Source organism: Acomys minous (assembly GCF_964271855.1).
Source record: "Acomys minous genome assembly, chromosome: 2".
NCBI lineage: Eukaryota > Metazoa > Chordata > Mammalia > Rodentia > Muridae > Acomys > Acomys minous.
In genome coordinates this window covers 92,162,869-92,234,957 of record NC_140484.1, presented here as the reverse complement: position 1 = coordinate 92,234,957, position 72,089 = coordinate 92,162,869, and positions in this window count along the sequence as shown.

Sequence of the window (72,089 nt, the reverse complement as noted above, 5' to 3'; positions counted from 1 at the left end):
TTTCATGATCCTTCCTCCTTTATGACTGGGAGTGTTTCATGCTTGGGGACTGTTAAACCCAAGTACTGTGAACTGATGTCTTTTGTGAGTTTTGGCAAGTATTATATGAATGTATATTTTTAGGCCACTCTTTCTCTCTCATTCTGTTGATTCTTCACATACACAGATGTAAAAACTTCATTGTTTACCCTGAGGACAGAAACTCTATTTCTAACTTGAATTATTATTTTTTTTTTGTGTTTGTCTTGTGCACATGTGTGTGCCATCAGTTATGGTGTGTGTGCATGTTTGTACTCTCTCTCTCTCTCTCTCTCTCTCTCTCTCTCTCTCTCTCTCTCTCTCTCTCTCTGTGTGTGTGTGTGTGTGTGTGTGTGTGTGTGTTACATGTGGTAGGTTTATGGGTATATGATGTGCTCTTGTACCTTTGCAGCTATGGAGACTGAACCCTGATCTTCATGCCTGCTAGGCAAGCTTTCTACCACTAAGACAAGTTCTCTTCTTACCTCTGTGTTTTCATTGGTCTATGCTTTGTTAACCCAGCTTTTAGCATCACAATTCTTCTTCATACTGTATTTCCTAACATTCTTTTAAATATTTAATTGTTTTGTTTCAAATGTCCTACTACTTAAGGTACTGTTAGCCAGGATTTATATTCCTGTGTTTTTATTCAATATCAAAGATGATAGAGGAACTTCTGAGGTTGTTACTTCAAAGAATATTTCCTTGATAATTCAAGTTTACTCCTTAGAAAAGGCAGAAAAACCTGGTACCATCACCTACAAGACTCCATAATGTTTTTGGTTTTGCCAAATATAAGAGCTTAAAATAAGATACTCAGTTTTCTCATAATGTTTTGATCTATCTGTTTACTTTTCATTAATACTTCCCAGCTTTAGGTTATCTTTTGAAAACAAGGTGGCTGAGGTAAACTCAATATTTTAATGAGGGACTGTCCAATGCAAAACAGGAAGGAAAACTGACTTCCAAGTTGCCATGCATGCACATTTGTGCTTATTTTTAACTACACTTACCTTTGGTTTTTTTTTTAAATTAATTTATTCATATTACATCTCAATTGTTATCCCATCTCTTATGTCCTCCCATTCCTCCCTACCTCCCATTTTCCCCTTGCTCCCTTCCCCTATGACTGTGACTGAGGGCGACTTCCTCCCCCTTTATGTGCTCCTAGGGTATCAAGTCTCACTTACCTTTGTTGACAACAGATGGACTAATTATCTCTCTCCCTCCCCTCCCCTCCTACTCCTCCCTTTGACCCCTCTGCTTCTTATTTTCCCCTTTGCTCTCCTCTGGCCCTCTCCTCCATTTTGGCCATTCTTCTTCTTCTTCCTCTTCCCTTTCTCGCTCCTCCTCCTCCTTCTCCTCCTCTTCTTCTTCTTCTTCTTTTCTCTCTCTCTATCTCTCTCTGTCTCTCTCTGTGTCTGTCTGTCTGTCTGTGTGTGTCTCTCTCTCTCCCTCCCCATCCCTTCTCCTTCCCTCTCTCTCCAGTGTTGGAGACTAAGGAAAAAGGAAATCCAGCTAAGACTTAGATTTCCAATAATTCACAGACTCATTCTTCACTAATCACAGTGCTTTGTAAATATCTGACACTTACTAAACATTTTCAATTAAGATATATAAAGTTTCTCTATCACAAACAATTTAAAAATGCTTCTGTAAAATAATTGACATCAAAGAAATCTGAAGTTTTAAAATTAGTGCGTGTCAACAGGTCAATAGGACAAACTGGGAGAATATTTACTTTTCCAGTGAATCCTGGAGAATTAATTTACTGAGTGGATCTGTGAAAAAATAGGACCTGCATTAAACAGAAGAAGAATGCTTTAGAATGAATTAATTGAGCAGTTAATTTGGCTATTTACAGAGGGATGCTTTTGCTGTATCAACTATTAGCATTGCAGTGAAATTTCTGTTTTGAAGTTATAATATTCCTTTAAAATGGAAATGAATGGAATATCATTATACAAAAAAGTTTAATTACATATTAAACCAAGAGAAGAAGAACAGTTTCCTATTACCATGGATAAATGACATGTAATTTCAAAATGAAATTAAAAGTTAATGATTTGTGAGCTATTTCCTAGACTGGCTTGGTATTACTTAAATGAACTAGTTTTAGGTTTTAAAAACATGTTCATATGTTTTCAGTCATTGTTTATTTCAAACAGTTCTTTTGTTCATGAAGAGCCTACTCTGCCTTTTTATAGATTTATGGAAACTACCCATGATGTCTTCCTTTGTCTCAGAAAAAGGAATCTCTTTCTGCAGTTTCTTCATTCTGCTTTCAATAAGCTTGGACACACCTAGACCTGAATCACGAGTCTCCCATTTCATCCTGGATTAGAGGGCTCTCTGGGTTTTCTACGTTCACTACATTCAGAAAAGCTATGAGATACATGTTAATGATTTCAGATGGTTGCATTCACAAGACAGCATAACAGTCAGGTTTATCTGTATTGCAAAATAAAGACAACTGCTCACTTCTTCATATTCCCCCAAGTGTAGAATTCAAAATGGATAGACAGTCTCAATTCTCAGAATTATACATTTTATATATTTTTTTATATTTTCCATTACAATTACATTATTCCCAACTTTACTTTCCCCACTCTAATTATTCCAAGAACCTTTTCCCACCTGTTCACTCTCATAATCATTGATATTATTTTTTTATTGTTGCTACATATTCCTAAATACATAAACACAATTTTTTCAGTCCATAAAATGCACATAAATGAACTCTGGGCTGAACTAATTTTGGGTCACTAAGATAGGGATGACAATTTCTTCATCTCTCTGCTTCCCCCAGATGCCTGTAGTCTAAGACTGATGCCCAGTGAGCTCAGTCAATATATCCTAGAGAGTAATTGTCCTCTGTCATGCTTCATTTGAATATTTCACACACTTTCTTACTCACTTTATAGGCAGTTTTTTCAGGTAATTAAAGTAATTAGTCTTATTTTATTCACAAATGAAGGGAAAGTTCAGAAAAAAACTATTAAATATGAATATACCATCTACCAATAATGGCATGATTACCATAGCTGTTTTTAACTGTAGTTCCCTTTCTATAACAGAAATGATGTCTTGAAGGAAGCAGGGATTATATTGTCTCACACAGAATGTAGGACAGGGTCTTGCCCTTGACCCTCAGATGTCATGAACATCTGAACTATGTGGTCACATGGCCTCTTATATTTACCATTTCCTGTCTGGGTCTTGGTGGGAAGACATGTGGTTTAGCTCCATCAGCTATCTATCCAGTAGCTAGACAGAGAGACAGGATTACAAGGGAGAAAATATTCCAGCCAGCTGGATCATCTTCTTCATCTTAAAATGTGTCTCCATGAAGTAAGTCTAACACGTTATTGACCTAAACAGTTCTAAGCTCGTGCCTACCATGCACTTATTTGGTTAATTCTCAGTTTTCCCACTTATGAGAAGCAGCCCAGTTGTTGAGAACAGTATGTTTAGGTGCAGCATTGCTCCAGACTTCTAAATCAGACAATCCAAAGCAGAATCTGCTGCCTGTGAAGCTGTAAGATTGATTTTCTTCCTCATTGACCCCTCCATGAAACAGCCTAAAAATGAGTATTGCAAATATACTTTCTGTTTATTTCTTCTAAATGTTGTGCTGAAAGTCATTTCTGTCGGCACAAGGCATAGTGACAGATAAGGTTTGTTATACAAATTTACATAATCAAAGTTCTACATTAATAAAGTGGGTGGGTAGAGGGTGGGGGCTCTCCTTTACTGATGACAATAGTAATATGGGAAATTAAATGTGATAAACAGCCAGTGAGTTATTCAATGTTTTCCAATGGTGTAAGATCAAGAAACTGTAATGACCTTCTCTCATTTGATTTCATGGCAAATTATGTTTTGTTCTCTATTTTTTGAATAAATCATGAGCTTCAACAAAATTTAATTCTGCTCTTATATAGTAACAAATGGATAGTATTCTTCTCCTGTAGCAAAGGCATGCAAATCTAGCTATAATTACACATCACAGAATTGTCTAGGTTACCCAGGAGTAGAAAATGAAGGCTACATCAAGCTGTATCTTACCATGGTGTTCCATGAGGTGTGGGAGTGAAAGGAACTGTATCTTGACAACCAAGTTCAAGTGGACATCCTTCAGATGTGACTCGGTGGGGAAGGAAAGACAACTGCATCAAAAAGAAAACTAGCTGAAATTTCCTGAGATCTTCTGGAGTAAGCTCTTGGCCATCTAAAGTCATTATTCATCTTTTGTGTCTGACATAACAATGTGTGAGAAGCTAAGACTCTTAGGAGAAAACAAGCATAGGTATGTGACTGCCATGTGTCAGAGTTAAAGCAAATAAAAATAAAATGATTTTTAATAGATTTCACATATATGTGAACTCCATACCAAGTGTATAAATGTTGTGTATAAATGTATGTTTTAAAAGTATATCTCATCCACATATAATGGAATTCTGAAATACTACCAACCTCAGAGAGAAATATGGGAATGGGAATGGCATTGGGGTGAAGTACCAGAGAGAGGTTTCCTATGAGATAGACACATTTTGTCTTCAGCTATCTCACTTGATCGTTTATTCCAAACAATTAAGAACCTTGGTATATGGACACTATGTGACCTTTTCTGCATGTAAACTCAAGCAAGTGCAATTACAGCTGTGGTTCTCAGCTTTGTTTGGACGTTCCTGCTAGAGACATTCCAACCACAATGCTAGAGCATCATTGTCAGCTTGACTGGACCTTAGATGCATTAAGAGACATCTCTAGATGAGTCTATGAAAGTATCTGGACACTAAGTGAGCTTTTTTTTTTGCATGTAAACTCAAACAAATGGCATTACTGCTAAAGTTTTCAGTCTCAGCTTTGTTTAGAGGTTCCTGCCAGAGGCAGTCCAACTACAGGGCTTGAGCATCATTTTCAAATTGCCTGGATCTTGGATGCATTAAGAGACATCTATTGAAGAAACATCTTACAGGAAGAATTAACAAAAATGGGAGACTTTCACTCAGAGCATGCAGCTCTTTCCAGCAGAGACTAAGAGATAAAAATCTCTTAGGAGAAAGCATTCATTTTTTGTATATCCTCCTTTTCTGCTTGTTGGTAAGTCCACCTACTTTGTTATCAATTTTGTATTGGACATCAATTCTTGGCATAATAACCCAACATTACTGGGCTTCTAATGTGGACCTAATAATGGTGGCTCACCAAAATCCTCCATCTTCCAGACTGTACTTGAACTTTACCCAGTCTATCAGAATAACCGACTATTGTGTTTTTAGTCTCCCCAGTGTGTGACAGCCATATTTGTCCTGCCCAGGATACACCATCTATAACTATGAAGTAAATCCCGTTTATAATATATAAAAATTCTCTTACCATTTTTTCTGTAGAGAATCTTAAATAATTTACCAACCCAGTAGCTGAAAATAAAGGCAGAGGGGAAAACCATTATTCAGAAATATGTTCAAAGATAAACCTGGAAGGTTGTAAAACACGAGGAACAAGATTCTGAAATAAAAGACTTTATGAAGATTAATTTTCTTCTCCATAAAAGGTACTGGAAATGGGTTGGATACCTGCCATGTCTCTGATATATTCAAGTAACTGTTAAAACTTAAGAGTAAAATGAACTAGACTAATAAGGTACAATTTATTTTAAAAAATTCTTCACACACACACATACATACACTACAATTATTGAAATGTGTAATTGCAATTGTTTATTATTATTATTAATTGTATTCTTTTATTTTATTACACATGTATAAAACAAACTACATACAGCAGGGAGAACCATGTGACAGTCATGAGAATAATGAGTTCTATACATGCTACATTCATAGTGAATTGGCCAACTGCATTAGTCCCGTTTGAAGTATCTTTCCTGTCTTGTTGGGTCTATATTTCTGAATGAGATTCAATAGCTATCCTATCTCAACTCTAATAGCTTAACTTCTTTATCTTAATCTAAGATGATCTTGTTCCCCAATCAGCTAAGCTTGGTTGTAAAACTATACTACCTTGTCTTCAATGCCCCTCAGAGACTTGAGAAGGAATAAAACTTAAATTCCTGAGTGAACCAGGGCTTTCTCAGAAAATTGGGAATAGCTCTACCACAAGACGCAGCTATACCACTCTTGGGCGTATACCCAAAAGATGCCTCACCACGCAACAAAGACATTTGTGCAACTATGTTCATAGCAGCCTTATTCGTAATAGCCAGAACCTGGAAACAACCGAGATGTCCCTCAATTGAAGAGTGGATTAAAAAAAAACTGTGGTACATCTACACAATGGAATACTATTCAGCTATTAAGAACAAGGAAATCTTGAGTTTTGCTTGTAAATGGATGGAATTAGAAATGATCATCCTAAGCGAGATAACCCAGACACAAAAAGACATACATGGTATATACTCACTCATACGAGGATTTTAAATCAACATAGATATCCTAGGAAAGACTCCATCCAGCAGGGTATAGGGACAGTTACAGAGATTTAAAGCTGCACACTGGACAGAGTCCTGAGAGTGTAGGGTGACCCAGTCATGCCACAGAGGGAGAGGTCATATGTAGTATGGGGGATACTAGATAAACTAAGGTCAGATGTTAGGGGAGGAGAGCTCCCTTATCTAAGGACTAGGGGAGGGAGGAAAAGGGTTGAGAGAGGGGAGGGGATGGGGGTAGATGAAGGAGAAGGTGGAATTGGGCGGGGATGAAAGAGGGGGCTACAATTGAGATGTAAAGAACTCAACTACAGAACAAGCAGGTAATTTATATCCCTAATCCCACGACATGGGAATAGTTCTGTGTGGCAGAGATATAAATGTAAAGGCATAGAGAGGCTTCATGTTGACCACAGATTATCTGTGACTTAGTATTAGAAGCCACTCTACTCAGGCATGAAAGAAGATTTGCAAATGCCTTATGTCGACCCACACAATGACCAGAAAACTAGCGTTAATTGTTCTGTGCATCCTGCACACCTCATACAATTATAATGTTAGAACTGTATAACGCTGTGAGAAATTATGTTTTCAGAACAAAATAACCAGCTGGATCAGACCTGACAGGAATCATTTCTTCCAGCACAATGGACACTAACATCCTTCATCCCCCTAGTTCCAGCCCCAAATGAGTTTGTTGCTTTTACCCATCAGGTTTAGACAGCTTCCTGGATAACACTGTAGAAAACTTCTGATCCAATTTGGACCACCATTTCCATCTCCTACTAAGCCTGGAATCTCTCAATATTTAAAAACCGAACCACAAATGCAATCACTAGATTGCTTAACCAGTCTCTCCAATTTTTGGGGACCCATTCCAAGGTATTATTTGCCCCAAAGGAACCTGAAGAAACCTTAAGAGAATGATGTCCCATTCCCTCAAGGGGGGATTGTATAGGTTGATGTTTGCTCTCTTGGTCTACAAAAGCTTATTCTCATCGGGAGGTGGTCATATGTCATTATTTGTCTTATACAGAGAAAAAATTAGGGGAAATGCAGGAATGTCTCTCTTTGCCTTTATCTTGTATATGTATAGGCAAGGAGATGGGAGTTGAAAGGAAGGAAAGAGAAATATAGGAACATAGATGGAGGATAGAGCAAAATCTAGATGATTGAACCTACTCTTTAACTCAAGTAATTGTTATTTATAATGAAGGTTATGTCCAAGTCATTGCTATAGAATTCAGTATACTGATACAAAACATGAGCATTTCAAATTCTTGGCAGATTTTAACACAAGAATATATATCCTAAGATTTACAGATATGACTCTATTGATATATGTGGTACATTAGTTGAATAAAGTATTCAAAAGCCTCAGAGACACACAGAATATGGCATTTAAAGTTGTTCTTACAATCCTAAATTTCTTCAAAACAAGACAAGTTAACTCCTGACAAGACCCAGCCAACCGCAAAGATGATGAGCATCAAAGAGCCTCCTTATGGAGATGGCTTCAAAGGTGACAAACCAACCATTTGGCAAAATGTGCTCGTTCCTGCCACAAACAGAATCTGCCTAAAAATGGGCAACTTAGATGCAGGCAGAGACAATAGCCCCACTCTGCCAAGTCAGAGTAAAGAAGTCCTCAATAGTTCCTGCCCTGCAAACAAGTCTGGCAGAGATTATATGCCAGAAAGCTGAAGATAAGACTCTAAAGCTATAAAGTGTATTGAATGACTGGTCAGGCAGTAAACTGTCTTAAGTCAATTTGTACATTTTGGAAGCTGCTAACCCACACTGCTGGTAGTTGTAATTGTTGACTCCTGATTTTCTTTCATCTCTATCAGTTTTTGTTTTTGTGTTAAAGTTAAATGAACACTTGGGGTATATCTTCTTGGTATGTTTACCCATTTATTATTTTGTCTGTTCTATTTTAGTGAGTTTGCCACAACAATCTCCTGTATCTATCTGAAACTGATATAGCTTGTGATATATCAGTGATATATCATATATATATATATGGTCATACTATAGTCAATTATATATGCATATATAGATATATATGTTCACATTATAGTCAATCTGATTTCAATCATTTTAAAATGGTTTAATTAAATAAGCAAACTACTATTGGATGAGTCATTTTGAGGGAATTTCTATTTAATAGACTTTGTTTTTATTGCTGACTTAAGCTTCTCAAAACCTGTAGTGGAAAGAGTAGAATTTTTTTTGTTCCCTATCATGCTCTCTCTTTTAGCATCACCTCTTGCCATAGTGCTGCACTTACTAAGATCTGTGAAATCATACTGAACGCTGTTGCCATCAAAGCGCATCCTTGGCTCAGCATGTGACTTGGTTTGTATGGATTTCCCATGACTACAACCAGCACAGCTGAACTTTTACATTGTAATTCCCAGCAATAAAAAAATTATTTAATATAACACAGCTGCTGCATTCAATGCAGATTCAACAAGTATCCTGAAAAAATTAACTTTGTGGTAATAGTGCAGGCAGGAAGTGGCAATGCAAAGGAACAGAGCAATGAAAGAACAAATCCACCAAGCCTTATCTGAGGTGCAGCTCCATTTCAGACACAGATGCTTCCAGAGTTTTATTGAGTTTGTCCTACAAGATATTAATTTCTGCAATGAATATGATTGTTGTACACTGATTCTATGTTGCCCTAGCTAACAGCAGTTACTCCTAATATAGTATATGCAAGACTCTTGGTTTGAGTGTCTGTGTTTCTTTTCACGGGGTTGGTGATTAGAAATATCTTACACTTGGTTTGAGACTCTCATTTTCCAACATTCCTTAGGAGATTATTGTCAGGAGTAGAAGGCTTTTAAATGAAGTGGTTTACTTTAAATGTTTGACAAAAACAATTAGGTGTGTGAATTAAGAACAGCAATGGGCTTTCTTATGTTTCTTGACTTCTAAAAATACCTCAGCTGCCTTTGTTCAGTGTGACAGTCTAACTGTCCCAGCACCTTCTCTTCTTGCCTCCCTCTGTGGCACTGACAGGTTCTTCTCAATACAAACTCCTTCCAGAGGACATTTTTTTCCAGAGGACACTTTTATCACGTAGCCTGAACAATCTACCAAAAGCAACAGCAGCATGCTGTGGGAGGCCTTATGTGTGTGTGTGACCCTCTCTTCACTGAAGGAGAGGATGATAGAAATGGGCTTCTACATGCTTTATACATGCTGGTCTCACAGGGTTGCCATTACTAGCAAAGGTAATGAGATAGTCTTTTTAAAAGTGAAAACTGCATAATAGCAGAGGTAGAGAAAGAAATAGCAGAACAAGGCTGGTCAGTCTTTCAGGAGAATTATGAGCTCCCTTTACAAGTGATGGAAGCTCATCACATACCAGATTTTCTATGGTCTAACTGCCAATTTTCAATGTTTAATGATCCCAAAAGGCCTGTAGCATTTCCCTTGTGAATTTTCATGCTGATTTCCAACATGATCCTTAGTTTCTAGAGTTTAGTGCCTTGCATGGAGAATAGGTATAGAAAGATACCATAAAGTACCAGTAACGCTAATAAAGTCTTCTTACACCCAGAGTGATTTATGTTTTTGATAGAAAGTCCTTGGGGGCTGTGGCATTCTCTTGCAGTGACTACTGATTTTGAGGTGACAGTGTTGTTCTCTTCCATCCACTGTTGATCTTGAGGCTCATCTTCCCACCCAATCTTCAGAGAACTGAGAAGGTGAACCTCTACATTTGATCTGCTTTCCATGATTCTAATAAGTGTTCCCACACAAATCTGAAGCCTTGTCCCTCCTTTTATGAAATGAATATAACTTTCCAGCATGAACAATTAACCATCCTTTTCATGTACGTTCTCAAGTATGTCCCATTCCTTCACTTATATTTTATCTTTTTTATTAAGATTTAGTTTACCATATTGTATTAATGGTTCCCTTGCATTCATGCCTGTGGACCACATGTGTGTCTTATTCACATAGGTCAGAAGATGGTATGGGATTCCCCTGGAGCTTGATTTACAGCAAATTGTGAGTCATCACATGGGGTTAGATATCAATCTCTAGTCCTTGAAAGAACAGTGATTATTGTTACCAATGAGTCATCTCTCCAGCCTTAATGATGCACTATGTTTGTATTATTAGCCTTTCTCCATTTGTGTGTGGTCTACACCTTACTTTAGTATTACTTACTCCACTTTTGACTTTAAGAAATAATTACATTTCACTATCTATTCATGGACCACTCTTCATACATCATTTCATCGCTTCCTTTAATGCATATTCAATTCACAGTTGTAAACAGTTTTCTACCCACTTAGTTTGGATTTTACTGTACCATTTGGTTCAGTTCGTTATGTTTTTTTCTGAAGCTATTTCTATTGTGGTCAAAGAATACTATGTCTTGAATACATATCAAGAACTTCGTTACTGAGTTACTGGTTCAATCACTTCTCTTCAAAGTGGTTGGTTTATCATTATTTTATTTATAAATTTATTAACTTTCTCCTAAAATGTTCAAGTTGAATTATGTCCTAGAGAATAGAAGGGAAGAGAAAAACACCTGGTCAAGTCAAATCTTTCTTCAGCAAGATGCCTGCTGAAGCTGAAGGAGTCGTTATTCAGCTTCTGATAGCTTGGCTATGGGCACAGCTAGTGTTCTGAATTTCAGTGATCTAGCCTCTTTGAGGAAATGGAACTCCCTTCTGAGCTAATTGTTATCACATAGTGGGAATTATTTTGACTCTCTATACACAAAGCAAGGAGGATGCTCAGTCGTCTTATAAGCATTCCAAAGACCACCTGACACCTAAAGGCTAAGAAAAAGATCATTTACTACTGACATAAATTCCATGGTACAGTGAAGCATGAAGGATGATCACTTCAGTTCACAGCATACCAATAAATTCCTTCTGCAATTCAATCAGCCAGTCATCTCACTGATCTTGACAGTTTAGCCCCATCTATGTGGAAGCGAATCTGATTTTTAGCCATTTTGATTACTAGGAACACTATTCCCCTCCATCTATTGAATCTACTGAAAGCCTCACCTAATGTTTAGTTTTGGCTTCTGTTTTTTTAGTTCTCACAGCCAACCGGCCTATGAGTCCCCTGAGAGTCTCGTTAAGCAGCAATGTGTCCTGAAGAAGCAGCTCAGGACATGGAATTTATAGATCAATCTTCAGTTAGAGTGTCTTCCCACTACTTTATGTTCAAAACCATAAACATATAAAGGTTTTATGACAGTGGAAGATGCTAGGATATTTATTAAGCATGCGTTTATGTTTTCATTCTCACTTCCTTCATTTATAGATCTTTTTAATATTCCCCTGTGTGGTTCCGTGTGACAATACAGCTATATGAAGCTGGCTTGGTGAGTATTTCAAGCTACTTTTTTACATACACCACACGGTGTTATTCTGAAACCACAACACAGAACATTGCTTCGAAGCTAGAGGCTCCATTGCTCATGGTATTTACTCACTTTAAATTTAGATTAGCTATTACTCGCTTCCTGGTCAATAACAACTTCATCAGTTATCTTGGCGTGCTTGTGCTTGAACATGTGACCTAGCTCATGGAAATGGGAGAAGTGGGCTGTGTAAGCACCTGTGTGAGTGAGCACACATATCTGTGGTGGAAGGAGGTATTTGGACACAAAGTAACCTTAAGGCAAAAATCATTGCAACTTTTTACAAGTCATTTGTTGAAATGACATTTCAGTCACCAAGTAGTGCAGGCTTCCATATGCAGATGCCATTTTTCACCACAAACCTGTCTCCCCAGTGCTGTGCTCCATCCATCCTGATGGTCACAGATATTGCTCTGCACAGTTGGTGCTTTGATAAATTCATTTTTTAAAAATATGTAACTCTGTCTATTCAAACGTCTGAAGAGTAAATGAGACTTAAGTTGCACAAAACTTCATATAATGTCTGTAGGAACTCATCTGTAGCTGCATAAGTGTCTCATGTAGAATTCCTCTCTTCTCCTCAGTCTCTATCTTTTTCATCCTCCAGGTCTTATCTCTACACAGACTCCAGGGGTTGTTTTCTGTGTCCACTCACAGGCCTTCCATCTGCAGTATCCTCCTGACTTCACACATGACATTGTGTGGTCTTTGCCACTTCAGATGCTTTGTGCTTGTCCTGTGGTTTGGTGGTTTTCTACTTTGCTTACTATGAAGGCCATGTTCTTCTTCAGTCACAGGAGTTACTCCTCTACCCAGAATGCATTGGCTATCTCTTTCCTTTTCATTCCTTGGGCTGGGAATTCCACTCTCCAGTTTCCAGGTCATGGATTACAAATAAAGAGGTAAATAGGATTAACGCGTTGTGATTTAATACTTATCATATCATATGCTGTTAAACTCATAAATTTCTCTTGGTTAATTCTTGTTTTAGGGAAAAGAACATTGAGAGAGAAGAACCAACCTGATCACAATTACGCAGAGAGGTTTGGGTGGATTAGAGTGCATCTAACACCCACACTTTTACCTGGTCTTGGGATCAGACTGTGTGCGCAATGAATTACTCTATTCTTTGTGGAGCCTCATCCACCCAGCAGCATTGCAGTTAAGGAGACATTGGTCCCTCATATGGGTCATGTGTTCTTTCATTGGCATCCAAGGATTTTATAACCAATCAAAAAAACGTTTGTCCATGTAAATCCTCAGCACTCAGACTTGGTTTTGCACACAATGGTTAAGTTCAAACTCCAGGGAGGGTTAGAACTTCCTGTGTCATTAGTTAAATAGACTCATCCCCCCTGAGCTTTATGTCCCAGCGCTCCCTTGCTTCACCGCTTTTTTGATGTATGAGTTTTCCTCAGGGCTTTGCAACTGGAAAAACATTTTATCAGGCCTCATGCTTGCACAGGTGTGTCATTACTTAGTAACACAGTATGGTTACTTAGTAACTTCCCTCTCTGCCAATAATCTTCCTTAAATTATAGAGTGCTAAAAGGGTAACTTACGTTGCTATGACTTGTAGTCTCTCTGGTTAAGCTGATATTTGTTCCGCTGATTATAAATAGTAAGTTTTTAAAAATTAGAGGTGGGGTAGGACAAGGGAGGAGATAACATTCAAGATGTGATCTGACTAAATTATAACCTCCCCAGAAAAGATTTTTAATTGCAATTTATTTTTTAAAAAATCCATGTACGTAGGCAATTTACGTCAGCTGAGGTACCTCCCTCTGTGTGGTGAATAGAAGCCAACACCAAGAGCTGATATGTTTGGATTATAAGCTCCTAAAGGCTATCAACCTTTCTGTGTAAATTTATCAATATATGTGCATCAGCATGCCTACATTTCAGGAAGAAATATTAGGAATAATTTTGTCAACTGGTTTATATATAGATCTCAGTCTAAAGAAATTTTAGTTAAATATTTTTATTTAACTAATATGTAAGTAGTGTTCCAAACTAAATAAATTTCAACTTGTAAATACAAGTTAATAAAATGAAAAAACAAATTAATAAAATGTATTTTAAGCATTTATTTATATATTTAGTGTATATGTGTTTATATGCATATGTTGGGTACACCTGTGGAGTTCAAGGACAACTTATGGGAATCAGTTCTCTCTTTTCCTTATATTGACCCTGGGGATCAAACTAAGTCTTTGGGCTTACCTGTTGATCCTGATCCATCTTTCTGATTCTAAAATAGATGTTTTGAAATATTTGAAATGTTATTAGATTATATTTTTAACATGTTATGTTCGGTTACAGTAATAAAGACCATCAGGCTCTTCACTATTATTTGTACAGAAAAAAAATGTATAAAAACTTCCTCCTGACACACAACAAAATATTACATTACTATAAGCAATTTAGGGAAAGTTTTCAGTAATTTAAAATATCATTAATGCTTCCCCAAGTCTAAGTAGCTAATAAAGTTAGAACCTATAGTATCATAGAGATGGATGACTTTAGTTTAATTTAGCTTGTGTTTTTACCTCATGAGTGGTATGATATAATATTAGAGAGGTCAATAAGGAAACAGAAAACAAAATCACTAACAATATCTGATTGACAATCAAGCATCCTCCTTTGGGACCTCCTGTTACTTAGCTTCTTTGAGCTTAAGAATTGTAATATGATTATTCTGTACCATATATTTAATATCTGCCTAGACATGAGTATGTACCATGTGTGTCTTTCTGGGTCTGAGTTACCTCACTCAGGAAGAAATTTTCTAGTCCAATCCATTTGCCTGCAAATTTTGTGGTTTCCTTATTTTTTAATAGCTGAATAGTATTCCATTGTGTAAAATGTACCACAATCTCTTCAAACATTCTTAGGTTGAGGAATATCTGGGTTGTTTCAAGTTTCTGATTATTGCAAATAAAGCTGCTATGAATACATTTGAACAAGTGTTCTTGTGGTATGGTGGAGCATCTTTTGGTCATATACCCAGAGCTATTCCCAAGTTTCTGAGAAAGCACCAGATTGATTTTCGAAGTGGTTGTAGACATTTGCACTTCCCCAGGGAAACAAGTTAAATAGTCTTATAAACTTTAAGAAAATAGAAGCCACCATTAAAAGTCTCTGAACCAAAAAAATCCCAGGGCCAAATGGTTTCAACAGGAATCATTACTTATATTTACCAAAAATTACATATTACTCTTGCTTATAGACACACACACACACACACACACACACACACACACACACACACACACACACACGTGTATGTGTTTGTGTGTGTGTGTGTGTGTGTGTGTGTGTGTGTGTGTGTGTGTATAAAACAGGGAAGATAATTTGCCCAGTAGGAGCTATGAATATCTAGGAAAAACTCAAGAGCTCATGAGGAGAAAAATTCTAAATTTTGAGTATTTAGTAAGTTTATTGACTTGCTGTAAATGGAGTCCAGGGGACATTACAAGAGTGCAGCCTATTACTATTGCCATTGGTTGCTTCCAAAAAGTGGAAGATGAGTACATGAGATCCAGGGTGACCTCAGGGTTGTTATGAGGGAAGAAGGGAGGCAGAGGTTTTCTTGTCAGAACCTGGGAGTACAATAGTGAGAAAGTTCAATACAGGTGCACTAAGGATGGATAGGACACAGAGAATCAAGCAGGTTCTGGAATGTAGAAAGCAGGGGAATAAGACTACCCTTTAATACCTCCAACAGAAGCAGCCAACTACTTGCAGCTGTTTGTGTGTATGAGACCAGTATTTGTTTTACCAGAATCACATAATATCATAGGATTTTATTAGACTGAGCTACCTAATTTGCAGTAATTTCCTGAAGCCTTAAAAAAGTGTCAAAACATCTATCTTGCACATTTGATTTTTATGTCAGGAGCCAAAAATGTAGCTATTATTATATCTCTGGTGGCAAGAATAGAGCCAAGGATCATAATATATATTTAATAACTGTCTGTTGACTTTAATTCTAAATGAGTCAGTGGATGAGACTTGATAGACTATGACCACATAGTCAGAGAGGAGGTCCCCCTCAGTCCTAGACCTAGGGGAGGGGAAATAGGTAAAAGCAGGAGGGAGGAAGGAACAGGAGGATACAGTGATGGGATAACAATTGAGATGTAATCTGAACGAATTAATAAAACAAAAAACAAAAAGACCTTCAGAATCACAGAAAAGGCAAACAGAATGTCAAAAGAGGAAAGTAAAAGAGAGCAGAGAGCCACTTGTGCCACATTGAGAGCTGTGAAGAGGATGTCCTCTCGAGGGCACTACAGAATAGGATCAAGCGGGACAGCTATTTGTTTTTCAATTGTATTTTTAACTTAATAAACGTAAATATGAAATGTCAAAAAACATTTCTACTTTTAGTGATTCACAAGATTTTATAGCACAAGTGAACTACCTTTGCTTTAGCCAAATTTGATTGATTCCTGATTTTGCATTTTAGCCACATCACTGTGTATAAACATTATTTTGACTCAACATGACCAACATCTTTATTTACCAAAATAAATTTCCAATCATGTCTTTAAAAAAAGAAAAATGACACCAGCAAGGAGCTCTGTGAATGAGTGCATTATGGGAAATAAGATAACCAAAGTATAAGTGAGAATAGGCCTGATGTTAATGGTGACAACCGTGGATTTTAGCAATTCATCTGGGTGGGAATGAGAGGAATGGAAGCTTCAGTGGGTACAAGAAAAACAAGTATATCTCATTTTACATAACAGATTTAGCACCAATGAGGCTCCAGGCTCAATCTGTAGATTACACAATGAAATGAGAGCCACGGTGTTCAAATACCATGATGTTTTACTTTCAAAAACTTGTACATTTCCTGGATCTTGAGGTTCAGACTGTGAGGTTTACCCAGTCTGGGAGGCTGAGAAATCAGTGCCTCTGTAGGAGCTTTTGTCTTCTTCACAGGGAGAGCTAGAGATTTGTGTGCCCCTGGAGAAAGTTGGATTCAGTCTGGTAAGAAATATCTAGAGAGAAGATCTCTGCTCCTGTTGTGCCATTGGCACATTTGAAAAACAAACAAACAAACAAACAAACAAACAAACCATGACCTACCACTGAAGTTTTCTCCACCTTTCATCTGACTTTAATGCACTGGCTTACAGGAGGAAACAAATGGATTTGCTTGTCGACTGTGAAGGATAAAACAGATTCCCAATTAGAACTTCACACCAAATTGTAGCAGTTTTTCACCTTTAGACATTTCATCAATAAACTCTATTGCCTTGCCACCTCGAGGCTTCCTTCAGTAAGAAAATATGACCTTTGATCTAGTTGCCAGGGAGAGGGAGGAGAGCAGTGGTCAAGGAATCACTGAGGTTTTGTGGATAACAGCATGGGCTTCATGATCCCCAACCTAGACTTTGTGACAGATATTTGTTTGGAAAACTGAATAAAAGAAAATAAGTCAGCAAGAAACCTCTCCACCAGGTAATCATAACAAGGGCCAGGTAACATTCTTGTGATTATTAGGGTTCACAGAGAGGGCTTGAAAACATTGTTCTACCACTGTTAAAGGTGCATTGGTTGATACACTTTATTTCTTATCATTGTGTCTCAATAGTCAATGATGTATTTCTATCAGATTACGAACCAAATCAACCATGGGAACTATGAACCTTTCGTATTGGCTACACTAAAAAAGGCGAGGCTCCCAACTACATAAGAGAGTCTGAATTGGCTCTGGTGTTAGTCTTGGCTCTGTTCTCTGGAGCCTTTCATTTCCTACCCAGACAGTCAATGGTTAATGAGTAGCTGCTTCCTGCTCAAGAGTCACTCAAAGACACACTTCAATTCAGAAATATTGTGGATCTAAATGAGGAGATTATTTGGCTTCATAAAAAGATTTTTTTTAAATAAAAAACTTGAATACTATTTAGTTTAGCTACGGTCAATCATTATTAGAAGGACCTTATCGTTAAATTTTCTAAAACAAATTTGTGCCTGAGAAGATGGATGTCTACTTTGATTAGTGATCAAGAAAAGCTATAATAAACACAATGTTGATAAAATAAATACTAATTTTATTTATTTATTTAATATCTTTTCAGCCTTATCCCAGCCCCCGTCCTCCCAGTCCCACGCTCATGGCCATTCCTTCATTCACCTCTCTCCTTCTCTGAAAAGCGGAGCCACCCAAGGGGTATAAACCCACCCTGGTGCCTCAAGTTGCAACAGAACTAAGCACACTGTCTCTCACTGGGGACAGACAACTCAAGGGGAAAGGGATCCAATGACAGGCAACAGTCAGAGACAGCCTTTACTCTATTGTTAGAGGACCCATATGATGACCAAGATGAACATCTACATATATATAGAAAGTCCAGGTCCAGTCCATGCATGCTCTTTGGTTTGTGGTCCAGTCTCTTGATCCCCCGTTGGCCAAGATTAGTTTACTCTATAGGTAGACTTATGGTGTCCTTGACCCTCTAACTGTCTCAGTCCTTCCTCCCACTCTTCCATAGAATTCTGAAGCTAAGCCTATTTTTGACATCTTTTTCAATCCGCTGCTGGGTGAGGCCTCTCAGAAGACTTTTATGCTGGGCTCCCATCTGCAAGCATGGCAGATTATCATTCATAGTGATAGGAGTTGGCTCTCTCCCTTCAGGTGAGTCTCAAACTGGGACCATCATTGATTTTCTATTCCCTCAATCTCTGTTTCACCTTTATCTATACCTTTCTTATAGGCAGGATAAATTTTGGGTTGAAGGTTTTATGGGTCAGTTGCTGTCCACCTTCCTTCACTATATGTCCCTCCTGGCTACAGGAGGTGTTATCTTCAGACTCCTTAACCTTTGCTGCTAGAAGGCTCAGCTTGGGTCATTCCTATAGATTCCTGGTAGCCTACACCTGTTTAATACTACTTTCCTGCATTTCTTTAAGGGACTTATTCAATTCCTTTTTTAATGGCCTAGGCTGCATTACTTTATTTCCTCTATTTGTTTAAAGGATTTATTAATTTCCTCTTTATAGGTAGGCCTCAATTATCTTCATAAAATTGGATTTAATTCATTTTCTAGTGCTTTAGGTTTTTAGTTTACCCAGGGCTTGCTATAGTAGGATGGCTGTGCTCTAAAGGTGTCATATCAACCTGGCTACTTGTGACTATGTTCTTATGCTAGTCGTTAGTCATCTGGTTGTTCCTGGATGTTCCTGGTATAGCAGGTATTTGGACTTCCTCCTCCTGAATATGCTCATAGGGTATCAAGTCTCTTCTTGGTAGCCTGCTATCCTTCCTCTGAGTGCCACCAGGTCTCCACATCCAGGGGACATGTCAAATACGGGGCACCAGAGTTCCTGTGAATAAATTTTTTAAAAATAATTTTAAATAAAAATAATATTAAAATAATATGTAATGTCTTAGATCCATAAGAAAGAAAGTCTCATGATGTACAACCAATGGATCTGGTCATGAAGAGGTCCCTAAACAATGAAAAGTGTGACAACATTTTTCATTTAAAATCCTTGGGTTGTGCCCATTCAAGCAGTATGTAATATCATAATTCATATCCTGAATAATTTCTCAGTTGATCAGATGAAATGTTCAATTCAATTTATCTATATATAGTAAGAAATTTGCATTAACAAATATATAATTCATCTTGTTCTTAAAAACAAACCAAAACATAAAAGGCTCCTGACCAAGAATTTTATTGATTAATAAAAAAAATTTTTCATTATTATTTATTTCCATTGTGAGGAAGGAGCGAGTAGGAAGGAAGAGTGATTGTTTCATTTGTTTAATGCATATGTAATAATGGTGATTAGTTTTGTTTTAAGTTAATAAATTACAGAATGAGTGAGAAAATTAGAGAAAGGTACTATTTTAATGTTGGGCATGTCGGATTATATACTACCTTGCACACAGGTTCACAAGAAGAATGATAAAAATCAACAAATAAAATATGCTTAATGAGAAAAAGATAGTGTTTGAAAAGGCATCAAGCCAGATAAGCTGTCCCAAGAAGAGAAAGCTGGTTCCAGACATACTTCAAGACCAAGCTTGATAAAATGGTAGTGACAGTGGAGATTTCAGTCTGTACAGAATTCCAAAACAAAAAGAAAAATGTTGGCAAAGACTATGCATAGGACGTGGGTCTTGCAAATTTTAGAAAATACGGAAAGCCAGTCCAGTTAGAGCACATTGAGTGAAATGAGCTGTGATGGCTAGCTTCTCAAGTTGCTCAGCTCCTATTTGTGTTTTAAGAAAAACAAACAAACAAACAAACAAACACATAGAATTTTAAGGTGCAAAATAAAACCTCTTTACATTAGCTTATCACTAAGCTTCTGGTGAACTAAGCAATGAAAAATGTGTAGCACCACATTCCCATAGACAATTCAATATTAAAACAATAAATACAATAAGTCATAAGCCATAAAATGACACTAGGAAATGTTAACCAAATTATGATGTTTCCCTTGATGACTATTATAAAAGACAAGAAACTATTACCTTGTATCTCATCTCTTTCCCATAATCTTTTCTGCTAATGTGACCTTGAATTCATTGGAGAGAGCTAGGTTCCTGTTTGCTATTTTAGAACATCTTGCAACCAGGGAAAACCTCCTGACACAGACAATACTAGTGAGATATCAGCAGTGTTCCAATAGAAAGTTGGAGAAATGTTGGTTTTCCTGTGGAAAGACAAAAAGCAGAGGCATTGCCACATCCAAACTCAACCACCCTTGAGTGCTTTCGTAATATGCAACTGAGCACCTGCTGTTTTAATTACTGGAGTTCAAGTCTTCTGTGACAATATCACCTCTCAGCTAAACATAGGCTAGAAATTGCAAATCTCCCCATCTACAGCCGGAGAGAAAACGGTTCTGTGGCTTCAAGATTAGGGCTTTCCGATGCTCACAAATACAACCTAATTGCTGGCACTAATTGCATTTGCTCAATTAAATATCAAATACAGCCTCATTCATTTCTCCTAAAGGGTATTTTGATACACATCATTCTTGTTCCTAATACAGTTGCTCTGAGCTCAATGAACAGGCAATGGGACTAGAAATAAGCAATGTTTATTGGACTCTTATTGGGTCAGGAAAAGGCCTGGAAATCATATTAGCAATGTGCTGAGGCAAATTGTGGTTCTTATTATCATTGTACAGAAGAGGTTTCCGAGGTATAGGGGAGTGCAAGAAAGGCAAGAATCCAAGGAGAAATGATTTATAATAAGCAGTGAAGTGTTTGACCTGGGCTATAGAAATTCTGTTTCACACCTTTGTTGAAAGGTGTTTGATCCCATTGTGATCCTTGAGATTGTGAACTGTAAAAACCTGGGTTTTTTTTCCTCATTGTGATCCCTGAAATTGTGGACTGTAAAAACATGTCTTTTTAAAGGCGTGGTTGAGTCCTAACACATCTATAAACAGGATGTAATAAAGTTATCCATCATTAAAAAGTCAGAGCAAGAAACAAGCCGGCAGAGACTTGAGCAGTAGGGACTTTGAGTTGAGGGGTATTTAAGACAGCATGCAGAAGTAGAAGGTCTCTTTGTCTCTTGAGCTGTTTAGCTTTTAGCTCTTTGGCCTTTGGCTTCTTGGGCTTTGAGCTAACATGCCTTTGGTCTTGTGTTTTTGGCATTTTCTTCCTGGGCAATCAGTTGAGCTAGAGAACCTTTTAGAGCTTTTCTGTTGGGATATAGGCTAAGTAGGAAGATAGCTATGTGTTTTTTCTGCCTCTCTGAGCTCGCAATTTTTCAACCCAGCATCTGACTCCTGAGTCTTTATTGCTAAAATAGAATAATCTGGGATTTTCACTTAAAACTACACTCCTTGGTCTGTGTACTAGAACTAATGAACTACTTGATGGTTTAACTGAAAAACAGGATTTTTGTGTGTGTGTGTTATCTTTGAATCCTTCACAGTCAATTTAAAAATAGGTAAACTTAGAGTTATGTTTCCCCAAGGCTGTATATATAATATACATATATTTTATATATTTTACATTGATTTATGTGTATAAAATATACCACATATGTTTCTATGAATATATGTTTAGAATGTACATTCAAGTCCAATAGGTATACAGTTTAACCATATCTTTTGAAAGAATAACCAATATTGATTGATAGGTTGTTAGAAAAATATAAACTAAAAAAAAGAAAAATATAAATAATAGTACTATTGATAAATTAGTTCCCTTAAATCACTGGAATGGAAAATCACTTATAGATACAATTTTAATTATGTAAAATGTTCTTTTATGGTCCAGTTTCTAAATGTTGACAAATTCCAGGCTTAATAGGAGTTCTGTATAGGACAATCTGTAATGTTAGAACAGTTTGGATCAAAAAGCTTTCTTCAAAGCTGTCCTGTTCTGATGAGGAAAAGCAACTGAAGCAGTTGGGGCTGGAACATGAAGGATGCAGGATGTCAGTGTGCAGCATGCTGAGAGGAATGAATCCTGTCAGGTCTGATCCAGCATCACTGTCTAGTTCGTTTGTTCTGAAAACATATATTTTCTCACAAGCATTATACAGTCCTAAAATTATAAATGTATGAGGTGAGTGGGATGCACAGAACAATTAAAGCTGGTACTCTACTCTTTGTATAAGCAAAACAAAAACATCTGCAAATCTTCATTAAATCCATACTAAGAATAAGAACGGCATCAAATAACAAGTCACAGCAAATCTGTGACCAGCATGGAGCCTTGTTTATGTATAGAAATTCGTGTTTCAACCAGTCTCAGAACTATGGCCATGTAGAGGGATTAGCAATAGAAGTTACCTGCTTGTTGGGCAGTTTGAATCCTTTACATCACAACTGTAGCAGCCTTCATCATCACCTCTTGATCCCATCCTCCCTCTCTTATATCCTTTCCGTGCCTCCCATAGTCCTCAGAAAGAGGAGCCCTTCTCCCGTAACATCTGATCTCAGCCAGTCAAGTCTTATCTTACTATCTGTGTCTTCTTTATCTGTGGCCTGGCAGGGCCACACTACAAGGAAGGAATTGGTGAGCACTGGGAGGCCTGTCCTGTTTAACCATATTCCGCAATTTTATTTGGGCCCCTATAATGGTATTATTTGCTTCAAACCAGCAAGAAATAACTTAAGAGAATGAGGCCCCATTTCCCCTGTGGCGGGCTGGGTAGGTTTTTGTTTGCTTATTTTCACTGAGAGTTGGTTATAAGTTATTGTTAGTCTCATTCAGAGAGAAAACAAGGTTGGATTTAGAGATATCTTTCTTTTCCTTTATGTTTCTTTTGTAGGTATGGATATAGGGATTGAAAAGAAAGAAGGGAGGACATAAAATTATATAGGGATGATGGGACAAAAACTAGATTATTGAATCTGCTCCTCACCTTAAGGCCTTAATTGTTACTCACAAATAAGGTTATTTTTGACTAATTGGTTTAGAATTTTGTATATTGATGCAAAGTATGTTTAATTTTGATACATTCTTATACAATTAAATATTATATATTTCTACTTTGATATGAGATATTGTATTCATACAACTCAGTTATAATGCACTGTTTACTTCCAGTACCTTAAAGAGGCTGTTTAAGATAATTAAGTAATATAAACTATTTGTTAGTTGACCAAATCTTGGTCATGTCAGTTACTAGTCTCTTTTTATTATAAGAATATATATTCTAGGTGTAACAGATAGATATGATTCTATAGATATATAAACTAAAATAGTTAGATAAGCTCTTCAAAAGCCTCAGAGATCTACAGAATATGGCATTTAAAGATGTCTTTATTATTTTAATGGTTCTTTGACAACAAGACAGGTTAACTCCTGACAGCACCCAGCCTACCTCAAAAAAGATGATGAGCATCAAAGAATCTCCTTATGGAGATGGCTTCAAATGTGGCAAACAAGCCACTGGGCAAAATGTACTTCTTACTGCCACAGACAGAATTCTGCCTAAAAATGGGCAAGTTTGGGTGGATGCAGGCAGAGTCAACAGCTAACTTTTCCAGTACAGGATAAGCAAGACCTCAATAGTTCTTGCCTCACAATTATGTCTATCAAACACATTGGGCCAGAAGATGATGCTCCAACACCATAGACTTTTGGGTTACTGCTCAGAGAACAAATTGTCTCTGTCATCTTCCCATTTGGAAGCTGCTATCCTGCACTCCCTGCATACTCAGGTAATTAATTTTAGTTCTTCTCTGTTCTCTGATGGTGTTAAAGACCCAGATAGTTTCATTTTACTGTTAAGCTTAGTTGTTTAGGGGTTAAGATTTTTTTAGGTCTAGATAGATGTTTTAAGTTAATAGAGATGAGATATGATAGATATTGATTTACGTTCAAATTTTTGACTCACCAATATAGGAAAGATTTTTTTTCAAGATTGCAAAATACAAATATCTAAATCACTACAAATGTAACATTTATATAATTCCTAATTATTTTGTGGTTCTTCTTGGTGTATGTAGTTTATTTTATTTGTGTGTAATGATATAAATGTATATGTAAAAAAGAATTAATTAAACAAACAAGAAAAACATTCTTTTAAAAAAATGTAGCAGATTGTTAGAAAATCAAATTAAAAGACAACCTGATAATTAAATTCGTTGAACACAGTGTGTTTCTGTTTGTTTTGGAAAAGGGAAGCTGTGAAAATATTTGGACTCAGCCTCTGCAGCTGTCAAATGCTGTTCTTAGTGGAGGGCCCCATTCTCCTTTATGGCAGAGGTTCAATGTCCTGCTGATGGAAGAAACAGCTCCCAGCACCTGCATTCCAGAATGCCAGCAGCTGTAGGGGTAAGGATGCAGAGAACAGAACCTGTAGTAAAAGGGTTTGATACAGAAGAAATGAGAGAGTACAATCTTTCAAGTAAATAAATGCAAGACTCAAATGTATAGAAATGTTATATTTTATATATTTATGTATGTATTACATAAAACACATTCATCTAGTATGTGTCCTGGAGAATTTATATGTATATATATTATATGTATGTATGTATAAACTGACAGATTGAAGCTGCTTGAATTCAGCAATGGTTGGCATAATATATTATATATATATATATATATATATATATATATATATATATATATATTTCTGTATCCAAATAAACTGAATAAATTTTACACAACATGAATATTTAGATCAATTTATCAATTATATGAGATACACACCCAAATTATCTTGGCTTGTTGTTTCTTTTTTTTTTTTTTTATTCTCAGGATGACTTCCTTTGTATTCTATTATCATATAAAATAGCATCGTTATCCAAATGGATACTGTGGTGGGTAAATAATAAATGTTGTCACAGTGTCTTGCATTTGAATTCTTAGTTCACAGTGGCTCTTTGGTAAGGATTAGGTTTAGCCTTGCAGCGGGAACTATGTCACCGATGATTGAAGTGGAGGCTTCTAAAGGTTTATTCCGTGTTAAGTTAGTGCTCTCTGCTTCCTGTTTATGGCTCAAGATGTGAGCGCTCAGCTGCTGCCCAACTGTCTACCAACTGTTAGTACCTCTCTTAAGCCATCATCTGCTCTCATCCCCTGGAACTGTAACCCCTAAATAAGCCCTTGCTTTCACATTGTCTTGGTTATGGAGTTTTATCACAACAATGGAAAAGTAATTAATATAGTTACTCGTTCCTCATCTATCTTCTCATTTCTCTCCAGTGAACATAAAAGTGTTCTGTGTGGACTTGTTTCCATAGTTATGTCATCTAGAGTGGAAATCTGGTTTAGGTCTTGTTGCATGTTCAATACTTTGAGTGGGAGTTGGCCTTTTTGGGTGCTCAGAGGATGCTGCCTGGCCGAACTGATGAGTGCATAGTTCTGAATACTTTGTGAACCAAGTTACTGACCAATGAACATCATAGATTATGCATGATGGATGACTCAGTTTACATTTTTGTGAACTCTAGGTACCACATGATGGAAAAAAAATTTATCATTGACTTAGTTTTCCTGGGGGAGATATGAACAAATGCCTACTCACTCCAGATAGAGCAAAAAGGACAGCGGTCAAAGGAGTAAGTCATCGCAGTGAGTTTATTAGGGTGGATTAAGGATAGACAAGGATACACATAGAGGAACATGGGTGCTGTAAATGCAGCAGTACTACCAGGAGCCTTTTAAAGTACTCAGTAGTGACGTAAGTTACATTTTGGCGGGAGTGAGAGAGATGGCTGAGCAGTTGAGACGACCCATGTTTGATTCTCAGCTCCTGTATGGTAACTCATGATCATCTGCCACTCTGGTTGCAGGAGATCCAGTGTTGTCTTCAGGTTCAATGGTACCAGTCATACACAAGTGCACAAACATAAATGCATGCAAAACACACAAATACACATATTATAATACCAAAAATAAAATAATACCAAAAATTTTAAAATGAGGTGAAAAGCTTTTGGCTGCTCTGTATACCTGGATTCAACACATTGCAGAGAATCCTCATTCACCAAATTGACACCTCCAATTACATATAAATATCATTCAAATTGTGGTTTTGATGATTTTTAAAGATAAAAAATTAATGTCATCCTAAGTTTTAAAGCACTGCATGCAGTTGGCAACAATGATTTCCTGTGTTTATTTCCTCGTAAATACTGTGTCCTAACAGGTTTCCCATATTTTTACATTCAGTCTGAAACCACTCAATTATTAATTTAATGGACATAGGTAGTGTTTTAATGATTGATAGACACATGAAGGCAAGCTAATCACAACATGGTTAATAAATAAGCATTGTAATTACTGCTCAAATGCATTAAAAGGTCTTCCATCCTTGGTCTGTGAACATCAGAGCTGTAGCCATACTGGTGGGAGCTAATGCTGATGAGTAAGTGACATGCACAGGAATAACAAAAGAATATGGCTCATGGAGGTTACCTTTCATGTAAGAAAACAATCTTTAAAGAAGCAACGTGTGTTTACCATGAAATCTCAGTCCTACAGCTATTAACATGAGGTAAGTTATGAAGAATGGTGGGAATCCTGATAGAAAGCAAGCTTTCCATTTGCATAAAAACTACCTAACTTATTGCCTAGAATCGTATCATGGTGGGTTGTTCTGCAGCCCTTTCCTGGACACCAACTGTCCCAGGAGAAGCTCCAAACACCAATATTATGTGAAGGTTCTTGTAACTACTATAAAAATTATTCAAATGAATCATGTGCTAGTGTTGCTTAAATAAGTCACTTTGTCTGGGAGATTTAAACTCAGGACATTAATGATATCTTTCTTTTAATTATTTTTCTCATAATTTTTCTTCAAATGATTATATTAATAAATTAGGAAATATGTACATAACTATTTAAAAATGTAATTCTCTGTAATAAATGGCAAAACTTTAGAAATGATAACTAAATTAAACAGAGAAAACATTTTAAAAGGTAATTTTACAGTTGGGTGGGCATCCACAAAGGAGTAAGTTTCCTATAAATAAAAAATTTTAAATTTAGATATTATTAAAACTGATGATGAAGATTATTGATAAAGAATACATGATATATGTTTGAAATTCCACAAGAGTCATACCTCCCTTCTTCTACTATTCCTTTTCTGTCTGTAGTAATAATGTATATTATTAGAATATCATGTTATACATCTTATTTATACAATATTTATACAATATTATGTCATACATAATAATGTATATTATTACAATATTATGTTATACATTTGTGATATATAGTCTACATAATAAAATTAATATAACATTATATATCATGCATTAAAATTTAAAAAATGAAACAAAGTTTTTCAAAAAGGCATAGATTTTTTGGTCATCTATGCTTACACAGAGATACACTTTACAGTGTTAAGTTTGAAGCATACTAGATATTAGACATATTCTAGATATATACTATGTATTTAAAATCATCTTACTTGATGCCTGTTATTTTCTTATGAATAACTAATAATGTTTTATCAGATCAATTAGTTCAAGACATTTGATATTAAAAGAAAAAGTTACTGAAATTTTATCATTAAAATATATATAGGTCTCTACTCTTACTTTCTCTATATATACTCTCTTCCTGTCTCTGTATCTCTCTCTCTCTCTCTCTCTCTCTCTCTCTCTCTCTCTCTCTTGGGTACCCCTTCCCCCTTTTTTTCTCCTCCCATGTTCATTTAATAAATTCCTCTACAACATAAAAAAATGTTTAGGGCTGTTCCCCTAGGTAGTAGAATAGTGCATATTTACCAAGGCATTTAACTGGAGGATAAAGTCAGGAAGTAAATCATAAAGGTATAAATTAAGGAATATGTATTTCACTAAATGACAATCCAATGAGGAATTAGATCAAGAGTACATATGATTGTTTTGAAATTGCATGAGAATTATAGCAGCTGAGGAGAATGGAGTGTCCAGAATGGAGACAGAAAAATATAGAGAGGTATTGGGGACAATAGGCCATATGGCCAATGTTCAGCCATCTTGTCCAAGTCTGCACCTTTAAGTCTCTGTTTTTCCCAGAGTTTGACTTTCACCAGAAAGTAGCTGACCCTGTTGTGAGTCAGCAGTTAGACTAAAGCTAGATGAAGACAGAGCAAGATGCCCTGTGTGGCAGGACATTATGACCCTGCCTGGAATTTCCTGTGTTTTGAGAAAGGCCTGCAGTTCGGTTGCTATAGCAATATGATTCCCTGCCTTCTGACTTATAAAAGCTGCTGCCTGAGTAATAAAGTTTGAGAGTTTGATCAATCAGACTGGCTCTCCTTCTTTGTGTCTTGCATTTTCAACAGGTGAACTGCATCCCGAGTTTTAGTCAAACCCCCGCAGGTCGGGGCAGAGAAAAGACATGGGAGAGCAGTGATTAGGCCTCAACAGTGCTCCAGGGAAGGGCATCTGACAGCAGTGTGGCCTGAGATGGAACTGTAGAAACAGGGTAGACTGCACACACATGTGAAAACAGTTCTCAAGCACTAGGTGTCAAACTGAATTCTGGTTTTATGTCGGGAGCCATTTTTTGGAGTGCTTAACAGAAGCAGGTCAGAGGACTTATGACCTTGGCTTGCAGACTCTCACAGAGCCTTGAGGACGTGGCAAGACACTTCTGTTGGTTAAGAAAGTTTATTATTAATTTCAGGTCAGGATGTAGAGCTTGATGTACTTCTTTGGGCTTAAGATGAAAGAATTCTAAGCACATAAATAACTAAAGAAATAGATAGCATTTGTTTGTGTTCCAAGAATCTTCTAGTTCACACAGATGAATACTGTATAAAAGATCTGATAGAAATAAGCTTGGGGCTACAGTATTTACTGTTAGTCCTCCCTAGTATTTGGCTTTTTTTTTTCTTATCTCTTTTGCTATAGCTTTTCTATCTTTTCCTATATTTATTTTATATCTCCATTCTCATGCCCTATATGCAGGTACTGGTTGATTCTGCCGGCTAGAACCAGCAGTTGTAGAAAAAAATTTAAATGTCTTATTTTGGTCACAGACAGAATTCTGCCTAAAATGGGGCAGTTTGGAAGCAGGCAGAGTCGATGGCCGAACTCTGCCACGACAGGGTAAGTCCTCAGTAATTCCTGCCTCCAAAATGTGTCTGTCAGATACGTTGAGCCAGAAGGCAGAAGATAATGCTCCAATGTTATAAAGAGTTTTTCAGTGACTGCTCAGACAGTGAACTGTCTCTGTCATTTTTTTTTTGGAGGCTGCTAATCTGCATTTCCTGTTTACTCAGGTAATTAAGTTTTATTCCACCTTAAGTCCCTGATGGGTTAAAAACCAGATAGTTTAATCTTACAATTAAGCTTAGTTGTTTAGGGGTTAAAATGTTTTTAGGTCTAGATAGGTGTTTTAAACTGAGAGAAATGAGATACGATAGATGTTGATTTACAATCAAAATGTTAGACTCACAAAGATAGGAAAGATGTTTTCTTCAAGATTGCAAATACAAACAGCCAAAACACTAAGAATGTAACATTTATACAACTCCTGATTGTTTTGTTGTTCTTCTTGCTGTAGGTAGTTTATTGTATATATGTATAATAATATAAATGTAATGTAAAAAAGAAAAGTAATAAAATTTTAAAAAGAAAAAATTTAAATGTAACTTTGAGCCTGAATTCTTAACTAAGTTCTTAACCATCCATGAACTACATAATTTCCAGCTTTCTAATTTAATCTTAACGAAACTATTTACTTCTTTTTGGAAGAAAAGTGATAATTATGAAGGTAATACATTCCATGTATTTAGCAGATTCCCCAAAGAATATCCAAGGTAAAAGAAAAATGAAATAGAATTAATTATCACTAAATGTATATGAAATGTCCATTCCAGTTTTCTACAGTCAAGGATTACTGTGAACTAATGGCTTATATGTGCAAATTTTCAATAACTTTAGGAGTTTCACAGGTTTTCCAACAAGAGAACTTGATGCAATTCCTAGAGTGTCTTTCATGAACCACAAGACTGCAGAAATCCATGAACTATGATTTGCAGATCCAGTGATGCAGAATCTGAGATGGTGCATGGGCACCTCATTCTCTCTCATTCTCTGTCTCTGTCTCTGTCTCTGTGTCTGTGTCTGTCTCTGTCTCTGTGTCTGTCTCTGTCTCTGTCTCTGTCTCTCTGTCTCTCTGTCTCTCTGTGTTTCTGTCTCTGTCTGTCTCAGTCTCTCTCTGTCTCTCTGTGTGTGTGAGTGTGTGTGAGTGAGTGTGTGTGTTCAATTATTCCACTGTAAAACCAACATCAAAATCCACAAGGGTATAGTCTGATTTATGTTTCTACTTCAGCTTGTTTCTAGTAAGTTGTTGACACCTGTTACAAAAACAGATACATTTGTGCAAAGGTAAACCAATGTGGTTTTGCAAACAAGTAGAATTTTCCCTATACATGGTGTCAGTATCTCCAGCACTTACAGAAACGGGAAAGAGACAGGAATTTGCCTTGTGTGCAAATACTAATGCTACAATATCAACAGTACAAGCAGGCTTGCTTTGCTTTCATATAAACCACACACACACACACACACACACACAGAGAGAGAGAGAGAGAGAGAGAGAGAGAGAGAGAGAGAGAGAGAGAGAGAGAGAGACATGGTTACTCTGAGTGTTCTTGGAGTGACATGACTATGGTGGCTGCTAAACAGTGTTGAATATTTGCAGCCAAGGATCAGAGCAGTATACTGGACAAAGTGCAGTAAAAGGTCACAGCATGAATGTAGGTAGATTAGGATCTGAAATGCTTCCCTCAAAGGCATAAATCATAGGAAACATAGGCCTAGAAAAGTGAACTGTGTGACTGCTGGGGAATTCTAAGGGGAAACATTTTCATGTTCTGAATTCCTGTAGGTTATAAATTCAATGTTTTGGACATAATGTCAAACATCTATCGGGTACAGTTGACTACATCTAAAAATTGTTAGAATTATAAATTTTTAAAGACATTTTCCTATGTTTTCTGAAAAAATTTTAAGGCAAGGATAGGAACATAATGTTTTTCTAAGTGTCTATTATAATTGGATATTCATCTCCTTTCACTGTGGTATCAACTATAATTTTTAACTCTTCACCCAGTAAAAATTATTCCCATTATGCAAGGAAGAGACTGAACAACCAGAAGGCTAAATTATTTTGTCCCATGGACACAATAAGTGGTCACTTCTGATATCTGAAAAAAAGGTTGTCTTGGCAACATGGTCTGTTACCCTGATCTAAAATACTACCCTTTCTGACCCAGGACACCCCCACTACAACCAACTACAATTTATGAATATCTCTTGGGAACTCTCTCCATAAACTAGTTAATACTATTTGAAAGCTGCAAGAATTATGGATATCATTTTGTTCATATAACATTCAAGATTTAACATTATGTAGTTTCATACCCTTTGGTTCAGCTGCATTGTTCTTTATTTTTCTAATTACACATATAATGACTTTAGGCATATGTGTTCTCCAAAAGAAAAAATATGTAATATTCATTATTATTGATCCTATGATATTAAGTTTTAAATTACCCTACCCCAAAATGTACAGATAATATTGGATTTAATATCCTATCAACAGTCAATATATTACTATAAAAATTAGTGTCAAAATGCATTTTCCCTTGCTAAGCCTTTTTTCCAAAAAGTGACTGCACTGATAAATCAGTACTACAGATGGATTCTACGTACCATCCTGAGTTTTGCTTTGCAATATTTAATCCAAAAAAAGATTTTATAGTAGTTCATAGTGGAGGCAGGTGAAAGATACAACATTGAAATCCTTGTTGTTTACATGGAATATAATTAGATGGGAGCAGTCTATACAAGCCAACTAGAAGGTAGACCATGCTGAAGCAGTCTTCTTATTGATGCCCAAGGTCTCACTGTTGGTAAGTATAAACCACATGATTCGAATCTGACATTAAATAAAAATAAATAAATATCTTAGCTCAATGAAGAATGCATGTAACAAACTGATCTCTGTTTAGGGCTCTAAATAAATAGTTGGTCACATTGGGATTTCAGAAAGGTGATGAATAAACCAAATAGGAAAACCAATGAAAGCAAGAAGGGTATGAAAGCACAAATATTCTTATTGTTAATCTGGACAAGCATCCCATCATGTAGATAGGTAAAAGCAGCCATGTCATCGCCTAACAATTAATATTGTCAGTAGTGAGGCTCATGCATTTCTATGAAAATTGATAAGCTAATTTAGAAGGAAAGGTTACAGAAGAAATTATGCCATGAGACTTAAGGAAAGCAGCCCTATTTATAGCTTCAAAGTACAGGATGGCATGTGAGTTCTCACGTAGAAGCTGCAATAATGGAGGTGTCCATGAGAAACAGACTAGGGGTAGGGAAACAGCCTTGTATGAGAAGGACTCTAAACCTGGTGTTGACAGTGAGGATAAGTCAACGCCCAGTGATGAAATTCCAGGGGACAGGCTGGCTATCATGTCACAGTGGAGCTGGTGACTTTATGTCAAAGCCAGTACGTCATACTATGCTTCATGACACATTAAAACTATTCTAGATCACTCTGATTGTGTATAAATAAAGCAGAGATGACAGAGCCTCTCTTTATATCATAGATTACCACGTGTGGCAGTCTCAAAGCCCAACTTTGAGACAGTGCTGTGCTTTAAACTAATGAGCACTATCTGACAACATACCTGATTTTATAAGAACCTTTACTGAGGTGGAGATTATAATTATTGAATTCACTTGTTATTCTACAAGTTATGGATTAAGGAATTAGTTTAGTTTCCATGCCTTAGCATATAATATATATATCTTAAGTCTAGAGTCGCTATGGTGATTCTTCTGAAAACTTTCTTGAAAGGGGTTACCCTCCAATTACATTTGGATCCAGTGTGATTTATGGTAGAAGATAAAAATATAAATGTGAAAAAACCTGTAAAGAGGATGGAACTCTTGTGATCCAGTAAATTTTAGTTGAGGAGGAAGCTTCCTTACTGCTCCTTGAGAAACAAAACAGTGTTACTATGAAGAGTGTGCGGTCCTACTGAAGAGACAGTCTACAAAATAAAAATTACAAGAAAGGATGGAGAATACCGCATGATCTTAGATTCCAAAGCACTGGAAGAATTGCAGCAAACTAAACCAGTTTCCTAGAGCATCTCACTGTGGGAAAGGACTGTCATATAGCACAGCATGAGAAAGGGAGATGGTCACCAAGGGAAGAGGTAGACAGGGCTGCAAATGCTATGGCTGAAGGTTTTTAAGCAATTATCCAGACAGGATAACCCTTCTTTCCTCCTATAAGACAGTGCCCTACCCCAACCAATCACCATCCATCGACACTGAGGCCACACCTTCCACAGGACAAAGCTCTCCATTGCTGAAAGCTAAGTTACTGTTAGCATTTCTAGAGCATATTTTAAATTAATTTTTAAAAATACTTTTAGGAAGCAACACCACTGCAGTAAACAGGATACAGTGTATTTTAAACATGAAATAGTTTTGGGACAGTAAAATTGTTAGGACTTATGGCTCTTGCTTTTTTTGTTATATTCTGAAGTCAAGCCCACTATGACTTTTAGAAACAAACAAGTGGGAAATAATAATAATAATAAAAAATATCATTGATAGAAATTCACAACAGATTGCCAAGGCAAAGCCAGTTCTCAAATGTTTAGCCAGAACAATTCGGCACACTAATGTGGGCATTTCAGCCTTGCTGCTCATTGCTAGAGACTCATTTTTCAAAACAGATTTAATTAACCTAAGGGAAGAGCTGGGTTTAAGCCTTATTTTGAATGAAGAATGTGTTATAGTTAAATTGTTTAACTTTTAATTACACTTAAAAAATAAATGCCTGTCTCTGGGAAGGATTTCACAAATATCTGGAGTATTTACACTAAGCGTGTATAATATACAATAGAATTCTAAGTTGATAGTTTCAACATCACAAATCCTTTTTTTTTTTCCAATGCAATAAAAAACTTTTGAGAACCTAAATATATTGATTCTTCTTTTTAACAACTTTGCTAATACACTTGAAAAACACTTAAATGATCATAATCCTGACAGTAAAATATTATTGATTATATTTTTAATTGTAGTTAGTAATTAATTAAGAATGCCATACTGAAGAGTGCTGATAAGGTCAAGGGAAAGAGCTCTGAGTGAACTGGATTTTCAGTGAGTGTTTCTCCAATACGTGCAATCTGTGACTTACATGAACAATAGCTCCAGCATAAAACCTTAGCAATAAACCATCACTAAGTGACAGCTGTATACTCATTGGTGCTTAGCCTTTCATTTGAGGGTAGTTGACCTGCCAGAGGCCAAGCCTTAAAACAATATTCCATCTCCATCCTGATGGTTATCAATTTCCAATAGCTCCTCAGCTAGGGCAGACATCATGCTCACTCCCTAAACAACTACAGGATTTTTGTGGATTGAGCTTGTGCACATCTTATGTGCTCTATCACAGCCAGCTGGGGCTCATATGCTTAACTACCCTACTATGTCAGGAAAACAGTGTTTCTTTGCAGTCATCCACCACCTCTGGCTCTTACAATCTTTCTGATATAGAAAAACAAACAGAGGTTGCAGAAATGGCTCAGAGATTAAGAGCACCGATTGCTTTTCAAGAGGTCCTGAGTAAAATGCTCAGCAATGACATGGTGCCTCACAACCATCTATAATGAGATCTGATGCCCTCTTCTGGCTTGTATGTGTGCATGCAGGCAGAGCACTGTATACAAAATAAATAAATAAATCATTTAAAAAGAAAAACAAACCAAACAACAATTAAAGAAGAGAACAAAGACATAAAATAGGGAAAATAGGGAAGGTGTAAAATTGATGCTGAATCTGACAGGAGAAGGGACTGAATTCAGTCAAAACATAGTATATGATAATCTCAAAGGATACAGAAGAAATTTGTTTTTAAAGTCACTGAGTGGATCCTGGCATTGATTTGCGTATTGGAAGCAATCTTAGTTCTGCAATAGGTATAATTACTGCAAGTGCCACACACTTCTTGTGATAGCCAGGTCTAATGTGCTCTGATGTGACAGCGTGTGTGACAGCATGTGCTAGCCATTCACAGAGTATTCAGAGCACGTGCCTGCTTTACGAGGTGGCTTAACCAACATACTGTGCATCATAGTTTTCCAGATTCAACTTTTGTTAAATATCTCAATTTCATGACTTTGTACCCATGTTAGCTCACATCCTGAATATAGCACAGTGGCCTGTGTGTTAAAACCTTGGTCACAGGGTGGTACGCTTGGATAGCAATAGAACCTTCGCAAGGTGGGAACTCCTTGGATGTCTATAGGTTACCAGCAGCTTCCTCCCAGAGAGAGTTGTAGGACCCACTCATTTTCTTCTTATTTTTTTTCTCCTCCCTCTGCTTTTCATCTTCTTTCTTCCTTTTCCTCATTCTCCCCCTTTTTCTTTTACGTCCTGAACATAAAGAACAGTTTTTCTCTGAATGTGCTTCCACCTCAGTGTGGGACCTTACTCTAAAAAGGAACAAGGTCAACCAACTATGGATTGAAAGGTCTTCAGGCATAGAACAAGTGCTGTAACAGTGAAGTGTACCTCCAAGCTTGTATTTATTTTATATTTAATTTCATTTCACTTTTTATGTATTTTGAGTCATAGTGTTGCTACAAGCAAATCAAGCCTATCAGGAATGCCCACGGAGAACCAATGCACATTTATTTTCATTTTTCACTTTTCAAATGTTGTGCTTGTTTTAACTTCTTTCTTCTGTCTGTCTTTGTCTCTCTCTTTCTTTTCTTTGTCTGTATCTCCCTGTGCTTTCTGCCCCTTCTTTCTCACTTCTAACCCAGTCTTTTTTTTCCTTTTTTTAAAATTAATTTATTCTTATTACATCTCAATGGTTATCCCATCCCTTGTATCCTCCCACTCCTCCCTCCCTCTCATTTTCCCCTTATTCCCCTCCCCTATGACTGTGACTGAGAGGGATTACCTCCCCCTGTATATGCTCATGTATTAAGTCTCTTTCCTCTGAGTGCCACCAGGCCTCCCCATCCAGGGGACGTGGTCAAATATGAGGCACCAGAGTATGTTTGAAAGTCATACCCCACTCTCCACTCAATTGTGGAGAATGTCCTTTCCATTGGCTAGAGCATGGGAGAATGGCAAAGTAGAAGGATCCAGAGGGTCCTAGAAACCTACAAGAAGAACATTATGATAGCAGATTTGGGCCCAGTGGTCCCACTCAAACTATGGCACCAGCCAAGAACAATGCAGACCGTAAACTTCAAACCGAGTCTTTCATAATAGCTCATGTGATATTTTATTAAGTAGCCTGTAACAATTGGAGAAAATACATTACAAAATTATGAGATAAAATATATAATGCCATTAAAGAGAAAAAAGCTTCAAGCCCTAAATAATGAAATTATTTCAAGATATTTATAGGTAAACACAAATTGCTTCATATTTGGTATTTGACTGAGATCTTACTAGCAACGGGGAAATTTTTCGCCAGAACATTTGATTCTTCTTGGTCATCACTTTCTTTGTCTGACTGAACAAGAAAATGAACTTTATCTGTTTAAAAAAATTAAATCTTAGTCAGGTGGCAAAGTCAGGGCATGTTAGAGAAATGACAGAATACTCTGTTTCACAGTCAGAAGTCAAGTCTAGAGCTTAGAGAAGAAATGCGTCCCCAGGTGCCCATCGTATCAGCATAATTGGAATGGGGATCATTATCTATTTGTAGATAATAGAAAAGGCTCTAGTCACTGTGTTAGAGCTGTCCACCCAACCACATCATGCAGGATTAATGGGATATAAAATATGTAGTATCTAAAATGTAAGTGCGTGGGGAAGAGGCATGGAGTTCAGGTTATGTTACTACAATGTACTTTAGCATTCTTCACTCCTATTCGTTTTACTGGTTAATTCAAACATGCAAATTACCACAGAGTCATATTTCAAGGAGAGGACAAGGAAGGACGCCAGCAAGCTGAAAGAGTGGCAGCTAGTGCTCAGAGGCGAGTTTCTACAGTGGTTCCAGCCACGGTCATCACGTAAAAGTGAGACCCGTCAAATGACCGACTCCCAAGGACCTGTTCTCCTGATCGGTAGAACTGAAGCAGTTAGTTCCACCTCACATGGCTGTCACAAGTGTAAGATACGGTAAAATTTATAAAAGTTTGGTGAGAATTAAAGACTGTGCAATGTTATCTTGACATGACAGTTGTTGCAATTCAGAGGACTATTGGGTGATGTCAACTAGTTGTGGAAAATATTGCTACCTGTAGCCATAAAAGTTTATATTATTTCACCGATCATAGAAAATATTTCCTCAGTAGAATAAACTAAAAAACAACAACAACAACAACAAAAACAAATAGAAATCAAAATCAAAATGCAAATACTTGAGGGGGACGGGCAGAACACACCTTACTTAAAAAAATAAGGAGCAGGAGTGCTCTGATTGGTCCAGAGGACTGGACTTTAGTTCCCAGCATTCAGTGGGCAGTTCATGATCCCCTGTGATCCTAGCTCAGGTGATTCAGCGGCCATTTAGAGTTTAAATAGTGAGTGGATGACTAGTCAAGTGTTAGTTTCCCAGAACAAGTCTTTTCTCAAATAATTATTTTTATGTATGTTTGTTAGTGTATATCTGTGTGATCATAGGCCATGTGATTGCCCTGTGCACAGGAACAAGCAGAGTCTGTCAGTCTCCTGGGGCTGAAGATAGATGTGGGTACGAATAACTCTAACATGGGTCCTGGAAAGTAAACGTGGGTTGTCTGGAGCAGTGTCAAGCTGGGCCATCTCTCCAGCGCCTACAACAACTCTTAAGTTCACTTCACTTTTATTAGCTAGGTGGTGCTCAACCTTCTTTAAGCTAAGACTCTTCAATACAATTCCTCATGCTGTGGTAACCCACAACAATAAGATTATTTTATTGCTATTGTTACTGTAATAAATTATAATGTAAATAATGTTTAGAGACAGAAATTTGCCAGAGACATTGCAACCCACAGGTTGAGAACCACTGCTCTAACTTATGTTCCTTGTATAAAATATTATATTTAATAGTGGCATTTTGTGTCATGTATATGGTTATTGTGATTATATTAATGCATATTAATTTTTCATGCCACCTACACTGGTCATCTTTTCTCTGCCAACATAGTTCCCTCCAATATTGTATATTAAAGAATAGGTCCTCTACATTAGAAAAAATGTATTTATCTTAATAAGTTATGCTTCTTTTATCTGGCATAATGATCTGCACTCCTGTCAATATTCCTGTGAATTGTAGGATTTATTGTTATTTTTAGAATAATAGTCTATCATTCATGTGGACCACATCTTTTTTATGTAGCATCAATGTTTATTCTGAAAATTTATTATTGTACAAGTGCTGCAGTAAACATCTGAAAATGTTGCTTTTTGTTAAAATCAAAAGTGACACAACTGGGTCATATGGTAATTCTGTTTTAAGATATCAAAGGGACTACCACACAGATTTCTAGAATGGTTTGGTCAAATTACAGGGTCCCCCCCGCAATAAGCACATAGGTGTTTTCTTCTTGTTCTCACAAGAATTTATTATCATTTATTTTCTTGATGAAAGACATTCTTTCAGATGCAGAGGTGTATTGTGTGGAAATCTTGATAGTTATGAGCATTTCTACAATTATAATAATTTTTAATTATAAATTCATCTTTCCCGCATTCAAGGGAACAGTGTCTCACCCACATCCACATACCAAAACCATGTCTATCCATAGCTTATTCAGTTTTAATTAAATAACATCTTAATTATGATAAATTATTTTCATGTTGCTAACAAAAATGAATGATCTTATCATTCATCTCACAAAACACACAGCATGACAGAAAACAGCAAAGGACTTAGACTGTCCAAAACCATTTATTCACTTAGTAAGTTGTCATTAATAATGTCCTTTGGGAAAAATAGAGTAAAAAAATTACCTTTACGCCTATTTTTAATTTTAACTCCTTAAAGTTTTTCTAATATTTGAGAAGGTAAAATATTGCCTTCATTTTGATATTAGCTAAATGTGAAGACTGTATCTGAAAACAGGATGCATTTCTGCAAAGTTGTTTATTTGAAATAAGAATATTGTTTTGGAGACTGATCACTAGGGCAACACAAAGATGCCTCCACACCATCTAAATGACTGAGTTGTAGCTAGGTTCTCTTTAAAATTTACATTGAAAGCCTGCAAGCTCTCTTATAGACTACAGGGTAGGTCCAGGGAATCCCTTAAGTTTTCCACCCCTATTGAGTCCAATAGACACAGAAGGTATAAGAAAACAGCATGGAGACCTTGGGTGGAAAGATAGAATAAGATTTGAGTTTGAAAGGCACTCTCTGGAGCTGTAGGAACCAAGTCTGTACTACGTGCCCATCCCTAAACCCTAATGGGGGTACCAAATGGGGTGTTTCCTAGAACAACTTCATCTCTGTCTTTAGTAGAGGAGACGTTGATTCATATGGAATGGTTGAAGAAACGGCACTGGGAAGAGAGAACAGACAGAAGGCAATTGCCCCTGTGCACCAATGCAGCCTCCCAGTATGAATCAAATGTTGTCACCAAATGATAGAAGCAATACCCATGGAGGAAAAGGCTGTTCCATCTCTGAAATAGTGTGTTATAATAAATAATAAATCTTCAGCTTCAGCATCACCCACTGTCTTCACTGCATCTCATGCTGAACACCGTTCCCAGGCAATATCTCAAACCAGCCAGAGAACCCCATGGGTATCAACCCTTGTCACAGTGCTTTTATAAGATCTAACTTTATTTTCATGTTATTAAAGAGAAAACTGGAAAATGCAGATGGGAGCTCACATGCAAGTGTTTACGTAGACAGACATGATTTTGCTCAAACGCCGGGACTATGCCTCCTGATAGAATTTCAATAATCCATCTTGGTTTTCCCCTGCAGTGGTTACAGAATCATATGGAGGCGAAAACAGTAGAACCTCTATGCTTTAATTCGAGGAGTGTGGTCATGTAACAAGGACAGGGTCTAAGTTTCCTCATCCACAAAATTAAATGCCATTAATAACAAATGTATCATAAAGATGCAACTTTTAAACAAACAATCATGGAAGGCTGCATATAATATGTGAGAGTGAGAAACCACATGAGAATACCAGCTGAAGACAGATTTTAATAACAACTAGTGTGTGCGCTCATAGGCATGTCTATGTGTGAGAATGGGGAGGAACAAAATTAACCAGTTCTGATGCTGCATTATAGAGTAACACAGGCATGTTGAAAAATTGCCCAAAAAGCAATAGAGAAGACTTCATGTTTAATAAAATGTAGCTAGCGTGATAACCAATGCAGAAGGCCTAAAGAGGCAAGTTGATGGTGCAAGAGTATGCACCCCACAAGCTCTTTGATTCTCTTTATGTTGTTGTTAGTTTTTTGTTTGCTTTTGTTTCATATTGAAGGCGTTATTATTTGTTTTGTTTTGTTTTTATTTGCTTTGCCTCTCATATCTTTTCTGTGCCACATGGTTTTAATTTTTCTTTTGTTACAGAATTAGATTGTCTCCATTCACACAATGGATAGTGAGCTTCTCTCACAGGCATCACTGAGACCTTAATTCCGAGGGGCTCTGCAGCATTCTCTTCTCATAAGACTCTCTGACAAGCTTCCCTGGCCATCTCCCGCTGCCCTCACCTCAGTCTTGGCCTTGTAGCATTGCCTTGATGGAGATGGTTTTGCTGGTCAGTCTTGTGAGATTGTCAAGCTGGGAGAGCAGCTGAGAGACCCCTGTTAAAAGACAGGTCAGGCAATTGGTTGCTGCATGTACTGGATCAGCAGTGTTTACATCTTGAAGGTGTGGTCATGGCCAGGGTCGGCTTCCAGTAAGCTCATCAGATGCTCCAGGGAAATTAGTGTGGAGTTTCTTCTCATTCTGTCCTTGGAGATATTGGAATATGTGGCCCTAATGTGGACGTACACAGTATAAATATGTAAAGGTTTTTAAAATCCTTACATCTTGAATGTTCCAAAATGCTAAGAAAAAAACATGTAAACTAATTTTCTACCTGATAATATTCATTTTTATTTATGTTTCTTTCCCCAGTCAGTTGTAAATATGTATATTATTATTAGAAATTTTAGTTGAATTTGCTCTGTGATTACAGTCTTGTCTTCAATAGTTCCCCTAAAAACAATTACCTCTCTGTGTACATTTATTTCCACTAAAGTTACAATATCATCAGGCTGAGTGAATCTACCTATGTTGTATTTTCAGACTAGAACCTAACATTATTCAGCTGGGTGGTTTTTATTTTGTTTTGTCAGATGCTTAACTATTATGCTACAGTTTTCTTAATGAAACTATTTCTCCCCTAAAAGTTTACATCACAAAAGAAGATACCAGCCTACAGAGTCAAAGTAATAGTTACCATATAAAGACAATGACTAGACATATTTTATAACTGTGATTTTTAATGAAATCTGACAAGTGAGAAAGTTATAGCTCTACATTAAATAGGAAACTCTGTCTCCAAACTCTGCATGTTCCATGATTTCACTTATTTCTACTGAAAGCTTCAATATTTATGGCTGTTAGTAATATTTATGTTGTTAGTTTTTTACTAGCATCAGAAGTATGTGCTGTGCGCTGAATTATCTATCTATTCAATACAATAGTTGAAGTCCTATAGCAGATGCAACTCCACTTGGGCCTCCAAAGAAGAACTTATGATTACATACTATCATAGGATAGGTCTACGAGTCACTAGAAATGAATTTTTTCATCAGACATGAAAGAAACACAAGGAGGAGTATTCGTAAGTCAGGAAGAGTGCATTAGGGAAGCCAGCACTACTGAACTACCTGGCTTACAGATGTCAAAATCCCCAGGTGTTGTGTGCACATTTGCAATCCCAGGACTCGGGGATGCATAGTCAGGCAGATCTCTGTGTGTTGAAAACCAGCTTGGGCTACAAAGCCAGCCCATGCCAGCCATGGTTACACAGAGAAACCGTGCCTCAAAAAGAAAGAAAGAAAGAAAGAAAACAAATAAACAGATGCCAAAGGTCAAAAGTTTAAAGGGCAGAGGACAATTTTCATAATTGTGACACTGTTTTCTATCACAACACAAGAAGAAACAGGGCAACACTTCCTTCAGGGTTTATTGGTAATAACTGGTCAAAATGTTCTTATTAATATTCTACTCACCTCAACTAAAATATAGAGTTGTTTCTCCTAAAAAGATTGTTTATTTTAGAAAGGTCGTCAATAAGAGTTCTTTCTCTTGATCTTTGAAATGTATTAAAATTTTCTACTCATTCTTTTAGTTTTATATCCAAGTAGATACTCTTAGAATTATCTGTGAAGTATAGCCTTAAAACGTAAACAGCTAATTGTCAGTCTTTTGCGCAGAGGAGGAGCCCAGTTGATGGACAAGAACAAGCAAAGATGACCCAATTATATAAAGGGAAAAAATAAGCAAATTCAGTCAAGTCTTCACTCTGGAGTGGTTGATAGGATGTGCTTCTCTTTGTCTCAGTGGCACTCAGTGCTTTTCCACAAGCTGGCCCTGCACTTCATAGAGATGAGCTCAGACATCTTCCCTTTACTACCGGCCAAAATAAAAGGACACATTTCTGTTTAACTGCACTGTGTGCAATCTTTGCAATGACAGAATCCAAGAGACACAGAGATGCAAACCTGGGAAGAAGAATCAGCAAGCTTGATTATGTTACAGTACGTGAAGAGGATAGGAAATAGAGGAAACAGCTTGGGCTGCAGGAAGCTGGCGCTGTCATAAGTAACTAATCAGAGAGAAATTTGGGTTATTGAAAAGCAGAGCAAGACCCACAGAGGTTTCCAGAATAGATGTCTGTGCTTGTCTTCCCCAGAGGCATGCCTGAGGCAAGGATTCCACAGCATGCAGCTCCTTTAGGAAGTTGTGGAGAAGATTACCTTTTCAGCCCACTTACCACTATGAGTGACAGATGGTTGATTTCCCCTGGGCAACTTGAGAAGTTAGTGATGCACACCTCACAAATTGTGAGGGACCTCATGTATTTGTTCACTGGCTTCTGGTAGACTTTGAGGTTTTAGGGCAATGCGTCTCAGTAGGTGTATTTTATAAGGCTGTAGACAGAGCCTTCTGTGGAGTCGTGTACAGGAAGATAATGAGGTTCACAGAAAAGGGATTGAAAATGCCTTTAGAGAACCTTACATACCCCTTAACACAAAATACACACAGGACATCTTTAGGGTAAACTGCAGGTTGCTTGTTTATGTAATTTCAGCAGTTAAGAGGGCTTATAGATCTTACAAAGGAGAGTTCAGTCCCAGGCATACAGACAACACCAGCTCCAGGGAAATCTGATGTCCTCTTCAAGTGTTCATGGCCACAGCATCAATGTTCACGAAGATCATGTGCATATACACACAATTAGATAACATGCTTAAACATCTGCTTTATTCATATAAAAATAAGGTAGTGGTGCACATTTCCTCTCTGCTGGGGACCAGCCTTAGCACTACCAGATGTTGTGATGGGCCTTGAAGCAGGGATGAATGGGAGCAGTGCACAATCAGACTTTTGATGCATGCTGACAGGCAGGCAGTGTTCTCTGGGTAGCTGCTAGCAGGCAGGCAGGCAAGCATACAAGCAAGCATACCACAGAACACAAACCTAAGTTTGTTATATAGTTTTTTAAGGAAGTAAAGTCAAAATGCTTTAAGGAAGTAAAGTCAGTTATTTCATATAATAATTGCATAAAATTCTACAGAATCTCAACCTCATCCAAATTTCAGGAAACGGAAGCAAGTCCCATGTTTATGTCCCACTAATCCCAAAAGCAAGAACACCATTTTATTTCTTTTTAAATTCAGTGTTTGAACTCAGTTTTGGTTTCCGCCAAAGGGCAAGCTTTTGTGGTTTCCTTTCAAGTAGATATTAGTACTCTATATATATTCTTTAAGAATCCCACTCTTTTCTTCTTAAGTATGACAATTCCAAGGTCTGCTATCTGTGGCAGCGCATCTTTCCATAAAGTCAAATCATTAACCCAAGCGGCTTTGCTCACCATCCCACTCTTGGTTTATCCCTTCCTCAGAATCCACTCAAGGCTTTTCTTTAAAGTTCCAAGTCATTGGTGTTTATTTCCTTTTGCTTAATCAAAGGTTCAACCCTAGAAATTCCTTCCCTCGATGCCTCATGCTTTTCATATGTCATTTGTAAATCATAAACCATTGAAAAATAAAGTAAGGAAAAGTTTTTGCATTTTCCCCAAATTAACATTGCTTTCTCATCAGGGACATTTTTATCCTTAAGCATGAGTTGCTGGCCAGGTGATATTACTTGAATTTGGCAGGACATGTAGATTTCTGTGCCTAGTGATTTTTGGAGAACCAAGAACAGGGAAAATGAGTACATCAAGGTAAGGAGAGAGGAAAGTGGAGTGAAAGCCCCCGTTATGAAAGTAACAGGTGGCATCACATCAGCTGATGAGCTCAGGGGTCAGGAGAGATCAGATCTTTGTCAAGCAATTCAACTTCTGCCCATTCAAGGTCAAGCTAGGATCTTTATGAAGCGAGTTGAACAGTCTCCTTTCCTGGCTCCTTTGGCATGATGTTCTTGGCATCCCTCTTCTTTCTGTTTAAAACTTTCGTGAAAAGCAACAAATGGGTTATTTGTTCAATAGTTTTCTTTGTTCAAGGAAACCTCTCTTTAAAAAATATTCCATTAACTGATGGTGAAATGAGAGATTGGCCAAAGTTTTTAAATTGTCAGTAGATGGCCAGGACATTTTCTTTTGGAATCTGTACAATGTTTTACACAGAGCTCTTCTAGGACCCATTTATCACAAGACTTCTGTGTTGCACCAGAGCTCAGAGGTTTCTCCTCTAAGCTATGTACAACACTGGACATGCTCACATGCAGAGATATGAAGTAACCAGACCTGTGTATGGCCAGTCTAAAATCTTTTTGTAAAATTAATACTCTTAGTCATTTATTTTCAGACTGAAAGATGTTTTGATTTATTATATTTATAAACTATGATAAAAACAAATAAGAGCAGCTAGCAATGATAGAAAATGTAATCTGTTTTACTTCCAATGTTATGAAAACCAAAATTGACTATTTCATATTTTATACCTTATAAATTTTGCTATTAGTTCAATAGCACCACAGAAATTATTCTGTGACAAAATGTCTTAAAAATATGATTCATTCATATTTCAAAGTTTTTAAAATTTTTTTATTAATTTATTCTTGTTACATCTCAATGGTTATCCCATCCCTTGTATCCTCCCATTCTTCCCTCCCTCCCATTTTCCCCTTATTCCCCTACCCTATGACTGTTCCTGAGGGGGACCTCTTCCCACTACATATGTTCATAGGGTATCAACTCTCTTCTTGGTAACCTGCTATCCCTCCTCTGAGTGCCACATATTTCAATGTTATAGTACAGTTTTAAGGGATAAATTAATAGCCTTTAATTTCTACAAAAATATTTTAAAATAGTTATTTTGTCTATTTGTGTTACTCATCAAAGGATGATAAACCTACTTCCATGGCACTTGAATTCTAAGTCAGGCATGGTTCAGCACTCCTGTAATCCCATAACTTGGGGAGTCACAGGCAAGATGACTTATGTGAGTTCCAGGACAGCCTGGGCTATAATGCAAGTCCAGGACAGCCAAGGCTACACAGAATAACCCTGTCTTAAAAATAAACAAACCAATCCCAAACCAACCAAGCAAGGAAATAAACAAACAAAAATTCTAGTGTGTCATGAACTAAATAAGATATGTGCGAACAGTTACATAAGTATCTGTAAAGTGTTAACCTGCACAGATTAAACGCTAGAAGAAAAGCCCTGAAGAAGGAAACTCAGTCATATATGAAGGAGTCAATCCAGACAGAATACAGGAATGACTCAAGGAACTTAAAAGAAATTTCAACAGGAAGCAATAGGAACCACAGCAGCATGGACATTTTAATAAAGACACTGACATCTGTGGGAAAGGCATTGGAGTGTTTAAGGGAGCCGGGTGCTGTCCCCTTTAAGAAGAATAATTCATGCTACCACCTTAGAAACAAGTGAGATGCACATTCAGATAAGATGCAAGATAGAAAGCTATGAAAATTTCATCAAGAAGCATTACACAGGGAACCAGTCGAGGTGACAAGAGAAGTCTAAATCAAAACATATTTTAAGGACAGGTGATAGAATTGAATCAGAATCAATCTTATGTTTGAGTAAAGGAGAGACAGAGGGATGAGGCAAGAGTTACCTGAGCCATGAGAAACAGAGCGTTAGCTTCCTACTGGGGAATTGGTGAGAGGAACAGAATATAATTAACAACAATCAGTTTTTAAATTTGGGAAACCGACTGCCTGTCTGAGAATTTTCAGTTGCATATATGGGTCCTAAAGACAGGGAAGAGAACTGGGAGGAAATACGTGCTCATCAGCATGGATGGATGTGACGCACAGTTTAACATTATGCATCCATATTTGGTACCAGATAAAGAACTGTGTAACGTGAGGCATAAATGCACTTCTATATAGCAGAGATGCTCCTACAGATGTGTCTTTGGTAGAGAATATAATGCTGTGATTACATCCTGGTTGGTTGTAGCCACCTCCCTCCTCTCCTCCCAACCTGGCCCTCCCTCTCTCATCCTCTTCCTCTATTCCTTAGACAAGGGGAAAACCCCTTACTAGAGGACCCACAGGAATCCTGAGCTGCCATTCGGTTACATCTATGTAGAGGACCTAGGTCAGGATAAACATACAACAATGCACAGACCCAAATAAGATAAATAACTACGAATACCCAAGGTAGGATGCTTACATCTCACTCAGAATAGGAAATAGACTAGACAGAGGCAATAGATGAAGAGAGAGAGAACAAGGTAGGAAAGGTAGTGCAGTGAGAAATAAGGGAAGAGATCAGACCTTTTGACAGTAGGGGCTGGAGGACAGAAGGCCTGCAGAGAAAAGAGGAACTGTGGGCAGGGGCATCTCTATGACAAGCTGGAGGCCTAATTTAGGATAGGCCCCTGGGTATATGAGGAGAATGCTCAAATTTTTCTTATTCCATGATTATACCCATGATTTTATATACCTGGTAGGTGTGTCCTCTGAACCCTATCACAAATACAGGATGTACTGTGCCATGCTTTTAATTCTCCAAAATCATAAGTCTATGCATCTGTGTATTGCAAATGTGAAATCTGTCTACAATGCCCTGCTCTTACAGGAGAAGCTGCAGAGTGATGGTGTCTGAAACAATGGCCTTAAATGAAGATGCCCAAGAATAGTTATAGTTCTACTCTTTCCCCTTTATGTAAACTAAGCCTCTTTTTTCATTACTAAGTAGAGGGAATATTAGCTACACCATAAAACAGTTGTGAATACTAAATGAGATTGGTAATTCATGCTGAACATCTTAATTACAGCAATCCTGACATTTTCTTTTTTCTGCCTTTTTTTTTCTGTTTTATTTTTAAAATAGGAACTCACTCCCTAACCCTGGAAGGCATGGAATGTTCTATGTAGAGCAGGCTGGATGCAAATCCAAGAAATCCACCTCGATCTTCTGGAAATAAGAGTGATCAGAGCTCCTCCCAGAGGCCTATCCTGATTTAGTTCTCCAGCTTGTTACAGAGATGTCCCTGCCCAGTGTTTCTGTTTTTTTCTGTAGGCCTTTTGTCCTCCTGTCCCTCCTGTCCCCTGTTTCCCCAGGACAACTTTCCACCCTCATATCTCTCTGTGTTCTTTCTCTTACATTCTTCCCTCTCTTTTACCACTAACTCTGTCTATTCTATTTCCCCTTCTGGGTGAGATTCAAACATCCTCCCGTGGCCTCTCCTTGTAGCCTAGCTTCTTATCATTTTCCACACACACTAGTAGGGTACCCACTATACTTGGGAAAAACAGGGAAGGAGAATATGGGAGGAATTGGAAAGGAAAACATGGTAGAAGGTCAAAACTCATTACACACATGTACAAAATTCTCAGTTAAAAATGGGAGCACACTATAAGAGGTGGGAGGAAGAAGAATGAGTGTAGATCATGTAGATGGATTGATCTAGAAATTATCATAATGAGTGAGTTCACCCAGAAGCAAAAAGAGACAAACAGTATATACTCACTTATATCAAAACACTAGTCCAAGGGATACGTCCCATGAAAAACTTTACTTACCAAGAAAATGGGTCAGAGGAGAGGACATTCTATTGAGACTTTAGGCAAGAGTAGCATGGAAGAATGGGGAAATAGTAGGACCCACAGGGTCCTGGAAACCTACAAGAAGAACTTTATGACAGGCAGATCTGGATCCTGGGGTCCTCCTCAAACTAAGGCACCAGCCAAGGAGAATATAGGCAGTAAACTTTGAACCCCTACCAAGACCTAGCCGACGAACATGATATTCTCCACCATTGAGTGGAGAGTGAGATCTGACTCTCACACGAACTCTGGTTCCCCTTTTCTGACCACGGCCTCTGGATTGGGAGGCCTGGCGGCACTCAGAGGAAGGATAGCAAGTTACCAAGAAGAGACTCGATATTCTAAGAGTATATATAGGGGGAGGAGGTCTCCTTCAATCACAGACATAGAGGAGGGGAGAAGGGGGAAATGGGAGGGAGGGAAGAATGGGGGGAAACAGGGGAAGGGCTAACAATCGAGATGTAATAAGAATAAATTAATTAAAAATGTAATAATAAAAAAAGAGAAAAAAAGAAAAAAGATAAATATGACCCTATTTTAAATATTTTAATAGAGTAATAATTAAATGCTGCTTACATAAAATAATGACATTTTACCATAAAAAATTAAAAATATATTAAAGTAGACAGGTTCAGTGCCACATTACACTAATTTTAGCACTTGGGGAGGCAGAGACAATCAGATCTCTGTGAGTTTGTGTCCAAACTGGTCTACAAAGCTAGTGCATAATAGCAAAGACTACACTGAGACACCCTGTCTTGAAAGCACAAATATATATGATATATAAATATATAATATATTGAAGTAATATAAACTTTTAACCACCCTATCCCTTTCTGAAAAGAGTATAAAAACAAAAACAAAAAGTCCCACAGAAATAATCAGACATGCAAGCTTTAGGAAGAGATGAATGGCCACAGTATTGTGAAATGTGACCAGAAACTGCTTTATTCCTAACATATGTATCATTGAAATATAACTACCAACTCTGCTACTGGAAAGGTCAGTGTACTCCTTAACTTGACATGCAGTCAGAGGAAATTCTTAATCAGACTTCAACATTCTGTGACAAGGTTAGAATCAAGCTAAGCATATGGAAAGGAAAAACCCAGCACTAGGAGATTCATTCAGTTATGTAAATGATGGAACACACTCAAATCCATATCTGTGAGCATCCTGTCATTCACGGGGCATGGCTAAAATACATTCCTGAAGTTTACAGTGTAAGGCTAAGTGCTGAGCCTTAATAGAGAATGGCCATGCTTCCCCATCTTCTGACCAGTTCACTGCAGCTCTATGCAGTAGCTTTTATCTACATATCATGTCTTAACATCAATACAATTATGATGCACACCAAGACATAAGTGCACAATTTGAACAAATTAACATTACAGCCACACAATAAGGAGTTTATAATCATTAAGGTGATGATTTGATACAACCATAATCAGCAGGCTAAGAGATCTAATAGGCTAAAGTCAACTCCTTGAAAGAGCAAGTGTCAGTGTGATCAGGCAGAGACAAATGTCAGAGACTAAAACGCTCCAGCAGAAGTGAGGAGAACTTCTGATGAGGGCATTGTTGAATGTATAAGGCAGAAAATCTGTGATCTGGAGAAATTCTGAAAAGTTAATAGTAAAGAGGATGGAAAGGCTAAAGGAGAATGCAATATCAGAGGGGTGAGCAACCACTACATAAATAACAACATGTATAATGAGAACAGCTGGGGTAGAACACAGAGAGAAAAAAAGAAAAAAAAAACCAGCAGAGATGCTGAAACATAACCGAGAATAGCTTCAAAATCAATGTAGGACTGCAAATCCTACATACTCAGAAGCTTGAAGGCTACAAGTGTCCAGCAGGTGGCTCTACTCTCTACGTCAGTACTTCTCAGCCTTCCCAATATGGCTACTCTTTAATATCATTGTTCATAGTATGGTGATTCCCAGCCATAATTTTCACCTATACTTCATAACTGTAATCTTGCAACTGTTGTTGAATGGTAATGTAAGTATCTGATATGCAGGAAATATGATCTGTGGCCCTTGGGAAAGTGTCATTTGACCCACAGAGGGGTTGTGACCAACAAGTTGAGAAACATTGTCCAAAATTTAAAAAAAAGAATAACCAAACTATGTGTGCCTTTCTCTGGTCTATTCAGGATGATGCTACAAACACATTACCACAATCAACAGAGATATGTGTCTCGTAGTTCCAGAGGTTGGGAGCTCCTAAGTGAAGCCTAAGTAGATAAGTTACTTGGTCTTTCATAGAAGAATCTTCATTGCTTCCTAAATTGGAAGAAAGTGCCATCAAGACTCATTAGGTTTATCTTATAACAGTGACCCATTTATAACTATGCTCTCTCCATGTCTTCACCAGTTTTCAGATGCTTCCCCTGTATGTGTGTTATATGTGTATGCATTTGATGTGTAGTATATGGGTATGTTGGTATGTTCTTTCTGTATATTTGTACACAAGTATAATTTTGTGGTATATGTATATGTATGTAATGCATGGTATAGGTATATGTGTAGTGTGAAGTGCACATACATACTGTGGTCCCTGTTTATGACATGTGGTATGCATGCATTACTATGTATATGTGTGGAGTGTATTTGCCTACTAGTGCCATATCAGTGTGTATGGTTATGTGCACAGGTCCTTATTTTTAAGTGAAATGAATGACAATATTACAAGATGTGGATAAGAGGGAACAAGATGTGTTGCTATTTTAAAAGGACTTACAAAAGACCTTTGATATTATATGAAGTAAATGTTTGCCATGTATTCTAGAAAGGCAGCAAATTGTCTCTGTCATCTTCTCATTTGGGAAGCTGCTAACCTGTACTTCCTGTCTACTCAAATAATTTATTTTATTCCTTCTCAACTTTCTAATGGGGTTGAAGACTAGATAATTTAGTTTTACAATTAAGCTTAGTTGTTTAGGGGTTAAGATATTTTAAGGTGAGGATAGATGTTTTAAGTTAATAATGACAAGATATGACAGATATTGGTTTACATTTGTCTTACATTCAGAACTTTAGTTGCACCAAGATAGGAAAGATGTTTTCTTTAAGGCTGCTAAATACAAATAGCTAAAGCCCTATGAGTGGAACATTTATATAATTCTTGATTGTTTTATGATTCTTCTTGCTGTGGGTAGTTTATTGCGTATATGTGTAATGATCTAAATGTATATGTAAAAATATTTAATGAAAATAATATTACTGACATGGTAAGATAGGAATAAAGGAAATAATAGGGCTGTGTATAATAAGTAACATCACAAACTGTAAAAAAAAAAAAAGATAAAATGGAAAGGGAGACATGTAGAACAACAAAAATAGAAAGAAGCGGGGTAAATCTGAATCAAATTATCTTAATGATTCATTTGAACATCCATGGTCTAAACACCATTAAAGAAGTGTGTCAGAGTTAGTCAGGAAACAGGATTCAATTGTCTGTTTATAGGAAAGGCAATTTAAGTACACCTACTGAGATATTATCAAAATATCAGAGAAAAATGTGGCCTGAAATTCCCAACTAAAAGAAAGCATAGGTATCTATATTAATCTCAGAAAAAGACCTGAAACAGAGCAGCTGTCAAGGATGATGAAAATCATGAAATGATCAGTGGTCCATGCCCATGGATAACATTACAACATCACAATCCTTAATCTGCCTTACATGAAAGTGTCAGACTACATGAAGTCAAAGTAACAGAATTTCAGGAAAGGTGGGTGAATCTGTGACAGGAGTTTCAGGTATAAATACATATACCCAAAGAATAACTAGGAAGAAAAACAAGAGGCAGGGCCAGGTTAAAACAACATGCCAGTAGTCGACTGGATCTTGAACATCCAGAGATTATCATATATTCATTATTATCCAACTATAATATAATAAACATCCACAGGCTATGAAAAACCTTTAGGTGTTTATTATGAAACAATTTTTTAAAATACACATTACATATTAAACATCAGGGAAGTACATATTCTTTCACAAATTCATGATGTCTTCAGCAAGTCAGATCATATTAAAGGTCATGACTCATATCTTATGAAATTTACACCAGGTAAAAGCATATAGCATTTTCTGTAACATAGATAGAGTAAAACTACACATAAATAATAAAAAAAAATTGGGTGACCCCAAAACACACAAATATTAAACATTTAACATCTAAATAGCACTTAGACAAGTGGAGGAATATCATAGTCTTTTAGAAATTTGAATTAGGAAGAAATGATAGGATATATAAAAAATACATGCAGTTGGTTTAATAAAATAGAGGGCCTCAAAACAACAGTGGAAATCCTTGAGAAATACATTAAGATAAATGAAAATGTTTTAAAAAGAGTTCTCTGAACAAGCATCTGTGTTTTCACTGTAGGGAACCACAACAGTTTAAGCCCAAAGCAATGGAGGAAACAATTAGAGCAGAAAAATCAATTGAACAGGAAACAGAAATCAACAGAATTGATCAAAGAACCTTAAGGAACAAACAAATGAAGGAGCCTGGTGATGGTGGCATATACCTTTAATCTCTGAACTTGCAAGGCAGAGGTAAGTGAATCTCTGAATTCCAGGCCAGGCTTGTCTAATGCTCTAGATGTAGGGCAGCCAAGGCTACACAGAGAAACCCTGTCTTCAAAAGCCAGCCAACCAAATAAGCAACAACAACAACAACAAAATCCACAACAAAACAAATAAGGGTTCACTGAAATTACCAATAAAGTTAATTTTAGATAGGCCAAGAGAAAAAATAAATTATTAACATCGGATGTTGCCAATCTGAATTATGTACATGTTTACAACATTATGATGTCCAAGAATGAAAAAAACACAAAAAGTCTGGAAATAACATTAACTGAAAAAGTCTGGTGAAGGGTAAGGAAGAAGAAATAGGTGAACAATGGAGCTTTTGGGTACAAAACATTCTGAACAGCACAAGTGGTGGCAGATACATAGCATGACATACTGAATGCAAAGGGTAGACTTTGTATGAACATCACAGGTAAATAGAGATGCAGTAGCTATAACTAGTGTACTTCATAGAAATAATGGGGAAAATATTTAAATTTGGAGACAAGGTGGAATTTAACAGTTTGATGTATTTATTTATTTTAGTAAGTATGTAAAATTTACACAGGAATTGAATCCTAGACATTTTCCTAGAGAAGTAAAAACCATGTGGGTGGAAAGGATATCTACATCATGTTTTAAGTGACTTAAACTGGTGAGTGTCTAAACAGGCCAGCATACACTGTAAATGGAATTGAACGAAGCACCCAAAACCTTTCGTGGGGCTCCAAAACATTTGTTGATTAGAAAAGCATCTATATAACATATATTCCATATTGACAACTTCTGTAACATTCTTGCCATTATAGTCATGTAGAAATGGTAGGGTAACCCTCATATCCTCCCAGGAACCTATTCTGTCTGAGGTAGGAGGTTATATAAGACAACCCTCCATCTTGTCTCAGAGATGCTTCTGCCCTTGGTTTCTCTTCTTTCTCCAAGCCCTTTCATCTCCTGCCCAGCTCTCCTCACTGCAAATCCCCATGTTTTCTATTCCCTCCCATCTCTCCCACCCTGTTCCATTTCATAATCCATTTCTGCTAGTGGAGAGGCTCGTGGAGACTGAAGAGGCCACCTCCTAGCCACTAAGGAATTCTAGTGGAGAGAGGGGAACACCAACTCAACCACAAAAACTGACCCAAAGTTTACCATGTCTACAAGATGTGCAGGGATAAAGATAGAGCAGAGACTGAGAGAATGTTCAACCACTGCCTGGAGCAACATGAGACACACTACATGAGAGAGAGCCAACCCCTGACACTATTAATGATGTGTTACTATGCTTGCAGATAGGAGCCTAGCATAGTTGTCCTCTGAGAGGCTCCACTCAGCATTGGATCTAAATGGATGCTGAGACTCACAGCCAAACATTAGTTGTATTGAGTGGAGCCTTGTAGAAGAATGGGAGGAAGGATAGGAAGACACAATGGGAAAAGAACACCACAACAAGACCAACATGCCCAGGGTTGCTTACAAAAATTGAAGCAGCAAACCAAGGCCATGCATGGACTGAACCTTGGCCCCTTACACATATGTAGTCAATGGGCAGTTTAGTCTTCATGTGGATCTGCATAGTAAGGGCTGTCTCTGACATGGATTCTACAGCCTGCTTTTTTATTAGGACTCCCTGATTGGGCTGTTTTGCCTTGCCTCAGTGGAAGAGGATGCACTCAGTCCTGATGTGACTTGATGTGCTGGAGTGGGTTGGAAGGGTCTCCTCTTTTCTGCGAAGTAGGGGAGGGGGATAGGTTGAAAGGGGAAGAAGAATGGAAACTGGAGGAAATGAGGGATGCAAATTGAGTAAAAAGAGTACAGAAACTAAAAAGGTGGATTAGTTACTTAGAGTGAAAAGATGAAAGAGTGTGTGCAGAAGGACTATACCTATGGTAGTGCTCTATGTCCTTTGGCTGTGTCTGTGTTGGTGTCTTGATGTCATTGTTTACTAGAATTTTCAAAAAGGAACTACTGCATGAAGTGTACAAGAAGTCTGTCTGCACTACATCTTAAAGGAGCACAACTATATATTTTTCTCAACTTCAAAAATTAAAATAGGTCGAGAAATTTGTCCATTTCCCTTAAATTTTCGATTTTGTGGCATAAATGCCTTTAAAGTAGGTTCTTAGATTCTTTGTATTTCTTCGGTGTCTGTTGTTATGTCTCCCTTTTCATTTCTGATTTTGTTAATTTGTACCGTGTTTCTGTCTTTTAGTTAGATTGGCTAACGATTTATCTATCTTGTTAATTTTCTCAAAGAACCAGCTCTTGGTTTTGTTGATTCTTTGGATTGTTCTCTTTGTTTCTAATTTATTGATTTCAGCCCTGAGTTTGATTATTTCTAGGCATCTACTCCTCTTGGGTGTTTCTGCTTCTTTTGTGTTGTTAAGTTGTTTATGTGGGATGAGTCCATTTTCTTTTTAAAGGCACTTAGTGCTATGAATTTTCCTCTTAGTACTGCTTTCAATGTGTCCCACAAATTTGGGTATGTTGTTCCATCATTTTCATTGAATTTCAGGAAGTCTTTAAATTCTTCCCTTATTTCTTTCATGACCCATGTGTCATTAAATAGAAAGTTGTTTAGTTTCCACGTGTTAGTATGCTTTTTGTTATTTCTGTTGTTGTTGAAGTCCAGCCTTAGACCATGGTGATCTGATAAGATACAAGGTATTATTTCAATCTTCTTGTATCTGTTGAGGTTTGCTTCATGACCAACTATGTGATCACTTTTAAAGAATGTTCCATGGGGTGCTGAGAAAAAGGTATACTCCTTTGCGTTTGGGTGGAAAGTTCTGTAGATATCTGTTAGATCCATTTGATTCATGACATTGGTTAATGAGGTTATTTCCTGGCATAGTTTTTGAATCAAAGACCTATCCTTGAGTAAAAGTGGGGTATTGAAGTTTCCCATTATTAATGTGTGGGTATCAATAAGTGGGACAAGCTTTGTTAATAACTCTTTTACAAATGTGGGAGCCCTTGTATTCAGAGCATAGATGTTCAAAATCGTGATGTCTTCTTGGTTGACTTTACCTTTGATGAGTACGAAGTGTCCATCCTTATCTCTTTTCATTAATTTTGGTTGAAAGTCTATTTTATTAGATATTAGAATGGCTACCCCAGCTTGTTTCTTGTGACCATTTGCTTGGAATATTTTTCCTCAACCTTTCACTCTGAGGCAATATCTGTCCTTGTGGTTGAGATGTGTTTCTTGAATGTAGAAGAATGTTGGGTCGTGTTTATGCAACCACTCCATTAGTCTGTGTCTTTTTATTGGAGAATTGAGACTATTGACGTTGAGAAATATTAATGACCAGTGGTGGTAAGTCTCTTCATTTTTGGTATTTGTAACAGTCAAGATATTGTGAGGTTGTGATTTTGCAATGGTATAGTAACCTATTTTCTATGTAGTTTTGGTTGTAGTTTGACCAGTTGGGGTGGAGTTTTCCTTCTAGTAACTTCTGTAAAGCCGGATTTGTGGCTAGGTACTGTTTGAATTTGTTTTTGTCATGGAATATCTTGTCTTCACCGTCAATGGTTATTGATAATTTTGCTGGATATATTAGTCTTGCCTGGTATCTGTGTTCTCTTAGGGTTTGCAGAACCCCTGTCCAGGCCCTTCTGGATTTCATGGTCTCTGCTGAGAAGTCAGGAGTAATTCTGATAGGTTTGCCTTCATATGTTATTCAGCCTTTTTCTCTTGCCGCTTTTAATATTTTTTCCTTGATCTGTATATTTTGCGTTGTTATTATTATGTGGCGGGAAGATTTTCTTTTCAAGTCTATTCTGTTTGGTGTTCTGTAGGCCTCTTGTATGCTCGTATGCATCTCCTTCTTCAAATTGGGGAAATTTTCGTCTATTATTCGATTAAATATATTTTCTGGACTGTGGAGTCGGTCGCCTTCTCTTTCCTCTATCCCTATTATTCTCAAGTTTCGTCTTTTCATGTTGTCTTTTATTTCATGAATGCTCTGTGTCAGGAACTTTTCAGATTTAGCATTTTCCTGGATGGTTGTTTCCAGTTCTGCAATTGTATCTTCAAGTCCCGATATTCGTTCTTCCATTTCTTGCAATCTGTTAGATAAGGCCATCTCTGAGATCCTTGCTTTCTTCTCTGAGGCCTCTTGATCACGTTTTTCTTCTGTGTGTTCCTGTATCATAGTTTCCATTTTTATCTTCATGTCTTGGACTGTTTTAATGATTTCCTTCATGTGGTTATTTATATTTTTCTGAAATTCTTCAAGTGCCTCTTTATATGACTCTTTTAACTCTTCAGCCCTCTTGTTTGCCTCCTCCTGCATTTGTTTACAGATTTTATTTGTTTCTTCCATTATCATCTTCTTTACTAGGGCTTTGAGGTCATTTTCTTGACTATCCATTGCTGTTAGGTTATCCAGGTTGTTTTCATTGGGAATGCTGGGATCCAGAGATGCCAAACTGTTTTGGTTTTTGTTAGCGTTCTTTCACTGTCCTCTTGTCATTTTGATGGCTGTGATGTTGGAAGATATTTTGTAGTGACCTTCGCTGGTTGAGAGTGGTTAATTGATGACTGATTATAGGTCAGGTGCTCTTGCCTGTGGGGATCAAGGAGTATTTCTGTGGAACAGGCAGGTGATCCGGTTTCCCTCTTGGTGATTTTCCTCTGCACCGTGGGCTCCAGGCTGAGTCAGCCAAAGTAGATTTCTGTTTGGACTTTACTGCTGTAATTCAGATCTATTCCATTTGCCAAAATTGAACCAAGACCAGATAAACAAATTAAATAGCCCTATTTTGCCTATAGAAATAGAAGCAACCATTGATAGTCTCCCAACCAAAAAAAGCCCAGGGCCAGATGGCTTCAGAGCAGAATTCTACCAGTCCTTCAAAGAGATGCTAATACCGATACTATTCAAGCTATTCCGAAAGATAGAAATGGACGGAATATTACCAAATTCCTTCTATGAGGCCACAGTCACATTGATACCTAAACCTCACAAAGACCCAACAAAAAAAGAGAATTTCAGACCAATTTCTCTTATGAACATTGATGCAAAAATACTCAACAAAATACTCGCAAAAAGAATACAACAGCATATTAAAGACATCATTCACCATGACCAGGTAGGATTCATTCCAGGCATGCAGGGATGGTTTAACATACGGAAATCCATCAATGTAAATTCATCATATAAACAAACTGAAAGAGAAAAACCACATGATCATCTTTTTAGATGCAGAAAAAGCATTTGACAAAACCCAACACCCATTTATGTTTAAAGTTCTGGAGAGAATGGGAATACAAGGCACTTATCTAAACATAATAAAGGCTATTTACAGCAAACCAACAGCCAACATTAAATTAAATGGAGAGATACTCAAGGAAATCCCTCTAATATCGGGAACCAGACAAGGCTGCCCTCTGTCCCCATATCTCTTCAATATAGTTCTTGAAGTTCTAGCCAGAGCAATAAGACATCAAAAGGAGATCATGGGGATCCAAATGGGAAAGGAAGAAGTCAAATTATCCCTATTTGCAGATGATATGATAGTGTATATAAGTGACCCCCAAAATTCCACCAGAGAACTCCTGCAGCTGATAAACACCTTCATCAAATTGGCAAGATACAAAATAAACTCAAAAAATTCAGTAGCTTTCCTGTATACAAATGACAAACAGGCAGAGGAAGAAATTAGGAAAACTACTCCTTTCATGATAGCCACAAACAATATAAAATATCTAGGAATAACTCTAACCAAGCAAGTGAAGGACTTGTTGGAAAAAAACTTCAAACCTCTGAAGAAAGAGATTGAAGATGACATCAGAAGATGGAGGGATTTACCTTGTTGGTGGATCGGGAGAATCAACATAGTAAAAATGGCCATCTTACCAAAAGCAATTTACAAATTCAATGCAATCCCTATCAAAACACATAAAAAACATTTTGAAGATATTGCAAGATCAATTCTCAAATTCATATGGAGAAATAAAAAAACCCAGAATAGCAAAAACAATCCTATACAATAAAAGATCCTCCAGAGGAAGCTCCATACCTGATCTCAAGCTGTGCTACAGAGCAACAGTAATTAAAACAGCATGGTACTGGCAAAGCAATAGGCTGGTGGATCAATGGAATCGAATTGAAGACCCAGAGATGAATCCACACACATTTGCTCACTTGATTTTTGACAAAGAAGCCAAATCTATTCAATGGAAAAATGATAGCATCTTCAACAAATGGTGCTGGTCTAACTGGATGTCTACATGTAGAAAAATGCAATTAGACCCTTACTTGTCACCATGCACAAAACTCAAGTCCAAGTGGATTAAGGACCTCAACTTAAAACCAGAGACATTAATTCAGTTAGAGGAAAAAGTGGGGAAGAGCCTGGGGCACATAGGCACAGGAAACAACTTCCTGAACAGTACACCAACAGCCCAGGCCTTAATGTCAACAATTAATAAATGGGACCTCATGAGGCTGAGAAGCTTTTGTAAGGCAGGAGACACTGTCAACAGAACAAAGCAACAGCCTACAGACTGGGAAAAGATCTTCACCAACCCTTCATCTGACAAAGGTTTAATAGCCAAAATATATAAAGAACTCAAGAAACTAAACACCACAAAACCAAACAACCCATTTGCTAAATGGGGCTTGGAACTTAACAGAGATTCTCAACAGAGGAATATCAAATGGCCAAGAAACACTTAGAGAAATGCTCATCCTCGTTAGTCATCAGAGAAATGCAAATCAAAACGACACTGAGATTCTGCCTTACACCCATCAGAATGGCTAAGATCAATAACTCAAATGCCACCACATGTTGGCGAGGATGTAGAGAGAGAAGAACACTCCTTCATTGCTGGTGGGAATGCAAATTAGTACAACCACTTTGGAAAGCTATCTGGCATTTTCTCAGAAAAAAATGGGAATAGGGCTTCTTCAAGACCCAGCTAGCCCACTCCTTGGAATATACACAGAAAATGCCCTAACACACAACAGGGGCATATGCTCAACCATGTTCATAGCTGCTTTATACATAATAGCTAGAACATGGAAACAGCCTAATTGTCCCTCAGTAGAAGAATGGACTAAGAAACTGTGGTACATTTACACTATGGAGTACTACCCAGCTATTAAAAACAAGGAATTCCCGAAATTTGTGGACAAATGGATTGACCTAAATTATCATAATGAGTGAGTTCACCCAGAAGCAAAAAGAGACAAATGGTATATACTCACTTATATCAAAACACTAGTCCAAGGAATAAAAAACTTTACTTACCAAGAAAGTGGGTCAGAGGAGAGGACATCCTATTGAGACTTTAGGCGAGAGTAGCATGGAAGAATGGGGAAATAGTAGGACCCACAGGGTCCTGGAAACCTACAAGAAGAACTTTATGACAGGCAGATCTGGGTCCTGGGGTCCTCCTCAAACTAAGGCACCAGCCAAGGAGAAATAGGCAGTAAACTTCGAACCCCTACCAAGACATAGCCAACGAACATGATATTATCTACCATTGAGTGGAGAGTGAGATCTGACTCTCACACAAACTCTGGTGTCCCTTTTCTGACCATGTCCCTTGGATGGGGAGGCCTGGCGGCACTCAGAGGAAGGATAGCAAGTTACCAAGAAGAGACTCGATATTCTTAGAGCATATATAGGGGGAGGAGGTCTCCCTCAATCACAGACATAGGGGAGGGAAGAAGGGGGGAAGTGTGAGGGAGGGAAGAATGAGAGGAAACAGGGGAAGGGCTAACAATCAAGATGTAATATGAACAAATTAATAAAAAATATTTAAAAAATAAATGCATTATCTCAAAAAATAGGTATTTATACTCCTCAATAAAAATAACTAATGTGCACACTTGGGTACTTAAAGGCCATTCATATTTTAATGAAGTTTTCAATGCTATTATATATGATTTGAAAAGATGAGTATCTTTGAATAAGTTATCTGGAGCAAAACTGCATATGCTTTCATCCAGAATAAAGCATAGAGAAGACAAATCAGTCATGTGGGAAGACCATAGAAAGAATTTCTCATCTGGGCATAGTGGTATATGCCTTTAATCCCAGCACTCAGGAGGCAGAGGCAGGTGGATCACTGTGAGTTCGCGGCCAGCCTGGTCTACAAAGTGAGGCTAGGACAACCAAGGCTACATAGAGAAACTCTGTCTCAAAAAAGAAAAAAAGAAAGAAAGAAAGAAAGAAAGAAAGAAAGAAAGAAAGAAAGAAAGAAATAGAGTGTCTCCAGAGTTGTGTCAGTCAATGGTCATTAATTATGACCCATGAACAGTTGTGTTTCTCTTCGCCATCATTGGAGTACTGACTTCATTCTCTTGGTCATGGATATTCCTGAGTGTGCTAGACAGACTGGATAGCCCTCAGAGAAAGAAAATTCGGCCTTTAGTTGTTTCTCTCTAATTAGTAAGAAATACTTCCCAAGCCTCTTCTATGGTCGGTGTGACATCTCAGAATAATTCAGTGGCCATATTTGCTTGAACTCTTCAGTGTCTCTGCTTTTAACGAATTACAATTAAACAACACACACAGTCTGTCAATCAATCTCACATCAGTTCTAAAATCACTATGAATGTAACATTCATATAACTCATGGTTGTCTCATGGTTCTTCCTGCTCTATGTAGTTTATCTTATTCATGTGTAATAATATAGATGTATATGTTAAAAAAGAAACATAATAAAATAATTAAAAAATAAAAATAATAAAATCTCTGCATGCCATTAGCTATATCTTATAACTTTTCTATATTCCAGCTTTGCTACAGTTGAAACAAAAAAGTTGGAGAGAGCTTTCCACAAACTGTACTTCTGTAGTTGCCCATTTCCATCCTGGTAAATGAGTTTACCACACAGGATGCAGCTTGTGTTCACTGTGTAATGTTAAGACCCAGAATGGCATGGGGGAATCAGCAGCATCCCTTAGCTCTGTGTTAAGGCTTTATCAACAGATGTCTCATTCTGAGATATGACTACACTAATTTGTCTTCCTGCAAAGGTCACTGGATTCATCCCAGGAAAAGATGTCACCTGACTCATTATTTTATCCCTGAGCCTTGTGTCAGGTAGAGAACAAACAGATGGTAATTTTAATTAAATGATATGATAATACACTGCCATCATTTTGCTTTCTGCATTGCTCTGTTAATAGCACTCATCATAATAAAACCCATGGATTGTGCACATGTGTTTTGAGGCCTCTTTCCCCAGGGAGATGTAAACAAAGGTGTACTCCCTTTTGATAAAGCACTACTGATGGCAAACATATGTATGGCTCTATCAAGTTTCAACTTGGAAAGAATGAATGCATTTGGGCTTAGGATGGATAGGTAAGGAGTTTCTTACAGGGATATGCATGACTCCAAAGAAGCTGTACTACCAGAACATATTTTAACTTTCTCCTGTGATGAAGTTACTTTTATAAAACAGTAGTCATTTCTCTTAGCTTATTTTTTAACCTGGGTATCAGAAAATAATTGAGACTTTTATAATGCAAGCCTTCACAACACAATCTGAGCAGTTTAAGTATGTTCTTATCCCTCTGTCCTACCCATCTTACTCCCATCCAACGTCCCAGCTGCACTTAAACTTTGTAGCTTTGCTAGGCTCTAGCTCCTTTCTCCTGATCTTCCTTGAACCTTTCCCCTTGGCTCAATTCCTGCTTCCTCCCCTAACTCAACCTTCTCTGTGTGACAGAAAGTCCAGCCCTATTTTCTCCCTTGCTAATTGATTGGCTGTAAGCTGCTTTATTGACATAACAGGGACAATTGGGGAGCAGAGTTTGCCCAACATTTACACAGAAAATCAGAATTTAAACTACACAATACTCTTAGGCCTACATTTTCTTAGTTAAGTAGACAGAGTCTCAACTTCAGTTAATAACTTACTCTTTATATATGATCCCACCAGGTCTAAAGACATGCCTTAAATAGCACCTGTATTTGCCACCAAGCCTGGTGATCCTGGTCTGATGGTCTTATAAATCTGTAAACTCAAGAAATAGATGAAAAGAATGGAGTAGTCAAGCTGTTCTCTGATCTTTACATGTATGCATATATTCATGAAATCAATAAATAAATGATTAAAATATATGCTGTGGCACTTCCTAAGAGTATAAGGCCAAGTGCAATTAAATGACAACTGCATTTGTGCAGTTATGAGATGCAAGAGGGAACTGTGTGAGGTACCTCCTTATTCCCTCTTCTAGAACAATGGTTCTTTACCTATGGCTCATAATCCCTCTCACAAGGGTTTCCTGAGACCATCAGAAAACACAAATATTATACATTGTGATTCATTCCCATAACAGGACTACAGTTATGAAGTAGAAACAACAATAATTTTATGGTTGGCGGTCACCACAACATGAGGAAATGTATTAAAGAGTCACAGCATTAGGAAGGTTTAGAACCAGTGTTCTAAAAGAAGCATCAAACACCATTCAACAGGACTCATGTCTTGGAGTTTGTGGGCCATAGTCACAGCTGCTCGGATGATGATGTTGGCTGTTATGATCAGGCCATTTTCTAGCTCCTCTTCTACATTCCTATGTCAGAAGAGAGTAGGTCCTAGGTCCCTAAGGGGACTTCCTTCACTACTTATGCACTCTTTTATATATGTATGCATTTTACTCTTTCTTTTTTAATCTGCCCAACAAACCTGTAAGCTACCCAAGATGGTTTGGTTTGTAATAAAATTCCAGCATGATTCAATACCAGATTCAAGGAAAGTTCTTGCTACAAAATAATGCAATTTACACAAGAGTGAGACAAATTTATTGGCAAAACATAATAGATATTGAAAAAAACCCTGCATCTGTGAATTCAAAGAATTTGAGTCATATGGCATTCTCACCAATTCATGAAATTTGAGTATATTTCAGAGAGAAGTGAGTAAACCAGAAAAAATGGCTTCTGCCTAAGCAGAAATGTTAAGGCATAGTTTCCAAAAAATAAGGCAGTGAACTGTGTTGACTGTGGCCTAGTTTGGGTTTTGGAAGTGATTCTATAAATGACAAAGACATAGCTGAGCTGACCAGCTGTAGGTTTCCAGAGTACTTGCCACCAGGATGAAGACACTCAATCTGCCCTCAGGAGAAGAGATAGCTTCAGATGTGTGGTCCACCATTCCTGCCTTCCATATATCTGTGTTAGATGAAGATGCTTATGGGGAACTAGTGGACCAGTCATACCTCATCTTCAAAGAATCATTACAGACCATGTCACACCTCCAGCTTTGAGAAAGTGTTAACAGGCTAGTCACATATCTAACTTCCATGGAATCCTTAACATAGCTCTCATGCCTATAGCTTCTGAGGAAGTCCTCACAGAGCAGCCATCCCTACAGTTTCTGAGGGAATTATGACAGAGCAGTCACACATCCAGCTATGACAAACTGCTTCATATTCACTGTTTCCGAAGGAGTCCTGACTGCAGGAAAGGATGGACAGAGAAAAGCTGCTTGCTTCTCCATATTTTCTAGTAATGATATGGACAACTATGCAGTCATTGTTACTATTATAGAGAGATGGTTGGGCATTTCTGAGGAGAATTGCTGCTTGTATGTGGCAGGAGTTAAGGCTTCCCTGAAATAGGGAGGTGGAGATTTTAGCCTATTCAGAGAGGAAATGTCTCAGTAGCACAGCTGAGGCTCCTGTTGGGTATCTTAGAATTTAAAACAATTTTTATTCACACGTGGGAGAGCATTTGGGGGTCTCAAAATCAGCAGACGTCTACGGAAGAATTCTACATTTCAGAGTAGGATGCAAAACAATAATGAAGCTGGCATTTCTCAATGAAGGAAGACAAATTTCATGCCCATTTTAGAAAATACTTTGAGTTCATTCCCATTTCTGTGCCACTATTATGCTGGGTAAATCTTCAGCAGTGTATCCCCATGACAATGTTTAGCAAAGTGAAAACAAGAGACAAGGTACCAGTTAAGCACAATGCCGTCATAGGTGATTCTTGGACTTTGAAACATTTTGACATTCCTTTGAAAATGCTACTTTTTACTTTAATAATATTTTGAGAATCCAGAACTGTATCTACATCAGTCCCACTCATTAATCCTCTCTCTGACTTTGTCTGAGTCCCCCTTCTAAACTCATGGTTTCTTCTTTCTGTTGGTATATGTATAGACTTACATATATGTGTTTTTATATACATAAGCACATATATATTTAGTACACTGAGTCCATTTTTCATTTTGTAAATAAGCAAATCTGAAATTGAAAGAACAGAAAGGAATTTCCCACATGTAGCTGCAATGACTAGAGCAAGGATTCTGAATTAATAATTGGGGCTGTTAAACAGTTGATTATTACAAAGCAGGAATGCTCAAATAGCATAAATCTCACAAAGTATACTTGATTTCCACACAGAGATGCCAATTGTTAATCACTTCCTCCATTCTTCATTTTCAGTTTAATTTGAACCTCATTCTTACAGTGTTGGAAATATACCCTTGTTCACTTTGTGTGTGAGACAGTATGGCTGAAAATGATGTAAGTTAACCATGGAGGGTTGAGTTGCTAAAGTCAGAGTGAAACCCAGATATTTGCTATCTAGAGCTAAATCTTGACATGTTATTTTTCTGCATTGTTTTGTTAATTACTAAAGAAACTCATTTCCTTTTTCCCAATTGTATGACAATGTTACTAATCAGGCTTTTAAAAAGACAGGTTGCAAGAATATTTCAAATGATTTCTTTTCTGTCCAGTTAGCTTTCTTTCTATCATCAGCACTCACCTTGCTTGGTGAGAAATGGATGAGATGCTAACAGTGCATTTTAAATGGTTTGGTTTTGCTTTGATAACTGACCTTCTTTTGTGGAGAGAAATATCTGTGCAGCTCATTAAAGGTACCCTCAATTTTGGGATCTAGTCAGTGCATAGCAGTGACCTGCACAATAGGCTTATTAAAGCCTTGAGCTTATGGATATGGCTTGTAACATAAAGACCCACAGAAAAACTGTGATGCATAAAGATACATATGACCAGTGGCACCAATGGCCTAATTTATAATTCATATACCACTAACATTCAGAAAGGCTTTACTGTAATATACCATAAAATATAAATGAGCAATATTATCAGAACAGAAACACTGGATGTCCAGACATTATATGGTTTATATTTCTTCCATACATTATTCACTGCATGGAATAATGCCAATGAATTCCTCAGCCTGATGCCTTTCAAATATGTTCTCCACCTTGCTTATTTTGGAGGAAAGAAAGAAAAATTTTATTTTATGTGTAGACTAGACCCCTCCTTTGCCGTCTTTTGTCTTTAGAGTCATAATAAGTATTTAAGACAAAATGTTTCACCAATTTTCTACTATGAAATATCTGTTAGGGAGGGGAATAGGATCAAAGAGCAAGGGAGGGGAGGGAGAAAGGAGGAACAGGAAGCTATAAATGAGAGGATAAGAATCGGGAAGTAATCTGAATAAATTATTTTTAAAAATAAAATAAAATACAAAAAATATCAAAAGAATAATACTTGCTTACATACTATATAGCCTTTATTTCTGAAAAATTCAAGCTGAATTTCAGTGGGAAAACTGTGGAGTGGAGAGAAACAGGAGAGAAATCAGGAGAGTGGGACTCTGGTGATTTCAGCTGGAACCCTGAGTACCTAATGACAAACCTGCAAGGCTTCTCTCCTTTTCTGAAAACTGTACTGTGTCAGGTGTTAAGTAGAATGTGTCCAAGTCACTGAAGCTGAGACCATTGCTGACTCAGCCTCATCTGCCTCTCATTAACATGCTCATGCATGTCCTTCTCTCAAGCAGGGGACTGTACTCTGAAGAATAATACAAGGATGGGTGTTTTAGTTCTGTCATTCCATGGGCATCCCACATCAAAAGATTGTGTTTGTTTTGCTCGTAATCTCTTCAATAGCATTGTAAATTCTTCCAGCCCACTGACCCTCTACATCTTTTGCTTTCCGTCCCTATGGATCTTTCTGTGAAACACATGCATTCCCTCTGAAGTGGGAAAAGTCTCTTCCTCCCTCTGTGTTTGACCCAAAGGCTTTCACCCTTATCATCATCCAGGGTCTCCTGTGAAATAAAGTAGTACTTTTATCTAAACCTAAAAGTTAACCATTTCATGACACACACATAATGGAGAGACAAACAGAGACAGAGAGAGATAGAGAGAGACAGAAACAGAAACAGAGAGACAGAGACAAAGAGAGTGAGGAACAGAGACAGATCAAGAAGCCGTGACTAAGGAATTAATCTTTCAAAAATCTAACATCTGGGTCTAAGGTAAGGCACCATATTTGGATAAAAACTATGTTCTCGGTTATATTTTTACTGGTACTGCAGTCTTAGCTTGCTTCAGGACTTCCGTTGTGCAGTCTCAGGCTTTTCCTGTGCAGGAGCTCTTCTTCTTGCTTTGTCTAACTAGTGTACCTAACATAGAGACCTGGTCAATGGGGTAGGTAGTACAAAAGATTGCCAATAATAATAATAATAATAATAATAATAATAATAATAATAATAATAATAATAAAACATGGAAATTGTCACCCAAGTTCTGGCCCTGCATGTTAAAAATTGTCCTTGTGTAAGTAGTTACTAAGTTCTTGATCTCCTCAAAAGCTAGGTAACAACCCACTCTTCCTCCTCATCCTCACTCTATGTGTCTTGCTTTCTATCATCACTGAACTTGCTCTGAATCACTTGACTTACCATTGAAGTGAGAATGATGTTTTCTTTCCTGTGTTTGACTCAAAGATTTTCAACTTTATCATCTTCCTGTTTCTCCTGTAGAAGAAAATGGTACTTTCAGCTAAACTGAACATTCACATTTCTCTCTCTCTCTCTCTCTCTCTCTCTCTCTCTCTCTCTCTCTCTCTCTCTCTCTCTCTCTCTCTCACACACACACACACACACACACACACACACACACACGAGAGAGCGAGAGTGTGTGTATGTGTGTGTGTGAGAGAGAGAGAGAGAGAGAGACAGAGAGAGACAGAGAGAGACAGAGAGAGAGAGACACACACACACACACAGAGAGAGAGAGAGAGAGAGAGAGAGAGAGAGAGAGAGAGAGAGAGGGTGCAGCTATGCTTAGAGAATTGATCTTCCAAAATCCTAACATCTAGGTTTAAGGGAAGGCACCATATTGGATAATAAGTGATGTCCTTTAGTTATATTTTTACTGGAAATGCAGTCTTAGCCTGCTATAGGATTGCCCAGTTGCAGACTTTCCTTCTTGCTTTGTCTGGGTAGCTTACCTAACACAAAGGCCTAGTCAATAGGCTTAGTGAATGCAACAGACAGCCACTAATAATGAAAAGAAAGAGAGAAAGAAAGGAAATTGGCACCTAATTTCTACCTCTGCCTGTTAGACACTTTCCCTGTTCCTTAGTTCAGCCTCTGAAAATTCTAAACTCTAGTGTGATTAGTTTTTGGATCAACTGGACATAATGTATAAAATAAATGTAGCTGGTGAGGTCATAAATATAGTGAGACAGCAGGAACAGTGAACCCAGCGAGCTAAGCTAGTTGGAAGACCAAAGTCAGATTGTTCTCTGCAGGGCCCCCAGAGCAGCTCTCTGCTCAGAGATCTTTCTGGCTGATCCTGAGTTTCCTGGGCTAAATGTGTTACAAACAGTAAGCCAACAAAGACAGTGACCTCGGCAGAGATGGGTAAAATGCAGGAGCAAAGCCCCATTTTCTATACCTAATCCCAAACTCTCAGAAGATCAGAGACCACTCAAGATGCTAACCCAAGAGACAACATAATGGGAAGAGTTCAGAGTAAGAATGCAGGCACCAATTTCCATGGCCATTTGACATCAACAGAAACCTGTACTCTGACCATAGCAAGCCCTGGAAATACTATCATACCCAACACACAAGAGAAAGATTTCAAATATGAAATTATGAAAATGATAGATGCCTTAAAGGAGGAAAATAAACTACTCAAACTGGAAGAGGAATATAGAAAAAAGGAGGTGAAAGAATTGAACAAATCAGTTACAGAAATTAGTGAAAAATGGGAAACTACAATCACACAGGAGAAGGAAATGGACAAAAGAATTTGAGAACAACAAATGGAGATAGAAGCAATAAAGAAAACACAATCTGAGACAACCCCCAAAATGGAAAATGTGAGAAGAATACAAGACAAGAACTACAGACACAAGCATCAACAACAGAAGACAATAGATGGAAGAGAGAATCTCAAGGGTAGAAAATATGATTGACAAAATCAATACAGAAGTCAAAGAAAATGTTAAAACTAAAAAGCTCCTAGCACAAAACATCCATCATATCTGGGACACTATGAAAACACCAAACCTAAGAATAACAAGAAAAGAAGAAAAAGAAGACTATCAGTTCCAATTCCCAGAAAATATTTTCCACAAAAGCATAGAAAAAAAACCTTCCATAACCTAAAGAAAGAAATGTCCCAAAATATCTAAGCAGTCTACAAGAACTCCAAATAAATTGGACCAGAAAAGAAAATCCTCCCACCATATAATAATCAAAACAGTAAACACGCATAACAAAGAAACAATATTAAAAGGTACAAGAGAAAAAGACCAAGTCACATATAAAGACAAACCTATCAGAATTACCCTAGACTTCTCAACAGAGCCAATGAAGACCAGAACGATCAGAACAGATGTCATGCAGACACTTGGAGACCACAGATATCATCCTAGACTACTATACCCATCAAAACCATAGGTGGAAGAAACAATATATTCCTGACAAATCCAAGTTTAAACAGCGCCTAGCCAAAATCCAGCCCTACAGAAGATAATTGAAGGAAATTCCAAAACAAGTAGGCTAAAATAAAGGAAATAAATAGCCCCACACCAGCAAAACCAAAAGAGAGAACACACACACACACACACACACACACACACACACACACACACACACTACTATGACCAACATTAAACAAAACAAGAGGAACCAACAACCACTGGTTATGAATATCTCTCAACATCAGTGGCTTTAACTCTCCAATAAAAAGACACAGGCTGGCAGAATGGATGCAAAAACAGGACCCATCATTCTGCTGCATATAAGAAACACACCTCAGCAATAAAGATAGACATTGCCTCAGAGTGAACTAATAGAATTTGGAAAGGAAGAAGTCAAAGTATTACTATCCACAGATGACATGATAGTACACATAAGTGACCCTGAAAAGTCTACCAAGGACTCCTACAGGTGATAAACAACTTCAGCAGAGTGGCTGGATACAAAATCCAGTTATTGTAAACAGTGTCATTATTAGTGGTTCTTTCCAGTTTTTTGTTAAGATGTCTCATGGGCTCACTGCAAGCATAGACTACATTACAAAACTGGTAGATATATATTAGAAACACTACCTGTCCAGTGTAATTCTAAAAAGTTATATAATTAAATCACCACCATAATTAAAGAAACCACTCATTAATCAATGAAACTATCTTACCTAATTAAATTCTGATAAAGTGACCTTTGTCTTATAGTAGAACAATCCTTGTCTTATTGATAGAATTGGTAAGGGACAGGAGGGACGCAAGATGGGGGTACTTTCATAGTCTATTATGAAGCTCTGTCTCCGTATTATAGAGAGGAACCAGAGAGCATGTTAATATCACATTAGCACACCCTTAATGGTTGGTATATTCTACTCAAAGCCCCTCTCAACCCAGATGTCCTTGCAGGAATATGAGTTGGTGCCAGAAACACTAACAAGATTCAGTAGTTCAATGACACCTGACCCTAAACATTATAGAATGAAAGAAAAGAAGAGAAAATGATAATTGGAAGGAAAAAAAGCTGACAACCATGTCTGACCCAGTTACCAGAGGGGCAAGTCTGCGCTTTGGAACGGTTGGCTCATCGGCGTGAGCTCTGCTAGCTGGAGATGAAAGGGAAGGCAGGTTTTCAGGTGTTAATCTACTGCTTTCTCAGATCACTGACTCTATGAATTAAGTGGACTTAAAGATTAAATTCCTGTCTCTGCTCATTGGACTCTGCAGTGACAGGCATCATGAGCTTAGATATTTGGCTCATAGAGCCTGTGCATATCTGAGGCTATACAGAAAGACTATGAAGATTGTGCAGTGAAGTCTGCAAACCATCTGCTCTTACGAGAGATTAGCCCACAGAGTTCGGAAGGCTTGCTTGCCACTAAAATCTGTCCATTGACTCTCATTTGCCGAGAAGAGAGAACTAAGTGAAGCCATTGGGAGCCAATTAGGTAATGAGTCCACCAACATCCGTGAGGTTAGATTCCTATGACAGAGCTCCTGTCAAGTGCCTGTATCCTTCTATTATGATGAAACTGACAAGAAGAGGCCCCTCATCTGAATTGTCTTCAGCCGCTTATGCTGCTTTCTGTGAAATGTTTAACTCCAATGGGCCTTCTAGCTATTTCCTTTCCAGCTTCTAGTTTGAATTGCTATTGTCTGGGAAACTGATTTAACCTACTCATTTCTCAAAAGTCAAATTTCTGTTCAAGAGTATACAAGGTCAAGGTGTCTATTTTAATTTAATCATCCTTTTAAGCTTTATTCCAAGGATTGTTTTCTTTATAACAATTCTAATTCCTCTTTGAAATAGATGTTTGGGATGTTGATATGAGATTTCTTATCGTTTGTACCTCATAGGTATGCAGAGTGAAGCATGCAGTGATTCTAGGCCCTAAATCTGAAATTTTTTGTTTCTTTTATGATAATTTTGAAAACATTGGCTGTCTACTTCGCCAAATATAAAAGCATAGATATGTGTGGGTGGGGTTGGCTAGAATTACCATTTGTTGTGAAAGTTATGTCACTCTCAGAACTCTTCAGGATCTACTCTTGGGACTTCAAAACAATGACGGTATATACACTCAAACACAACTTACAAGATTTCACTGCCCTCAGCAGCTTTCCATCTTCTCTTTCTAAAACTCTTTCCTGATGACTTTTGTCCAAGGCCCTGACCCCACCCATCTGGTAGCATTGTCA